A 72,089-nucleotide genomic window follows, 5' to 3' on the forward strand; every position below is an offset into this window, starting at 1 on the left:
TTCTGTTTATGTGGTACTGAGGAATTGAACTCAGGGTTTCATGCATGCTAGGCAATCAACATACCATGAAGCCACATTCCCAGAGCCCTTAATAACTTTCTTAAGATGGCATTACATTTTCATTCGGTGACTATGTATCATAACTTTGGATAGAAATTTTTGCTAGAAAAGTACATAGAACAAAATACTAAGTCCAGTAAGGCTAGATGGAAAATGAATGATCGTCACGGTCTAGCCAGGGCACAGAGGGGATTACTTCATGGACCTGGTACAACAGAATGAGTGAAACAGCTCCTGACCCACAACCCACCTCCAGAATGAGAGGTAAACCTTGGTTCCAGCCACTTGGGGACGCTGGCCCACCTCCTCCAGCACCCATTCAAATCAGTTCCTATGAGGGAGAGAGATTGAAAGAAGGAATATCAGAATTACACTTAAGCCAGGTGCTGGTGGGTCAGGCCTATAATCCTAACTACACAGGAGGCTGAGACATGAAGATCAGGGCTCATAGCCAGCCCGGGCAACATGAAGCACCTGCAATTTTCCAACAGATTACTCACCTGAGCACAGTCAGGCTGTACAAGGAGATAGATGATCTGTCTCTCTCTCTCTGTCTATCTCTGTCTCTGTCTCCGTCTCTGTCTCTGTCTCTGCCTCTGTCTGTCTGTCTGTCTGTATGTCTGTCTGTCTGTCTCTCTCTCTCTCACACACACACACACACAATCTCAGAGCAGTGCCTCTCCTGAGTTTGTTGGAGACCAGATGTACAGGGAGCACCAGCAGAAGCTGGCAGAGCTGGGAAATGTGATCGCCCACTAGACCTGTTGACAGCCGGGGAGGGGGGAACAGGCCAATTGTATGTGTGTGTGTTGGGGCGGGAGCGTTCCTCCCAGATATTCACATCAGTTCTAACCACCAGGACCCTCACCTCCCTACTGGGTTTTTCTGGGACCCTCTTCAAATGAAAGAGTGACCCAGCACAGAAGACAAGGGCTCACACAGCAAGGGGGGGGTCTATCTTCATAATCCAACACCCTCCACCCAAGTAAAAAGGAAAAGACCCCAGAAGGCAGGTGTGAACATGCTGCACTCAAACTCTGACTAAAGACACCAGGTTCCCACCAGGGAGAGAAAGGGTGCAGATACGCCTCTGTGTGGCTCCCATTAATCCAGGTCAGGGGCTCTGTTGTGCCCACTCCTCACCTAACCCTGCATCTCCTCGTTTCCTGGGACTCTGGCTGCTAGGGATGGGAGTGGGATCCTCAGGCCAACACTTACCCCCATCCCTTGGGTGCATTTGTGGCAGGGCCTTGGCCAGACTGTGGGGCATGGGACAGGCAGGGTTCACGGTGGTTGGGAGGAGAGGAGATATGGGGTCGTGGAATACGGGCTTATGTGGTGGCCACTCACATATGCTGCTGGGAGAAGCTATTGGAAACTGCTCTGGGAAGGGCAAGCAGCGATGGAAGAGGCATGGTAGACACTCAGGCCCAGAGCAGAGGACAGGGGTGCCATGATTAGGTCAGGGCCACAAGATGGCTGGCAGCACACCATTGCACCTTTGACTGAGGACTCCAAAGAGGCACTGCAGTTCTGAGCCAGCAGCACCAAGTTTGAAACGCTGTGCTGAGGGGAAGGTGGTAAGGGGGCCGGGACAGGGGTGGGCACGTGGTGGGGCTGACCAAGGCCTCTCCTCCTAGGCCTCGAGTCTCTTATCACTCAGCCACCTCTAGCTTCCTCAACTGCTGGTAGTGGTGTCAACCAACAGAGGGAATCCCAGTGCTATAGGGCAGCAGGGAATGTGGGCGTGGCCACCATTCTTTTATCCCATTGGTCAGAAAGAACCAAGAAATAATGTGGGTGAGGCTGGAATCCTGTGATGCAGGCAGAATTGGCAGAATCAAGATGACAGCAGCCCCTTTCCCAGGGAAAGCTGTCCAATCCAATTGGGGAAAAGAGGGTGACCTGCTTTAGCTGGATGCCTGCATGCCTGTATGTCTGTTGCCAGTCCTGGACCATGAACTCAGGATCTGGGCACAGTGCATGAGCTGCTTTTGCTCAAGGCTAGCCCTCTACAACTGGAGCCACACACTCCACTTCTGGCTTTGTTGGCACAAGTTGGACAGGGGTCTCAAGGACTTTCCTGCTTAGGGTGATTTTGACCATGATCCTCCTATAACAGCCTTGTAAGTATCAAGGAGGACTGGTGAGAGCCAGTTAATCATTGGTGCCTGGTTAATCATTGGTCTTGCTGATGTTTTTGGACAGACTGGTGAGTTCCCTATCCTGAGGTTTAAGTGGTGGGAGCTGGAGCCCACATTTGGAATCCTGGTCCTGCCACTTCCAAATGGCAGGAGACCAATTAACGAATAGTTCAAGGTGAACACACCAGCCTGTGAGCAACTAAGGAATTAGGCCATTCCCAAGATCTGACATTGATCCCCAGGGTGGGCCACGATAGTCATAAATTCATTATTTAAACATAGGATCTATATTTACATACATGTGTGGACAGCATCTTGCATTTGGTGTACTTCTTCTCCTTATTTACTGTCTTATCCATGGAGTATTGTGTATTTTACTGAGAATGGTGACAGATATAACAGTGCTAACATGGATGGCAACCTATTTCCTTGGCTATAAGGTTTCCCATGCATTCTCCATCCTAGCTGAGACTCAGATCTTTCATAGGACAGGAAAACAGGTGCATCGATGGGCTTCTCACATAAGGATTCATCTTTTGGCAGTGTTGGAATGTGAACTCTGAGCCTAGCAGGCCAAGTTGGGGAAAGGTTCAAGGTGAGGACACCAGCCTGTAAGCAACAAAGGAGATAGGCCGTTCCCAGGACCTGACATTGAGTTTCAGGGAGGGCCAGATAGTCACAAATTCAGAATTTTGACATAGAATCTATATTTACATACATGTGTGGACAGCATCTTGCATTCGGTGCTCTTCTCCTTACTTTGTGTCTAGTTCATGGAGTTATTGTGTATTTTACTGAGTATGGTGACAGGTATAACTGTGCTGACATGTATGACAACCTGTTCCCATGGTTATAAGTTTGTCTATGCATTCTCCATCCTAGTTAAGACACGGGACATTCACAGCAGAGGGAAACATGTGCAATGCCTGACTTCTGACAACAGAATGAATCTTTTGTCAATGCTGGGATTTGAACTGAGGTCTGGGTAGCTCTGTTGCACTTTGGGGAAAGGGGAAGCTCACCATCCTTGAAGACTAGAATGTCAGGTCTGGTCCAGAGCCTAATTTGAAGCCCCAACACTGGACAAAATACAAGCCCACCTTTTGTAATCATAGGATCAATCTTTACCTATAGATGTGATATGCATCTTGTATTAAGTGTAATTATTCTTCTTATTTTGTGTCTTATTCAGGGATGTATTGTGTATTTTTTTGAGTATGGTGATAGATATAACTGTGCTGACATGGATGACAACCTATTCCCATGGCTATAGAGTTGCCTATATAGAATTCTCCATCCCCACTGAGACCCAGGACTTTCACAGGACAGGAAAACAGGTGGATCGATTGGCTTCTACATCAAGGTGAATCTTTTTGGGCTGAGATTTGAACTTAAGGCCTACCTGGCCCAACTCGTGAATCAGTCATGGTCAGTACACCAGCCTGTGAGGCACTAAGGAGCTAGGCTGTTCTCAGGACCTGAGATGGAGCCCTGGTGGGGGCCAATATAGTCATAAATTCATCATTTAAACATAGGATTTGTATTTCCATACATAGGAGGGCAGCATCTTGCATTCGATGTAGTCATTCTCTTTATTTTGTGTCTTATTCATTGATGTATTGTGTATTTTCTTGAGAATAGGATGATAGATGTGGGGCACATGAGCAGCAAAGATGACGCTGAGAGGAAGGTGAGTGGGCAGAGCCCGAGTTGTTTATGTTAAAATCTGATTGCCTACCATTATTAAGCAAAGTGATGTCAGTGCCTGAACAGCTCGTGAATGGCAGGGAAAGTTCAGAAGCACTAGGGACAATTAAACCCTGGGCCCCAGGTGAAAAGCATATGATATGGTGACCTTTACAGTGATTGATTGGTTTGTTTTACTCCCCCTCCGTGCTCTGAAGTCTTTTGCTTTAAAAAGGCTTGCTATGTAATAATAAACAAGTTCTTGCTTGCCTTGACTCCCCACTGCATCTGATTGTCTCCGGGACTAAAGAAGGTTGGGGAATGGATGAGCAGCACACTTCTCTTTCCTTGGACCCCATCTGTCTTTCGCAGGGTGGATGAAGGACCAACAGAGAGATATAACTGTGTTGACCTGGATGACAACCTATTCCCATGGCTATAGAGTTGCCTATAGAGAATTCTCCCTCCTCGCTGAGACCCAGGACTTGCACAGCACAGGAAAACAGGTGCAATGACTGGCTGCTCACATCAGGGTGAATTTTTGGCAGTGCTGGGATTCGAACTTTGGACCTAGGTGGCCCAACTGCCCAATGGGTCTACATGAGCACACCAGCCTGTGAGCCACTAAGGAACTGGGCCATTCTGAGGAACACATTAGGAGGCAGAATGTACACACTCAACAATGAAGTGAGCTGCAAAACCAGTTCATTCATTCCAGGCGCAGGAAGCAATGAAACCTGAAACATTTGTTAGAGTTACACCAGGGTCAGGCTTTTCACAGCCCCTTCAAACAATGACTAATTAATCTTCCTCCTTCTCGTGAACTAATACAGAGCCAGTTTAGTGGGGGAGAAGGGAGGAACAGAGAAGAAAACCCTGCTCTCTGGTCTTAGGGAGTGGGTTTTTGACTCTCCATCTGTCAGGATTGAAGACCCTTCTTCTACCTCTGCCAGTCTATTCTCCTTGCTTCATTCTCCACATCATTAATGCAAATCCCCAGTCCAAGGAGTGGCAGGGCTGTTTCTCCTCTGTCTCCAGGCACCTGAGTTAGAAACTGGCTCTGCCCTCTTGACTTTGGAGCCCTTGGCTGCCTGAGAAATGGGACAGAGACAGTCTTCCTGCTCTGTGGTTATGTGAAGGTGATGCTGGTTTCCTGGCACACTGCAGAAGGCCTCATGATTGGGAAGTGTTCCCTTCTTTCCTCAAGATATCTAAGACCAGATTCATCTATCAACTTTCTATCTATCTTTCTACCTATCTATCTTTTTACCTATCTTTCTACTTATCTTTCTTTCTTTCTTTCTTTCTTTCTTTCTTTCTTTCTTTCTTTCTTTCTTTCTTTCTTTCTTTCTTTCTTTCTTTCTTTCTTTCTTTCTTTCTTTCTTCCTTCCTTCCTTTCTTTCTTTCTTTCTTTCTTTCTTTCTTTCTTTCTTTCTTTCTTTCTTTCTTTCTTTCTTTCTTTCTTTCTTTCTTTCTTTCTTTCTTTCTTTCTTCCTACCTAACTAGTTATCTCTTTGCCAGTTCTTGGGTTGAACTTAAGGTCTGAGCACTGTCTACAGCACTCTGCTACTTTGAGCCACAGTAACAATTATGGCCTTGTCTGTGTATGTGCATCTGAGGAATCGAACCCAAGCCTTCTTGCATGCTAGGCAAGCACTCTCTCACTAATCCATACTCCCAGCCTCCTCATTGTTTCTTAATGGTAGTTTATACATAAGTATGCAATCATTTCATGTTCCCAAGTTTAATTTTCTGAATACCGGTTACTTCTACAAATCCTGATCTTCCGTTCTTCTACCTGATTTGTGACTGTTGCTGCCTTGGCCTCATAATAAAATGTAAATAAAGGCTGCTGAGAGCATAAGTGTGCATCATATAAGGACACAGGCCTGGAAACCTGGAAGAGAAAAGAAATGGCCTGAAATGAAGAGAATGATGCAGTGTGAGCAACTACCATATCTGAAAACTAAACCAGTAAATAAAAGCAGAAGAATTGCATAGGTCTGTTTGCACTCGGGGAGGTAATATGTATACACACATAAGTAGGTACTGATACATTAACTTGGCCTGCTCTTTTTGATTTTTGTAGCCACCCCAAGGCTTAAACTCAGGCCCTGATGTGTTCCTGAGATGTTTTGCTCATGGCTGAGGCTCTACCACCACCACAGCTCCACTTTAAGCCATCTGGTCGTTAATTGGACATAAGCAACTCTCAGGCTTTCCTGCCTGGTCTGGCTTGTATCTCCTGCTCGGTTTTCTCTCTCAAAGCTGGAGCTCTACCCCCTGGGCCACTGCTCCACTTCTGGTTCTCTGGTGTTTTATTGGAGACAAGAGTCTCACAGACTTTCCTGTTCAGATGGCTTTGAATGACTATCTCCTGAGGAGGTTTCAAGTAGATTTTCTCAGGGATTTGCTGAGGAGCTGCTCCACAGAAACTCTTAGTCTAAATCTCAAGATGTACTAGAGAAAAATGAAACATGAAGATGCTACTAGTGGGTTCTAGACAATTCAGGTTGGAGACACAAAACACTCATAATTATTAGATCATTTTATAGGTAAAATGAGAAATGCAGACAGTATGAGGATCACTCCAACTTTCGTTCCTGTCATCCTGAGACAGTAAATTTACCTCAGCTCAATGCTAAGTGGCAGAACTGGCATGTCCTGTGGATATTTGGTCCCAAATACTGTGACACTCATTTCTCACTTTTGACCTCAGACCAGAGGGTGAGATGAAGAGAGAAAATCATTCTCAGTGAAAACAGCTCTAATAAACATTGGATAGTTTACTTATAAATTCAAACCATTGGAATAACCCTGTTAAGAAGTCAGATTGTCCAGATTATAAAATTAAAGAAGTAAATTTCTATTAAAAAAATTGTCTGTCGTGGGGCTTGAACACTGGGCCTGGTCATTTTCGCTCAGTATTTCAGTCAAGGTGAGTGTTCTACCAGTTAAGCCACAATGTCACATCCCCATTTGTTAGGAAATGGAAAGACTTGGAAAAAATTATATTAAGTGAAGTAAGCCAGGACCAAAGAAATATAAGTCCCATGGTTTCCCTTATTTGCAATAACTAGTATATGTCTGAGACAAACAGAAACTCTCAGACAAGTTGATATTAGGCGAAATGAACCCCAAGATAAGGATTCAAATATTTTGTTTTTTCTTGCAATTTTTTTCCAACATATTTCTTTGTTGCTTTGTATGTACCTCCCCCAGGGTATAAGCCCTGCTTTCACTGTATTTGATATTGATATAATTTTTGGAGGGGAAGGGAAAAAACAAACTGTTTAAATAGGTTTACAGGTGGACCCATTACAACAATGAGATATACAAGACATTATCGAAAAATGAACTTTACAACTTTGGTGGGGTGCGGGGTGGGGGTGGGGATGGTGGTGGTAGGGGGCTGGGGGTAGAGGGTGGAGAGGGGAAGAGATAGTATTGGAAACTATCTTGCCCTTGTAATTGTAATCTCTCTGTACAATATTTTCACAATAGTAAAAAATTATAAAATTAAAAAAGTGAAGAAGAAAAGAAAGAAGGTGATAGTGGCTGCTGACTGTAATCCCAGGTCCTCTGGAGGCTGAGAAGTAGAGAATCATAGTTTGAATCCAGTCCATGAAACTATTATTTCTAAGAGATCACATAAAAACACAAAAATGAGGCTGTGACTCAAGCTTAATGCATTACCCTTGAGCAAAAGGAGCTTGAGGACAACGCCTAGGTTCATAGTTCAACCTCAGGACCTCCTCCCTCAAAAAAAGCCTGTACTTCCATGTCTTTGTCTATGTATGGATGTATTTCTATAGGTGAAACTCCTGAGTAGCACTGATGAATGGCACCAAGCTAGGAAATTTGTATTCAATACAATGAGCTCAAAACACAGAGACTTCTTTCAAGACACTGCATGTTCTGGGGCTCCCCTCATCGTTCCCAGTTTAACCTCAGGATTTCTCTGAATCTCAGACCTGCTGGGATATATATATATATATGTATATATATATATATGTATGTATGTATGTATATATATGTACATACATCCATATATATAATTACATATTTTATACATGAGACAGATATCTATATATAATTAAATTATGTATGAATCATGTGTTACTACCAATTAGGTATTTAATTATGTCTCCATGCAATTTTTATTCTGTTAATGCTTAATAAAATATTGATTAAACTTAATGCACCTCTATACTTATTGCACCTAATTTTATCCTAGAAGGATTCACTCAATTCTCTTATCATTTATTATAGTGACAATTCTTCCATCTATGACACTTTTTACATTTATTACAACCTATTACATAGCATATGGATTTGCATCTGAATTATACATCCTACCTGACACCGAGCACATTCACAGAAAAGAAAAATATGTGTCATGCTCCACTTCTCACTCCAAGGTCAAATTTTTGGCAGTGGTTTGATGTAAACTCAGGGCCTACAAGGGTCAGTTCATGAATGGGTGACTACCAGCATAGCAGCCTCTAGCCAATTCAGCTGACAGGTGGTGTCCAGGCCCTGAGATCAAGCCCCGTATGTTGACTCCAAATTACGCTTAGTGCGGTTATTCATTTTATTTTTCATCTCATTCATTTATTTACTATTTATTTTATTGACTGCTATTACACATAGAATATTTACTACATTTATTACATAGGATATAGATTATTTGCCTATGTATGAAACTTCACACCTGACACCCAGGACTTTCACAGAAAAGGAAAACATGTGTCACCATGGGCTTCTTACTCTACAATTCAATTTTTGTGAATGTTGGCATCTGAACTCAAAGCCTACAAGGCCCAATTCATGAATGGGTGAGTATCAGCACGCCTGCCTGGGGCATATGGAGCTGATAAGCTGTTCCCAGCAACTGAGATAGAGTCCCAGGGGTTGACAAAATAAGAACAGATTGACATGCAGATGGCAGTACACAAATAAATATAGATGATAATAGAGTGCTAGAGATGTGTATACATTATTCAGTTATATAGGCTAGATTCCTACCAATTCTTGGGTATTTATTATGCTTCCATGTAATTAATATTACTGTTTTCATCCTTAATGAATTGTTAATTAAATCAATCACAGTTCCGAAATGATTGTGTCCATGTAATTAATAGTATTCTTTTAATGTGTCACAAATATTCATTAAAATCCATCGGCCTTCTAAAATCTCTTTCTAATTTTATAGTAGTATCATTCAGGAACAACTAATTCAAACTTCACATTCATAACCTTCCATCAGTATTCCTATGAATAGGAAGGAGACTCTTAGGATCTCCCTCCATTGGTAGGGTTCAGGACCTGGCTTTGAACACAAGGCCTATGTTGCCGTGTTGGCCTATGGCTTCCTTAGAAGCCTGCCAGCCTTCAGCAATGCCAGGTTCTGAACATTTTTCATCTGTGTCATTCAGACCCAGGATGGTCACCTTGAAAAGAAAACAAATGTAAAACTGGCAGCCATCTGCAAGTTTCTGTATTTTTATTCTGTGTCGTTTTAATTTTTTTTTTCCTTTCAGCCATTGAGGCCCAGGAACCCAGGTTCAGCTGTGGATCCAGAGGCTGCAACCCAATCTAGGGTGATCAATGCTGAGGCAGAGTTGCCACGCCCTGAGTTCAACCTTGTACTTGACAAAATGAAAATACATATATACATTAAAAATATTTTAAAAATTATGAGAGCTCCTTGGCTTGGAATTCACACCATTTTTTCTGCCAGGACTGTTATTTGAACTCAGGGTCTGGGTAAATCTGCAGCACTGTGGGGGAAGGGGAAGCTCACCGTGCTAGAAGACAAGAAAGTCAGGCCTGTGCCCAGGGGCTGAATTCAAGCCCTAGCACTCGAAAAAATAATATTCATATACATTTTAAATACATGATTTATACTTACATATACATGTTTACTGCATATTGCAGTTAGTGTAGATATTCATTTTCTTTTTTTATGTATTTATTATATATTTTAGAGAGTATGATTACATGTATACATTTTTTTACATCCTATTACATAGGGAATAGATTTGCCTATGTATTATCCATCATTCCTGAGACACAGAACTTTCACTGATAAGGAAAGCAAGTGGGACAATTGGCTTCTTTTACTAGGATTAAGTTTTTGAGAGTTCTGTGAATTGAACTCTGGGTCTAGATGGCCCACTTCATGAATGGGTCAATGTTAGCACACCAGTCTGATGCGAGTGAAGTTGTCGGGCAAATTTGAGGACCTGAAATCAAGCCCTAGGAGTGGCCAATATATAAGCAGATGTGTATACTGCAGAGTGTGTATATGTATATGCATCTATAAATAAATTTATGTAGAGAGACATACATTTATGTAGATTCTAGTGTATTACTTTATATAAAGAATGATGGCTATATCTTATTTTTATATATTCTATTATTACCAATTATTTGGTATCAAATTATACCTCCATTAATTTATCATGGTAGGAGACTTAATAAAATATTAATTAAATTAATCAATGGCCTATATTTATTGTGTACAATCTTATACTAGAAAGACTAGCTAATTAGTAATTTAATTAGTTCATTTCAAACATTCTACTAGTGTTCCTATAGATAGGAACGAGTTCTTTAGGATCTTCAGCTGTGTGTAGTTGGCATTCCTATGATCGAACCCAGGGCCAAGCTGTCTGGGTTGGGCTGAGGCTTCACTGAGAGCCCACCAGCCTTCGGCCATGCAAGGTCAGGTACAATTTCAACCGAGTCATTGAGATCCAAGATGGTCACAGTGCAAAGGAATCAAAGGTAAAACTTTTGAGTAAAACTTCCTGGTATTTCTTCCTCCATCTTGTTTTTTTTTGCAAGGCTGGGAGTTGAACTTGGGTCCTAGGATCCCTGGATCATCTGTGTGTGTAAAAGCTGCACCCCAGCCTAGGGTAATCAAGGCTGAGGCAGAGTTGTGAGTTCAAGCCCCGTGCCTGCCCCAAAACAAGATAAGGTCCTGGCTAGGAATTTAGGCCATTTTATCTGCCATACCTGGATTTGAACTCAGGAACTGGGTAACTCTATTGTGCTCTGGGTGAAGTGGAAGCTAACCCCCTGGAAGAAAAAAAATCCAGGAGCATTTCCAGGGTGTGAATTCCCAGCCCAGAGCTGGCAAAAATAATATTTATATATATATTTGTATAATACATATCATATATGTATTTGCATAAATGTTACATATTGTACCTAGGACACAATATTTCCACAGAAAGGAAAACAGGTCAACATTGGATTCTTACTCCACCTATTGCCTTTGCCACTGCTGGAATTTGAACTCAGGGCCTGGAATGCCCAAATCATCATGGGGTCAGTGTAAGCACCACAGCCTCTAAAAAATTCACTGCCAGGCAGTTCCCGGGACATAAGTTCTAGCCCCAGGAGTGGCCAATATATAAATGGATAGGTGTGTAAATTATTGCAAATACCTATATATACATATATATATACAGAAAGATGTAGATGTATTTTGCACTGTATATTTAAATATATAAATATAATTATTGAATGTGATGTCTATATATTATTAAATTACATATATTACTAATAGTTATTAGGTATTAAATTATGCTTCCATTTAATTATGTATCATGGATTAAGGCACAATAAAGCAGGAAATAGGTTGGATAGGATGAAAGTAGAGAGAGAGAGAAATAAGAAGAAAGAGAAAGGGGAAAAAGAAGACCCCAAAATTTAGAAAAGTAAAAATTAAAAATTAACATAGCAATGCTTAAAAATTATACAGATTTGAATATGAAATATTCTGAGAAGAACGTGGATATAATGAGAAAAGGGGAGGAATATAAAGGAGATGTGAAAAACAAAAATAAATATACTTAAAATATTATATAGGTAGAAAGAGGTAGTACTGCTATTAAGGAATTTAAGTCTAAGAAGTTTTGAATTGAGTAATAAATTTCTGGATTAAGTGTGTACACAATGTGGGATAAGGTCTATTAATCGACTATGGGTGTATCAGAGGATGTGAAGAACAGCAATTAAGTAACATAAAGAAGAACGAAAGAGGAGAAAAGGTGAAAAGAATGAGAAAGAAAGAGAAAAGATCAGAAGTTCAGTAGAGCTAAACAAAAAAACAAAAATAAAAGAAAATAAAATAAACTTTTAAAAGAAAAAGAAAGAAAGAAAATGCACACACATATACCCCTAAAATAAAAATAAAAGTTATAAGAGGAAGAAAAAAAGTTACTAGAAAACAATTTTTTCCAAAAAAGGTAAAAATTAAAAATTTAAAAAAGTTTTAGAAAAAATTTTTTTATAAAATGTACAAAAAATAACAAAAGAAAAAAATTCTTTGTTTTTTTTTGAGGGGAGAGGTGGGAAGATGCTGCATCTCCCTTGTGTCTATTACCAGCCTCTTGTTCGAGTCTCTGGTCTGCTTGTGGTGTTTGATTTTCCTGTGGCTTGGTTGGTTTAAGTCAGTTTGTTTGAGCAGGCAGAAAAACGCTCTGCTTTACCCAAGATTTTGTGATCCTCCTCCCAGGTTAGTTCAATGGGAGGGAGATCTGCTTTGAGTATCACAAAAGAGGGAGATGGCTATTTCCTCAAGTTTTGGAGATGCTGTGATGAGACTAGGTTCTGGGTAGAGTTGAGGCCTTTCAACAAACAGCAGTTAGTTTGTGAGAAACTCACAGAGCCTAGCCTGGAGCCACACTCAGGGTTTCTGTTTACTGAATTTCAATTGATTGTTGACACTGATAAAGGGAGGAGCAGCCTCTGGCTCTGATTACCGAGTGAAGAAAGACACTCATGGGGCTTGCCCCTGAGCTGGGTGACTTTTCCCTGGTGCAGCTGAGTCTGGCAGGTCAGTTAGGTTCTTGTGACCTGCTAAATGACTCTAGTTTTTTTCCAAGGCCTGAGTTGGAGCTAGCTCATCCGAGCTTTGTCAGTATCAAAGATGGAGATCTCTGGTAGTGGGGGGGAAGGGGTGGCCTCCCCTCTTCTGCTCCCTGAGAAGGAGTGAGGACGTTAGGCTTCTACTCATGCCGAGTCTTGGTTCCTGGGTCTTCTCTAGTCTGCAGCGAACTGCAGGATGAAGATGTCTTTTCCTTGTCGGTTCTTGCTGGTGTTGAGTAGAATCTGCTCTACCACCGCATCGGGCTTCTTCATCCCAGACTCTCTGTGTTGCAGGTATGATGGGTAGGGCCAACGCCTCGCAGCGGTGGCTGCTGGCAATTGCTCAGATCTGTCTCCTTGCCTGGATTTACCCTCTCTGGCCTAATTCCCTGTCCTGTGATGGCACACTTGTGATTCTTTGGCTTAGGACTGTTCACTGGAACACTAAAACTGCTTTCTATGCGAGAGCTTGTTTAGCCTCCAGCTTCTCCTCTGCCATCTTCCCGGAACTCTAAAGATATTTGTAAAGTATATAATGAAGGAAGAATTTTCATCCTTTACAAAATCTATGCAAGATCTATGCTAAACTATTTATATTTTACTGTACCTTTCCTGCAACCAATTTCATATAGATTAACACTTGTCATACCAAGTTTCTATATATTCTACTGGAGATTTAAATTTTCATGTATGTATGTATATGTATATTTATATGTATGTGTTTATGTACTATCTATATATGTTCCAATGTGAATAATGAGACTTGAAACTTTGCTTAGTTTTGCTGTTCAGCAGTTAATCTGATCTGCTCAATCTGTGACAATATCAGTGCTTATTCTGATCATTCCTTTATTTACCACACCATCAACCTTGTAAAATCAGCTTCATTTCCTGGAGAAGATTACCAATCAGTCCAACCAATGTGCACCCAGAGGGTTTTAATAAAGCAAGCTTTAGAGAAGGAAGATAACCTGACGTGACAGCTACAGTATTTCTACAGAGACCTTACATCTTTCACATTTCTGCCTTCCTCCTCACACTAAAGAAACCATTGACTAACACTATGAGTATACTGCATTTATAACTTTATTAACAGTGTGTTTTTTCCAACCTGAAGCCTTCTTTTCCATGATTATTGACATAAACTTTTGGAAGAATTTTTTGATTGAGATGGGATTCCATCCAAAACAAAGCCACTTATATCAAGAATGCCAATGTTTTCAACTCAGAGTACTAAAAAAAGCGGGTGAAAATTAAGGTTAGCCATATATTTTAAGCACAAATATATGCAATATCAAGATATTATGAAATTGTATGCTTTTATTGGTTAAAGTGGCTCAAACCTAAAATATTATCTACTTGGAAAACAGAGATTAGAGAATTCCAGTTCCAGGCAATCCCAGACACAAAAAGATGTTTCAGAAATTCTAACCATTTGCTGGGTGCAATGTTTTATGCTTGTGTTAAGAAGACCACAGTCCAAGCAGGCCCAGGCATAGTGATACTAACTCAAAGTAAGCAATCCAATTATAATCTGCAGGTATGATAGTAGTAGAGATGCTATTTCACAAGTATAGGGTTTCAGGTTAAATCCTCTGGTACCACTAGGAATTTAAGGGTGTGCCAGTGTAAGAATTTGGCATGTCTAACGTCAAGACTTCATACTCTTTTTACAAGCTTTAATAAAACCTTTACCTCTTTTACTACTTTGTACAGTATAACCATAACTTCCATGCCCCAAACAAATTATTTTCTATTAGAGATTTTCTTCTATCAATTAAGTAATATGTAATGTGTTGGGTACTGTCCCACTGAAATCATACTAAAGATCAAAAACCCATTGTCTTAGAAGTGACTGCAGATGGAAACAGAATCTCAAAGGTAGTATTTAAGTTGAAGTCTCCTCCAAGAGTAGCAGAATGCTTTGAATATGCCAAGTAAAGAGGAATCAGAAGCCAACTCTGATCTTGCAGTTCTAGTTCCACCAACTCAGAGGCGATGTATTTACAGTGTTAATCCTACCCAATCTGTGGTAGTTTATTATTACAATTACTAGCAAACATGTGCAATCTATAAGATATGAAAAATCATTGACTCTTGGGGTCCATGACTCAAATTTATAATACTAGTGATTAAGAAGGATGAGACTCGAGGGATAATGGTTTTCAGGCTGGGAGGAAAGTTCATGAGGTTATCTCTACAATTAACTACAAAAATTTCTGGACTGGATACATGGTTCAAATGGTATACTGTTAGCAAACAAACTGAGAGCATGAGGTATGTTCAACTCCAAACTGGGAAAAAGAAAAAGTCCTTAGAATAATACTATGAGAAACAGAATTATGAATAGGAAAGCAGAAACAAAAGAAATAAACTTTTTGATTTAGACAAAGTTGCCCAATGTGAAATATGGCACAAATTCTAATAATTACGGTTTTCCTTCCTATACAGAAGCAATAAATAGTACTTTTACTTGACGAAACTAAAATGTAAAACTGTATACAATAATTACATTACTTTTATGTTTCCATAATTTAACTGGTTTTCCTACAAATTTCTAGAATACTGTAGCTTTGGAAATTCAATGAAAGTTGCATTTCATATAAGATTACAGAACCTTGCAAGGGTTGTCTAAAAATGATCTATACTGAAATGTTTGCCATTAATATCTTTCTCAAGATTCCAAATGCTTATACTTTCAGCAGACCTTTCAAGAACTCATAGCCAAAACATAAATTTAATTTGTTCATGCAATCATAGGAACATATAAATATGTCTCAAAATGTTAATGTACTGTCATTAATGTATTTTAACTAATAGAATTAAGTATATACCCTGAGGGAAATAAGGTACTGCCGTCTAAATATAAACTTGCAGACACACGCACACACCCATATATATTTAACACTCTGACTTAGGTTAGTTTCTTAACATTGGGTATCAGACAATGATCTAATAATCAAACTTTCCTGTCCAGACATACATTCATAATTTTGCACATAGAAAAACACCAGATCATTCAAACTAATGAGAATATTTAACAGAACCAACCAGCTCCTGAGCCATCTACTTCCTGATTTCATTCATTCATGATGATGCATTTTTCATATCATAATTAAAAATCTCTTTGAGTCTTTCTGATTAGCAGACAAAAATATGTCATCATATAATAGAAAATGTAGGTAAAATTACTTGTCCCTAGGTAATGTTTAATATATCTTAACAAAGACTTCTGTTTCTGTCTTGCAGAGTCTGTTTCTGGCATTTTGCCCTAATGTCTAATATTAAATAACAGAGGACATGCCCTATTCCTTAATTCATTTTCCCTAAAGGGTATGCTATGGAGTTGAATATGATTTGTTTGCTTAATCTAAATTAAATTTTCTCAACAATTGAATTACTGTTTATGTCACTCCTAAACCATTTGAAATATCAAATAGAACTAGAAATTGCCCTCGGCAATGATTTGTGAAAGGCATTAATGGTTGTGCAGGGATGAAGGACTTCAATTATCTAGAGTGCCTTAAAAATGGCACTCTTATTCAAAGGGCTGATCGTTTAGTAAGCTGTTAAAGTGTGGTCTTCTAACTTCATCTAAGAAGATAAAAGTTTGTTTTTCATCACATTCTTGCCTCCAAATCAGTAGAATTGGTGCCTTTGTACAGTTGATGTCCAGCTGTGACTGTAGTGAAACCTACAAACAACTGCACAGCTGTGTTAACTGCTCTAGATTTTGAAATTTTCGTCTACTAGCCCTTGTGATTTGAGCCAAGATTCATGGGATAGTCACATAATCCACACTTGCAAAGCACCACAATATACAAAAACCACGTACAAAATGGGGTTCAATTTTTTCTTTGTTGTTTCCTTTTTTTATTGATTCTCTTTTAAGGAGCTAGGAGATATTTATTTCTCATTAATGTTGATGTGACTTAAATAAATTTTCCAGATTTTTCAAATAAAATAGATATAAAATGGACATATTACTCACAAAATACAGCCAAACATTTGCATGATTTTTTTATTCTAATCCAGTTCTCAGTTCAAATAATATTGAGATGAGACAAGCATATGTGTAAATTCAAATGTATCAAGCACACAGAACTCTGGAATCTTTGGGCTTTGATTTCTATATCAACTACACCTAGAAAAGAAAATTATCACTTACTTCAAGTCTTAAGTAATCTACTTAAAACAAGTTTTATTAATTTGATCAATAGATCTCATGATCTATGGAATTGATGCATTGAATAAGTTTTTTATTCTTTATTTCCACTGAATTAATATTGCATTTAGTTTCTTCTTTGCACATGAACTAATGACATTCTTGAGGATAAAACATGTGTTTTTCATTTTCGTTGCCAAAATGGAAATATTAGCCATTTTGAAACTTTAACTTTAAATCTGAACCTTCAAATTTCACTAGAACTTGAATTGGGTTATTTTCAACTTTAATATTAAAATAAAAAGCATTATTAAATAGAAAGGAAAATTATGTTATCACACCTTAATCCTTGAATTGACTTTATGATAAAAAGCAATTATATTTAAATAACAAGATAGACATAATTAAACAGGCCGTGAGACGTTAAAACAGAAAATTCCTTTTTGGATTTGTGTTTGTTGTTGTTTATAGTTTGTGATGATTTGGTCTTCTTTAACTTATGCCTGGTCTATTCATTGTACGTCTTCAGAAAATTGGGGAGGTGGGCACAGAGCATTAGGGAAAAGAGTGAAAAATTGCAGCAATGGAATTCATTGAACATTGATGAAAGTTATCTATTTAACACATGGGTGGGGACAGCAGGGTGGGACTGGGAACAAGGGAGGGGAATGAAGACATTTCACAAAAGGAAATGTACTCATTACCTGACTCATGTAATTGTAATCCATCTATAAATCACCTTAATAAGAACAACAGAGTAAATTTATTTTAAAAAGGTAAACAAAATGTTTTTTCTTAGAATCCTAGAAGTTTGTTTTGTTCACTCATTTGGGCTGGGTGAGTCTATCTCTGAAAAAAGCTATGTTGACATTAATCTGTCAAATTTTTGAGCTACTAGTAGATAAAATTCAATCATGACTGTGTTTTTTTTTAGACTCTGATTCATTTATTTCTTTAATCTAATTTGTATTATTTCTGTATACAGGTTTTGGTTTGGCTTGTTCCTGCTTTTCAAGGACCTAGTGGTGCATCATTAGTGCTGGTTCAAGATTGTTCTTATTTGTTGATGATATACTCAAAGAAATTTTTCTCTGAGTATTGCCTGTGCTATTGTGTCCCAGGGGTAGTAGTATTTTGTGTGTTCAATTCCACTGAATTCCATAAATGTTGGAAATTCCCTCCATATCATTTCAGTGAGTCACTGATGATTTAGCAATGTGTTATTCAGTCTGTGAATTTCAGAATTTTCTGTGATTTCTTTTGATGTCGAGATTAAACTTGGTCCCATCGTGGACTGACAAGATACAAAGAGTAATTTTATTTTTTATTTTTTAATTATGACATATTTTTCTTGTGATCTAAGTATGATCTATTTTGGAGAATGTTCCATGGGCTGCTGAGAGGAATATATATTGTGACACTGCTAGGTGAAATATTCTGTAGATATCTGTTAGGTATAGCTTGTCAATATATTTATTTAGCTCTGAAGTTTTTTTGCTAAATTTTTATCTGGATGGCCTGTCCAGAGGTAAGAATAATGTATTCAAGCAACCAGCAATGAATTTGGACGTATGCATGTTTTCAGGGTAAGTAGTATTTGTCTGATGAATTTGGGAGCTCTAGAATACAAGGTATTGATATTTAGAATTGTTATATCCCTGTGATGGAAAGTTTTCTTTATCAATATTTAATGTCCTTCTTTGTTTCTTTTTACATTCATACCACTTTTAATTTAAAGCATATTTTATCTAATATTATTGAGGTACTCTGGCTACAATAAAGATGATGTACTGAAGGGTTGCAATTACTTAAGTCACATAGTGAGCACATTTCTTTTTGAAAAGTGTCCCCTCTTTCTTCTTGGTCTCCCAGTTTTTCCCTTTCAACCTCCCTTCCCAAAATGTTGTATAGTTCTTCTATAATGTAGTGTCCATTGAGTAGCACTGATGCATTTGTTCAGCCTTTGTCCCCCCATTTCTGTGTTCCCCCTTGCACTTTCCAAACTTACATGTAAGACCAAAGGTGCAGAAATTAAAAAAAAATAACACTATCACAACACAGAAGGAAAAAGCAAAATATTAAAAAAAAAAACCTCTCATCATTTCTTGGAGATCATTTTAATGAACATTATTTTATATGATAAAATTCATATAGCTATTGAGCCTTCATGATCCTATTCAAAGGGCATCCTCTCTTGATCTCACTGTATAAATGTTTAGAATCCCATAAAATTTATCATGTCTAAGTGTAATGTTTTCTCTTTTACCATCCAACTGTGTTTACTTGTAGAATTAGAGGCACATTCTACTACAAGAAATGAGGTAAATTAGGAAATCTATATTTCTCTGAGTCTGTCTTTCTTCTCTTAGTATAAGTTTGTTCCAAGTCTTTCCATTTCTTATTAATGGTGTATTTTCATTCTTTCTGGATCAATAGAATTGCATCATACCGAAGATTTTCTTCATGGCAAAGGAAATAGTTAGCAGGATATATAAAAAGAGAACAGAATGGAAGAAGATTTTTACTAGGTAAGCATCAGACAAGGGTTCACATAACTAACCCATATTTAGAGATCAAAAAGTTAAGCCCAACAAAAATAAAGCCTCAAATAAACAAGAATCCAATTAATATATGGGGTAAAGACTTAAAGAGAACTTCTTAGAAGAAGTAAGAATGACAAATAAGGGGCTAGGAAGGTGGCTCAGTGTAGAGTGCTTGCCTTGCATGCATGAGGCCGTGGGTTCAATTCTTTAGCACCGTATAAGCAGAAAAAGTTGGAAGTGGTGCTGTGGCTCAAGTGGTAAAGTGCTAGCCCTGAGCTAAAGAGCTGAGGGACAGTGCCCAGGCCCCGAGTTTAGGCCCCACAACCAACTAAAAAAAGAATGACAAATAGACACATCTCTCTCCATAAAAGAAATGCAAATGCAAACAACACAGATTCATCTCACCCCTGTTACAATGTAATTATGAAAAAAAATGAACAATCAAAGATACTGATAGGGTTGTGGCCCAAAGAAAACTCTATTACACTGTTGGTGGGAATGTAATCTTGTTCAACTACTTTAGAAAACACTATGGAAATTTTGTGTAATAAAGGTTTAATTTTACTTAAGTCAATTACCTAATGTGATTTTTTTAGCGCTTCCTTGATAAACACAAAAAAGTAGAGATGTATACAGCTGTTAACTATGCCATGGAAGCATTTCCCATCTCCTGAGGAAAAGTGACTTTCTCATCAGAATATCTGGCTGGCCCTGTAATTTAAATTAAAATTTTGGAGAAACAAACAAACAAACAAAAAAAAGAAAAGACAAAAAAGACTAAGTCAAAGCCCAACAAAATAAATACCAGTAAATATGTACTACAAGACAGGACAACTGGGGGGGGGGGCAATATGGGAGGGGTAGGAAATTGAAGGTGAAAAGGATAGAATACGGGCAAGAATCCATTGTATAATTCCCAGAATTGAAATATACAAAGCAAAGGGTAGTGTGAAATGGGGGTGAAGATGTTGAAGTGGTAACACAATTGCAGGTGCATTGTACACATAAACTGCTTGGTTAAATGGCAAGTAATTCCATAACATAATCTTGAGGTACATAAGGACTGTGTTGATTGGAAGGGGTGGATGAGAATGTTGAAAGAGGTGAGATTGATCAAGATGCACTGTATCCATAAACTGTTTCAGTGAATGGCAATTCCATTGTACAACTACTTAAAGATAAAAAAATATTGAAAATATTAATTATGATAGTTGAATAGAGTTGAACCTCAAATCAATTCCCATTTTAAAATATTTTATGTTGGAGACTTGGAGATTAAAATTCAAATAATAAAACATTATGAATTTCTTTTTATCAGAATTTGTGAAATTAACTCAAAACTACTTTGTCTTTTGTCAGCCTTTGAGCTGTTATAAGAGAATACTTCAAAGTAAGTGTTTTAAAACCATCAGGAGTATATTACCCATATGCTCGAAATCTAGACATTGATTATAAAAATGGTTGTTCAAAGCAATTCCTTGTCTTATGGGGGGTCCAATTTCTGGTTCATCATTTGCTGGACATTCACATGTCAAAGTAGTTATATAAGGCTTCTTTTATCAGGATCATTATTGTAGTGTTATCTCTGAAATGTTGATTCTAATGTCACCAGACAGGGGAATAGAATTTCAACATGTATATATGGAAGGAGTTACATCGTCCAATACACTTTGCAACTTTTGCTTTAACTCAGTGTAGTGTATCATTTGGACATAATTTCGTAGAAAATAATAACTTAAGGACAAGCTTATATCATATGGCTTATGTGAATGATTCTTCTTACAATGGGAATAATTACAGTGATGGTAAAGGAAAATATGATTGTTTAGTGGCTCTTGAATCACATCAGAAGTAATCATGTAAACGTGGTACAACTTTCTAAGGCCCTTCTGGTATATTTGAACAATACCCGATGAGTCAATTGCTTTCGGAAATATTCGTTTGAGCCAACAATTACAGATCTCCTTTGATTTTAATTAAGGCCTGCTAGTAGGACTCAGACACCAAAATCAGAGGATGCTAATTTCTCTGATAAAATACGTAATAACATTTTTATAATTAATATAACATGTAGACTGTAATATTAATAGCACTACAAATACTTGTATTCACATTATATAATATATTGACATACTTGGATTTCATCAGTTTTTAGAATATTTATACCTAAGTGTAGATTGTATGCAAATAGTTATTTGATTATGTATAGAAAATGAGAAAAAATTTGCATACATATTACTACAGATGCAAACAGATTCAAGTGGTTATTTATGATCCTTCATTTCTTGGTTTCATTCATGCATGGAGAAAATGCAAAGAAGTGAAAATTGCAAAGTTGAATTTACTAAAGGATCAATTAGATGAAGTTTGTGTTGGGCTAAATAGATTTTATAAATTAAATTGTTTTGTTCCTTCCTTTCTTCCTTCCTTCTTTCCTTCCCTCCATCCCTACTTCTCTCTCTTTCTCTCCTTCCTTCCTTCCTTTCTTCCTTCCTTTCTTTCTTTCTTCCTTTCTTTCTTTTGAACTTTCTATCTTTCTTGTTTCTTCCAACTTCCTCTCTTTCTTTTACTCAGAATATTTCTTTTGGCTATAGAAAAAAATACCAACAGTTGTACTCAAAAGTGTTATGAGTAATTATAAATGTTATCTAGATTAATATTAATTTTAATAACCTATGTTATATCTTAGGACAATTGTACTAAAAACTTCAGAACGGGGGCTGGGAAGGTGGCTCAGTGGTAGAGCTATTGCCTTGCATGCATGAGGCCCTGGGTTCGATTCCTCAGCACCACATAAGCAAAAAGAAAAAAGCCAGAAGAGGCGCTGTGGCTCAAGTGGTAGAGCACTAGCCTTGAGCTGAAGAGCTGAGGGACAGGGCTCAGGCCCAGAGTTCAGGCCCCACGACTGGACCCCCCAAAAAAATGAAAGAAAAAAAATGTACTCATTACATTGGTCATGTAATTGTAAACCCCTTGTAAGTTATTGTCACAATTAAGAAAAAAAAATGAGGCCAAAATATCACCTCTACGGTTTCCTATGAAAAGACAGCAGAATACAATCTGTTCCTCAAAGAAATTGACTCGTAATGGACAATATATTGCCAATTTCATAAATGATGTAAGTATACTGACAAATTACAACTCATAATGCATCATATAAAATTTACTTTGTCCCCTGTAAACAACCTTTCAATCCTATCTATGTCTTATTCCTAAAATGATTCATATTTTATTCTAATCATATTTTTAACTTAACTTTAAGTTTTTGTATGGGAATTGCTGTTTGAAAAAGCAGTTTATGAATAGTGTTTAGTGAGTTATTTTTCTCTCCTGAGGTTTGAACTCTAGTTCTGAGCGCTGTCCCTGAACTCCTTTCAATGAACGATAGAGCTCTACCACTTGAGGCACAGCAGCACTTTTAGATTTTTCTGAGTTTTAATTGGAGATAAGAATCTCACAGACTTTCCTGACAGGGATGGTTTCAAACCTCAATCCTCAGCCTCCTGAGTATCTAGTAAAACAGGCATGAGCCGCTAGTGCCCGGCTTAATACAATGCATCCTTTTTATTGTTGACTAGTCCTGGGCCTTGGCAATGTCTTTGAGCTTCTTTACCTCATGCTAACACTCTATGACTTGTGTCATAGTGCCAATTCAAGCTTTTTTGTTTATGTAGTACGGAGGAATCAAACACAGGGCTTCACACATGCAAGGCAAACAGTCTACAATTAATCCACATTTCATGGCTAATACAATGCACCTTGAGGTTCATTATCGCTCATCCATCTCAATTCTATCTTATCCCTCAATTTACTTAATTTTGTAGAATATTCACTGACTCACAATGTCATATATAATCACTCAGAGGATATGTCACAGATTATATTTTATTTATAGTCTTATTCATCAACATGCTAAACTTACACATTACAGAATTCTGTGATTTTAAATTCTAAATTATCACTCAGATTCACTCACTACTATTCAAAATTTTTTACTAAGGTTAATGCAAATGCAATCTGTAATTCTTTGATAAAGTACAATGATTTTTAGAATGTCAAAGAGATGTACTATGAACATCACCTTCAGTTCTAGAATATTTTATCATCACTGCCCTCTCAAAATACTCCAATTTTTATTAGCTCACACTTCCTGTCATCATTTCAACCTACCCTCCACTTGACCAATCATTACTTCATAGTCTACCACTACAGAGGTGCCAATTTTAAAAAGCTCATATAATTAGAAAATGTAGTCTGTTTTATCCATTTCTCCTATGCAATATTAGTGTTTCCCAAGTAAGTAAGTCCATGTAATTTTTTTTCATGGATAGAGCATATTGTTTTGTATTCATGTATATACTTGTGTAACGTACTCAAGGGCAATTTCAATATTTTATTATATGGTATTGTAAAAACTTTTGCTATGTATATTCTTGTACATGTGTCTCATTGGACATATGTTGAAATATATCTTGTATATAAAATTATGATTGTAAATGCTGGATCATAGATGCAACTCTATGTTTAATATTTTAATGATTGCCAGTATGTTTAACAAAGTGACTATATTACTTTAAGTGCCAAGCCACAGTGTACAAGGATTCCAATTTCTACATAGTTGTTGTGCAGGGATATCTTATTGTTGTTTCTATTTCCACTAATTTCTATATGTATGCAATGTCTAAGTATGATATAATCTTTCCATATGTTCTTTGGTGGTTGGTATATTATTACAGAGATATACATTTGTATTTTTTGATAACTTATTCAGGAAGGTTAAAGTTTTTGATTGGCATTAATATTTATGTTTCTGATAATTTCTAAATCACCTGACCAGCATTCTTTGACTCACTGACAAATGAACATAAACTGGAATATATTTCTCTGACCAATATTAAGCTGTTAGTGTAAAATTGTTACATTTGTAGAGGAAAGATTACACAGTTCAATGGGTCTGTAAGGCACCAGATTAAATCCACAAAATTATTATCAAGGAATATTAATAAGGAGTAAAACCAAAAGTTTGTGGAATTACATTCTCTTTAATAAGTAGTGATAAATTAGACAGTATTGGGGAGAGTTAAAAAATGAACATTGACTTAAACATAACAATTTATTCAAATATTAACTACAAGCAAGATTAAAACATGGCATATAAATGAAATAGAGTGATATAAATGTAAAGCAAAGAAAGATTTCTTGACAATTTTGGAGATGAAGCATTTTTAACTCAGGCAATAAACTTATAGGAAAGAAAAACTTGATGCAATAAGGGAGCTAAAAAACTAGAATGGAAGAAAGACAGCCTCTTCAGTAAATGGTGCTGGCAAAATTGGTTAACTACTTGCAGAAAGCTAAAGCTAGATCCCTATATATCACCCTGCACTAGAATCAACTTCAAATGGATCAAGGACCTCAAAGTCAAAGCACACACCCTGAAAAAAATACAGGATGGAATAAGAGAAATCCTAGGACTCCTTGGCCCAGGCAGATATTTTCTTAATAGAGACCCAGAAACACAACAAATCAAAGAAGGTTGGACAAATGGGATTGCATGAAATTGCAGAGCTTCTGCATGGCAAAGGACATAGTTAGCAAGATCAATAGAAAGCCCACGGATTGGGAGAAGATCTTCACTTGCCTTATAACAAACAAGGGTCTCATATCTAAAATATACCTGGAACTCAAAAAATTAAACCCTGCAACAATAAATCTTCAAAGAAACAACTGCCCAATAAATAAGTGGGCTAAAGACTTAAAGAGAAATTTCTCTGAAGAGGAAAGAAGGATGACCAATAGACACATGAAGAAATGCTCAACCTCCCTACCCATAAAAGAAATGCAAATCAAAACAACATTGAGATACCACTTTACCCCAGTTAGAATGGCCATACTCAAGAACTCTAATAACAACAGATGCTGGAGGGGATATGGACAGAAGGTAACCTTACTGCATTGTCGGTGGGAGTGTAAACTTGTTCAACCACTTTGGAAAGCGGTATAGAAGTTCCTCAAAAGACTCCACATAGAGCTCCCCCATGACCCAGCAATCCCACTTTTGGGCATTTACCCAAATGATCACAAACAGGACCATAAGAAAGCTACCAGTGCGACTATGTTTATTACAACATTATTTACCATAGCTTAGATAGGGAACCAACCCAGATGCCCCACAGTAGATGAATGGATCAAGAAAACATGGTATATATACACAATGGAATTCTATGCCTACATCAGAAAGAATGACATTGCCCCATTTGTTAGGAAATGGAAAGACATGGAAAATAATATAGAAAGTGAAGTAAGCCAGGCCCAAAGAAACTTAAGTCCTATGTTTTCCCTTATTTGCAATAACTAGTACATGTTTGGGTCAAGCAGAAAAGGTCAGATAAGTTGATGTTAGAGAAATGAACCCTATGATATGTATTTAATTGTTTTTTTCCCTTTCAGGTGATTGTTTCAAACACATTTATAAGATTATCATTTTGTTGCTTTGCATGTCCCACCCCCATGGTATAACCCCTGCTTTCACTGTATTTGAGGTTGGTAAATTTGTGGAGGGGAAGGGAAAAAACAAATTGTTTAAAAATAGGGATACAGGTGGATCCAATGCAACAATGAGATGTACAAGACGTTATGTGGAAAAACGAACTTTACAACTTTGTGGGGGGGGGAGCATTAGGTGGGGGGAGCGGAGTATGGGGGAGAGTATGGGAAGGGATGGGAAGGGGGCTACAATGCTTGATAAGAAATGTACTCATTACCTTGTCCCTGTAATTGTAACCCATTTCTATAGTAATTTCACAATAAAAAGAAAAAGAAAAAAAGAAAAACTTGATATAGTAGAACTCAAAACATTGTAAAATAATTTGGTGTGTGGAAGCTCATATAAACGTAGTGAATAGAATTTGGGAGCACAGGGCTCATGTATCTCATCCCAGCTACTTGGGAGGGTGTGATATGAGTATTGTTGTTTGAATCCATCACACAAAATACAGTCCCTGAAAATCTTATCTGTGACTAATCAGCAAAAATGCAGAAGTGAGGCATCATTCAAAGGGTAAATTTTTAACAAAATGCAACAAATCTCAGGGACCCTGAGTTCAATTTTCAGGAGCATACATACATGTACAAAAGTAATAATAGTAATAATAATAGTGATGATGATGATGATGATGACGACGACGACAACAATGATAATGAAGGGTAACCATAGTCAAGGATAAAATATTTGCAAATCCTGTACCTGAAGAATGCCGCAAATAGAGACTCTATGTAGAATTCTGAAAACCTAATGTTAAAAAAATCAATTAGATGGAGGCATACAGCAAGTTTACACTCCCACCAACAATGCAGTAAGATTCCCTTCTGTCCGCATCCCCTGCAGCATCTGTTGTTTTTAGAGTTCTTGATTTTACCCATTCTACCTGGAGTGAGGTGGTATCTCAATGTTGTTATGATTTGCATTTCTTCTATAGCTAGGGAGTTTGAGCATTTCTTCATGTGTCTATTGACCGTCCTTTCCTCTTCAGAGAAGTTTTTCTTTAAGTCTTTAGTCCACTTATTTATTGGCCAGTTGTTTCTTTGAGGATTTGTTGTTGGGGGATTTAATTTTTTGAATTCCAGGTATATTTTAGATATGATACCTTGTCCGTTGTATGGCTAGTGAAGATCTTGTCCCAATCCGTAGGCTTTCTATTGGTCTTGCTAGCTATGTCCTTTGCCATGCAGAAGCTCTGCAAGTTCATGCAATCCCATTTGTCCAACCTTCTTTGATTTGTTGCATTCCTGAGTCTCTATTAAGAAAATATCTGCCTGGGCCAAGGAGTCCTAGGGTTTCTCTTATTCCATCCTGTATTGTTTTCAGGGTGTCTGCTTTGACTTTGAGGTCTTTGATCAATTTGGAGTTGATTCTAATGCAGGATGATATATAGGGATCTAGCTTTAGCTTTCTGCAAGTAGTTAACCAATTTTGCCAGCACCATTTACTGAAGAGGCTGTCTTTCTTCCATTCTATTTTTTTAGCTCCCTCATCAAATATTAGATGGCTATAGGTCTGTAGGTTCATTTCTGGGTTTTCAATTCTATTCCATTGGTCCTGAGGTCTGTTCTTGTGCCAGTACCAAGCTCTTTTGATTACTATGGCTTTATAGTAGAGTTTGAAATTTGGTTAATGATATTCCTCCAGCACTGTTCTTTCTATTGAGGATTGTTTTTGCTATTCGGGGTCTTTTATTGTTCCATATGAATTTTTGGATTGCCTCTTCTATTTCCTTGAAGAATGAGGTTGGAATTTTGATAGGTATCGCATTAAATTTGTAGATAGCCTTGGGAAGTATTGCCATTTTCACGATGTTGATCTTTCCAATCCAGGAGCATGGGAGTTTTTTTCTACTTTCTAAATTTTGTTTTGATTTCCTTTTTCAAGTTTTAAAAGTTTTCATCATAGAGGTCCTTCACTTCTTTGGTTAATTCCTAGTTATTTTCTTTTTTTGTGGGGCTATTATGAATGGAGTTGCTTTCCTAATTTCTGCCACACTTTTTTCATTGTTGGCGTACAGAACAGCCATTGATTTTTGAGGGTTAATTTTATACCCTACTACTTTGCCAAAGTTTTGAATCAGCTTCAGTAATTTGGGAGTGGAGTCTATGGGATCTTTAAATACAAGATCATGTCATCTGCAAAGAGGGAGAGTTTTACTTCTTTCCCTATTTGGATCCCCTTTATGTTTACATCTGGTTTTATTGTTGTAGCTAGGCATTCTAATGCTAGATTGAAGAGAAGTGGATAGAGTGGACATCCTTGTCTTGCTCCTGAGTTAAGAGGAAATGGCTTTAGTTTTTCACCATTAAGTGTAATGCTGGCTGTATGTTTGTCATATACAGCCTTTATTGTATTGAGGAATGTTCCATGGATTCCTGATTTTTCCAAGACCTTCATCTTAAAGGGGTGTTGGATTTTGTCAAATGCTTTTTCTCCATCTATTGAGATAAGCATGTGGTTCTTATCCTTGCTCCTGTTGATTTGATGAATTATTTTAATTGATTTGCGTATATTGAACCAGCTTTGCATCCTTGAATGAATCCTGTTTGATCATGTTGTATGATTTTTTGGATGGATTGTTCATGTACTCATTATCTTGCCCATGTAATTTTAACCCCTCTATACAGTATTTTCACATTTTAAAAAAACTACAAAAAGTAAAATAAATAAAAAAAATCAATCAGAGACCAGTAAAATACATCTTGTGCAAAATAAGCACAAGAAAAACATCATCAGTCATCAAATATATGCACATTAAAACAAAAATGACATCATAATAAATAATTAGGCTTAGAATATATATTAGAATATAAAAAGTATCGATGCAATGTCTTCGGTATAAACTTGTGATACTATCTAAATGTACTTGTTTTTCTGAATTCACATGGTAAAAGAAATTGTTGTTTTCCTTTAATCTGTAAGGAATTTTACTCTGCTTCTCTGTTTATTATTTTAACTCGCTAGTCCCAAAATGTTTTTCTCCATATTTCTGAAGCATTCCTTCATATCATACCCAAAATTTGCTGATATGATGTCTAAAAGCTATTATACTTCTGCAGAACCCACGGGTGCTATGATCCAGGTCCCAGGTATCTACAGCATCAGATAACAAGGGCAAGACTTCTCACCTAGGCCCATGCAACATGCCAACAGAAAGTAATTGAAGACCCATCTTAATTTTTCATTTCCTATAATATTTCTGGGCCCCGATTCTTTATGACAGAGGAATTAGCAGTAAGCAATTGTGATATGCAAGGTAACTTAAAATGAAAGATGAAATCACAAAATCTAAGAGAAAGTACAGTAATTCAAACTTTCAATTTACAGATGACCAGCCCATATGAGTGAACAAGATCACAATTGTCATAAAATAATTTTTAATACCCGTCTCCTAATGATTAATGAAAGATTTCAGTCCAGCATAAGTAGGACAAAAAAGTTCCTGGAATGATAGATCCATAATTGGTCTACCAAGGCTAGGAAAACTTGACTTAGAGGTCAAATATAATTCAGAAAAACGTTAATTGAGAAGATCCTTATTGCTTTAAAATACTGGTTCTTCAGTAAAACTTGGTCCTGTAGTATTAAAATGTTGTCATTCTCAAACCAATGATAACCTACTTTTAATCTCGTGAAAATATATTCCTTTTCAAATAAACTTTTTAAAATCACATTCACCAAAATAACATTTGACAAGTAAATGATGCTTAGTGACTTTACAAGCTTTTCAAGAGTAGGGTGCAAGTTACAATAGAGTTGATTTATTTACCCAGCACTAATGGGAAACAAGTTCAACTATTCATTACAGTGTAGAAATAGTACCCCCACCATTTGTGATTTTCAGTATGTGCCTTCCAGAAATGTGTTAAATACATAAGCCTCCCAAATTTCAAACACAAACATTGACTAATGAAGTAAATTTCATCACATAATAAGGTATATTATTAAAAAGTCACTAATAGTTGCCATATCATATGTTGTTTCATCTTTTCCCTATCTGTCTAACATAGTAAGAAATATGACTTTAAGTTTAGAATATGGGTTCTCATCAGAGATATGACAAACATGAAATCTGTCTTCTATTTCTATCGTATTCCTATATAGTAGTAAATTTTAATATTATCCCATATAAAATAAAATAATCACAACCCATTGTACAAAGCCATTTATGAAAGCTGGTAGTTAGGAATACATTCTAAGCCATTTTTTAACTTTCTTGTTGACTAAAGATTAATCTTCGAAATGGATAAGAATAAAATCATGTCTAGGTGCTTAACGTCTCCACTCTTGCAAATTGTTATGGCAGATGAATAAATTATGGAAATATAAGCAGACATCGGTTAAAGTATATGCAGAATTGAAACTCCATGGAATGCATATAAACCTTTCAAATTATTACCAGACAGTTTAACAGAATGACTATCAGGAAACTGAAACCAGAAAATGAATAATAGTACAATAATGGAATAATGAATAATGGAACAAGAGGCAAGTACAACTAGAATACTCAATGTACACATATGATAAGGTAAGTGGTAAATCTGAAATAAATCTTGGAGAAGGGGTTGGTTGAGAATAATAGAAGGAGTGACTCTGATCTAGGAGCATTGGACAATTAGATGGACATATTTAATTGTAACACATTTGCACAACCTTTTGAAATTCAGTGAAAAAACACAACGAAAAACAAAAACACATAAAAATCACAAGGAAACAGAAATCTCTAGAGTGTATAAATATGACCTCTAAATTTTAAATAGTGAAGGGCAGTCTTGGGAAAAGCAAACAAAGCTGTTCAAAGTGGGCAGTTTGGGTTAGGGGAGAATTTTGAACAGATTTAAATAAATTGCCTAAGGTTATAAATCACCTACATCTGATACAAATATTTTCTTCTGCGAGTTGTCTTCATCTGAACTGGATACTCCATTCCTGAAACATACTTTATAGCTTGTGAGGATAGAATGGAAGAAACAAGATCAAGAACCCATTACTCCACTGAAGAGAAAACAGTCCTCTATGTTTTCTCTCATCTCTCTTCACTACTCTTTTTTCATACTTTTAAGTCAAGTGATTTGGAATTATATCTTTCCTTCTTTGTTCTGGCAAAGTAAATGGTCAAACTAATTCCCTAAATATTATTGGTCATTTTAAGTCTATCATGCTGTTTACTTGTCCAAGTGAGTCCATTGAACTTCCCCCTTGTATTTGGATGCCACAAAAACCCAACATCTATGTTAATGAGGACAAAATCTAATGTAAAATTTTGTCTCCAAAAAACCAATCCAAGATGCTGGGATCACAAATATTTAGCTATACTTTTTTTCTTTTACCTTGAAAGTCTTCTTGTGTCTAAAGTGCCCAGAAAAATAAGTACTCTACCACTATTTGCTTCAATCACTTCTAAACTCAAAGATATATTTTGCTAACACGATGCTTAGATGCAATATCAGGAACAGTGAAGGTATTCTTTGCAAAATTATTTCAATGGATTATTTTTTTCTTGGTCTTGCATTTGCTCAACAAGATGTATGGAGAAGAATAGAGTTAAATCACCCATACCTTGGATGACAGGGTCTGTTAAAACGGACAATACTTCTATGTCCTACCTCTATGTCCTCCTCTTAGCTTTTGCTTGTTTTCCAATTAATCACACCTTCTTGGCTTCAAGTCTTGTGAAGCTGAAAGACTGTAAGGCCTCCCCCACTGCTACATCTTCATGGTTTCTCTTTTAAAACCCTTTTATTTGGATGTCGAATTTATTTTCATGTCTTCATTCAATCTGTCCTTCATTGTAGTGAGCCAAATAGGCTCTGTAAAATCCACTTTAGGTAGCAAAAATATTAAGGCAATCCATGTCAAAAAGTTTTGGCTTTCCTCCACTTCTGAAGCCAATACGCTTAGCTAGGTCTTCTAATAACACCGTTTTCTTACCTTTTCAATTTGCTAATTTTTTTTCTGATCCCAAAACTTTTTGGCTTATGTAATAAGGGAAGTCTTCACTATCTGATGTTAATAAGGATATTATATATTTGAGCTACTTAGAAATGTGTAATTATTGGTTTGAAGTATTCAATCAGATTTTTTTCTGTGTTTCAGTGCTTCACGTGCAAAGACATTGAGCAAAATTTTACAATTAGAAAAGTGTAAACGCAATATCTTCTTTCATTGTGGAGGGCACTTTCTACCTAAATATTTTGACCCAAATTATCTTTTTCAGGAAATTACTGTTTGGTAATTAAAGGTCAATTCACAAATTTTGATGTCTTTTTTAAAGAACTTTGAATTTAAATTCCACTACAACCTTGTCTCACATATAGGAGTATATTTCCTTGGTAAGGACAATTCTCAAGGGAAGCTACAGGATTTATAGCAAGGTTTCTGAGGTTTGTTTGTTTAGTGTGAAAATGAGCCATCTTCACCCACATTGCTCTCTATCCACTAAGTCTCCATGGATTTCTTTGCATGAAAGCCTATTTTCCCGGACAATTTTAAATTTTCTTCATAGGCTAAGTTGTTAAAAATGTTTGAACAATTAAAATTTACCTTTCATAATTATAAAACTTTTTGAAATTCCTTTATCAGAATCATGAATTCACCAACCCTAATTCCACTTTTATCATCAAAAACAGTTCACATGTTATTTTCATGATATAGTGTCCATGAAACTATTATTTTCCAGTGGCTCTGTTATGCATATATATGACTATATAAGCCGATGTTGAGCAAAATGAACTCCAAGATATGGAAACAGAAATTTTTATTTGCGGTTGTTGTTTTTAATGTACTGTGTGATTTCTATTTTCTGTGTGTTTTTCCCTTATGGTTTATCTCCTGCTGTATTTGATTTTGGTACCCTGTGTATTGTGTATATATTTACCTTAATTAGGGAAGGTAAGAGAACAACAAAATGGCGAGACAAAGGACAAAGGGCAAACCAATGCAACAGTAATACTCAGAAGACAATATGTTGGAAATGTACATTACAACATGTCACAGGTGAAGCGGTGAAGCAAAACTGTGAGAAAAATGAAAGCAGAGGTCACAAGTTTGAAAAGTTATGTGTTCACTACCTTACAATTACTGTAACACCACTGTACATCACATTGACAATTAAATTAAATTTAAAAAGTAAGCTGCATGAAATAAAATTTCACTGCATTGGTATAATAAATATTATTCTTAATGTAGTAACTTTTTAAAAATAAATTCTAGTTGACATCTAATTAGAATTAATTACCCCTTTTTAACAGAGGACCATCAACTTGAATGTTATCTAACTAGACAATATTTTCACAATATAATTACCAATATTTTGAAAAAAAATATTTAATACATACTCATACTAAAACTGAAAACAGTTTAATTCTATGGAAACCCATACTTTTAAAAGTAAATAAGTTGTTAAGAGGACAGAATATATATTTGTTCTTCAAAATTCCTATGACTTATAACTACTCATTTTCAAATTTTGAACATTCCATACCTGAGAGATTCAAAACAGTACCTGTTTGCATGTTATGTAATTCTACTATAGATGCAGTTTCTGCTAGAAAATAAAACTATGAAGCATCTGTAATAATTAATTCTTGAAGAGTAAGCAACTGTTTATCAGAGTAAGCTATTTTATCTAATATCATCAATCAAGATTTATGCCATTAAGTCATCCTAGCCCAACAGTTTTAAGGGAAATTCATTCCCTTAAAATTCCTTTAATTCACATCAAGAATAGCTTATCTTTATTGTGAAAAAATGCTACACCTATGCTAATGTGATGCCCTTCCTGTTCTGGAAAGAACACCACAATAATCTGGGTTGCATCATTTTTCACCCACGTATTCTTGAGATCTGAATACTTGCAAATATTATTTATATTTATTCTTTTTTAACTATCATAGATATTCTGGATGCTAAGATCGGAAGATTACAGTTCAAAGCCTACCAAGGCAGGAAGGTTCCCCAAATTCTTATCTCCAATAAACTTCACAGCAAAAGCCAGACAAAAGTGGCACTGAGGTTGAAGTGTTAGGGCACGAGCCTTGAGCATAAACAAGCTTAGAGACAGTGTCCAGGCCCAGAGTTCAAGCCCTAGTACAAACCAATAAAAAAAAAAAAACGAACCCCAAACCTAGCTTTTTTCTCATTGTATAAGGAGGCACGTAATTAAGGAAACTGATTCCTTTGTTACATACAGGTAGAAGAAATTAGATGTCACACAATTATTCTCTTTGTTGGCAACTCTGTCTACATTATTCACATTATCATTTTATACATGAATTGTTGGTATTATCTATTAACTAAGTTCTAATTATAACTCACTTGAAAGAATATTCTAGGCTTATAAAATGCAAGAATCATTTGTGAATTTGTCAATTAAACCCTCTACTTAAAAAGAATTTTGTAGTATCCTATAGAATATGAAATTACTTACATAACCAAATATTTTAAATCTAGATTATAATTTAGCTTTTGCAATCCATCATTTCTTTGGAATCCAACAGAATGATGATTACTTACTTTTTCAAATTTTGGATGGGAATCATGAGCCATTTTGCATCTAGGAATGTTCTGTAATGAAGAGAGCATTTAAAACACAACTGAGGATTATATATGATTTGCATTTCAATAAGAAAGTTGACTTCTCAAAACATAGTGACAAAAAAAGCCCAGACTTCCAACTGTGTATTTCTTTCTTGTTTGGTTTGTTTTAATAAGACTAAATTATACTACCTGGTCCAGGGAAAGTATCACTATGTAATTCCACTCTCTAATCTCTTGTCTCAGTCTGAATGCTGGAATTTTAGGCTTGTATCACATTGCCCAGCCATAGTTTCTTGGTTTATTTAATCTAGATACAGACTAGCAATTCTGAACTTCTCCCGTGATATTATCCACTAGATTGCTCAGAGTGTTCATGAACTATTTTCAAAGATGTTCTAACATTTGACATAGGATATGAACATTTTCAGATGCACCTGCAGGGGTCTCTGATTCATTCCTCCATGGATCCAATCCCTTTAATTTTGATTACATGACTCTCTTACTATCTCTGATCCTTACCTAGGTAATAGTCTCAAACTTTTTTGAAGAAAGTTCACTTGAGGACTTTCTAATATTAAAACTTATCCCTTGATTCTAGTCTTTCTCAGGACATATTTTCTATTGTTTTCTAACTTTTCTACATATTCTGAGAGTTGTTTCATTTGTGTATTTGTGTGTGCACATAATAGTGCCTCTGTATGTATGTGTATGTTTGTATGTACGTATGCAAAAGCCTTAGCTCTTATTCATCAATCTTGCTCATGACTGGTATTTAATCACCTGAGGCATTTTTCCAGTCCAGCTTTTGGCTGGTTAATTATAGATAGTGTCTCAAAGACTGCTCTGCCCAGGCTGGATGCAAACTGAACTTCCCAGACTCCTTTACATTCTTAGGTTTTATTTCTCCAGTAGTATCAACTTTTGAACTACAAACATGTTTGTGAGTGTAAAGTCTAAGCTGTAGCCCAGTTTTTAATGCACGAATTCATATAAAGATAGATGAACATACATATTACATATGCTGAGTGTACAGTGTTAGAAATGTAATCTTAAGATGGGTGGCGGTAAGATTTCAGGATTGGGGTTCAAAGCCAGCCCAGGTAGGAAAGTCCCAGAGACTCTTTTCTCCAATTAACTATAACAAAACTGGAAGTGACACTGTGGCTCAAGAGGTAAAGCATAAGCCTTGAGCTACATAGCAGAGGGACAGTGCCCAGGCCCAGATTTCAAGTGCCAAGACTACCACCAACAAAAAAATATATATAAGTAAAGGAAAGAAAAAGAAATGTAATTTTAGCCACCAGTTCAATGCTAGTATAATCCCTGCTCTCTCAAGATGGACATTTTTTCCAGTTAAGTCCATGCTCTTATATCTGACTTGCATTAGAGCCAGAATTATTCTTCCAGTCTACTTTCTATAAATTTGCTTGATTTGCAAGCATGATTTAGAAAGGGAGTGGCCTCATACTTCGTGGTCCCATGCAGGAGTAATGCTTTCTCTATATCACTCCCACAAATCTACATACTGGACTTGGCTTTATTGTATCAATGTTGTCTTATTTGTAGCGTCTTTTATTGTTGGGAGCCAACAGTAAATTTCAAAGGTCATCTTGACCCTTGTGCTCGCTTGAAGGCACGTACAAGGAACTGGCTTACTTGAAAGACACCAGGTGCCCGGGATTGCTTTGCTATGTCTGCAGAGTTTGTTTTACTTTCAACCAGTTGAACTTGTCTTGTTTTTACTGCACTCTGCTTTTACTGAAATTTTCCTTGTTTTTCTGGACTATAGTAACCTTATACTACTTCTTGAACTCTAACAGTATATATTAGGGAAAGTTAAAAGTAAAAGGTGCTGCAGTCTTGAGCTGCAGACCTCCTGACCCCAACCTTTGCCTTATGTCTTTTTTTTTCTTATCCTTGCCCCATAAATCAGTATTCCCTTTTGTTGCTGGAAGGCTCTGGCATTCATTCTATAGTGAATTGAATCATTATACTTAAACACAGGACTTCTCTTTCTCCTATTATTGCTATTGTTTCCCTTACTGTTAACTCATGTACACGGGAAAAAATGCGCAGCACATAAACTCACAAAAAGAATGATCTGAGAACCTTCTTCCCATTTAAAATCCACCTTAATTTACAGAGAACTTACAAAGTTTGAAGTCAATGTACTCATGGATAATGTATTTATAAGCAAAAAAATTTCATATTTTCCCTTTACTAAGTTGTCTTGGAAACACGTGTTACCTCAGGTACAAAGGTGTCCTTGTGTTATTTCAGTAAACCCAGAAAACATTCATTATGCCTCAGGCAACACCAGAAAACACTCATTATACCTCAGGCAACACCATCGATTGTTACTGGAAGTAACAGTTACTGGATGTGAAAACTGATCCCAAGAGAAGAATTGAATATAGAGGAATGACAAAGTTCAAGTTAATTTGTGCTTTCCTTTTTACCCTATAAGAAAAGAATTCAAGGCTTGAAAGAAATTCTGTCCCCGATTTTTCAAGTGTGTTCTATATTCATATAAAACTTTTCTGTAAACTTCTATTTGAGAGTATTACAAAAAGAAATAATGTGCCATTTGAAGGCCAGCATAGAACACAAATATAATGTTGTTTTAAAGGTGTTCTACAGCAAAGAAACAAAGACATGAAGGTTTTATTATGGATGGATATTTCACCGCTGAGATGATTCTCTTGTTGCAGGAGACAGTTATCAATTCCTTTAGTCTGGTTCTAAGTTCTCCAGAGCAATAATGATTCCAAAAAAGCAGAATCCAGTGAGTATGATCAGCAAAAGGAGGCTCTTCTCAGACTAGCACTCCTTTAAGGAGGGTCCCAAAGAAATATTTGGGATTTTTAGTTTGATTGTTTTTTTAGTTTGTGCTGGTTCTGGGGCTTGACCATGAGGCTAGACCCTGTCCCTGAACAGTTGACATTCCTGCCCACCTGCCCCAAAGCTAGTACTCTACTGCTTGAGCCAAAACTCCACTTCTGGTTTTTTTTTTTTTTTTTTTTTTTGGTGTTTAATTAGAGATAAGTGTTTGACAGACTCTCCTGCCTGGGTCGGTTTTGAACTAAGATAGTAAGAAAGCTAAGTGACATCAACTGTATAGTCTTCTCTTTTGAAACCAGAAATACTAGATGAAGTTGACTGTAAAGCTAATATTTGGCAATTTTTAAAAGAAGAGACTATGTCCAGAAAGGAAAGCTGTAACTTAAATAACTCAGCAAAAGCAGGTGTACTGAAATATTTTGGAATTATTTTTTCTGCTAGGGAAGATTATTGATCTTGTTGTTCCTTTCAGGGAAAATTAAATTCATATTTGCACTTGGTCATGGGGCTTGAACTCTGATCCTGGGCACTGTCCCTCAGCTCTTGAGCTCAAGTTGAGCACTCTACCACTTAAGCTATTACCACTTCTGGGTTTCTGATGGTTAATTGAAAATATGAGTCTCATGGGCTTTCCTGGCGAGGCTGACTTTGAACCACAATCCTCTGGTCTCAACCTCCTGAGTAGCTAGGACTACAGGCGTGAGCCACCAGCACCTGGTTCATATTTGCATTTATGTGCACTGAATGACACTATGTAGCCAAAGAATGGAAATTTGAACCAAATGATGACATTGCAGCTTTTCAGAAAATTTGAGGTAGCAATAAATATGTCCTCCTTTTCCATGTTGTTACATTAATGATTCATGAGCTATGGGACCCTTATATTAATATCTTCTGCCATCTGTATAGGTGTTTTTATTATCAGGAAATGTTCATAGAGAAATATAAAAAGATTGAGATTTTTAGAAAGCAAAGGAGATCAAGTATGAAAGAACAGCATAGAAGGAGATACATTTATCACACAGAGATTAAGAACTAGCCTAAGAGATGTAGAATGCTAAGGGCAATGAAGATTGATAACTAGTTCTTCAATAACTAAAAATGGTTCTCTAGAGCAGTTTCTAGTATACCTTAGTTACTATCATTTTTTCCTTCCGTCTGGAGTAATTCCTTCTCTTCTGTCACAACTGTTAATTAGCCTCTGCCTTTTTGGTGTCATGACTGACCAAAAAGATTTCTAAATCACTTAGACTACCCTTCTCTTTGTGATTAGCAGTGACCACACACAATCCTGGAATCTTTGAATTTCCTGAATTAATCCTCACCTGACATCTAAGCATATTCATGGCAATAATTGCTGTAACCTAATAAACAATACTCTTTTTTCAACACAGTATCCTAATATAAGTAAAGTAAATGAATTAGGGATTATTGTCAGGTGTCAGTATGGAAGGGGCAATTATATATTCCAAGTAAGGTTTTTATATTTTGCATTTACTAGCCAAATGCTTTTTTATTTGCCAGTCCAAGGGCTTAAACTCAGGGATAGGGAATTAATCCTGAGCTTTTTTTTTTTTTTTTCTCAAGGTTAGCACTCTACCACTTGAGGCACAGAACCACTTCCAGGTTTTTTTCTGAGGAGCTGAACCCAGGGTTTCATGCATGCTAGGCAATCACTGTATCATGAAGCCACATTCACAGAGCCCTAAATGACTTTGTTAAGATGGCATTACATTGTCATCCCGTAATTATGTATCATAATTTTGGCCAGGTGCTAGAAAATGATGTAGAAAACAATAAAATACGATAAGTCGAGTAAGGTTGGATGGACAATGAATAACCATCACGGTCTAGCCAGGGCACAGAGGGGCTTACCTCGTGGAGCTATTTCAACAGGCTGAGTGAGACAGCTCCTGACCCACAGCCAACCTCCAGAATGAGAGGGACACTTTGGGTACCAACAACATGGGGACTCTGGGTCACCTCCTCCAGCACCCATTCACCCATTCACTCTCTCACCTGTGAGAGTGAGAGAGAGAAAGAAAGTCAGAATTATAGTTAAGTCGGGTGCCAGTGGCTCAGAACTCTAATCCTAAATACACAGGAGGCTGAGATATGAGGATCATGGTTCATAGCCAGCCGGGCAGAAACATCTGTGAGACTTTTATCTCCAAAGAACTACAGAAAACTGGAAGTGGCACTGTGTGCTCAAGTGGTAGAGCACTAGCCTTGAGTTGAGGAGCTGGGGAACCATGTCCAGGCCTAGAGTTCAAGCCCCACAACTGACAAAAAGTATACTTCCCACCAAAAGAAGTAAACTGAATAGCACCCATTGTCCTAGGGAGCATGGTAGAGAAGTCAGGCTGAGCTTCCTGTGAATTTGACATCATAAATAGGTCATCTATCTTCTCAGAGCCTCGGTTTCCCCAGCTGGAAAACTCCACAGAATGAAGGATCCCCTTCCTTATGGGGATAGGGTAATGATGGAAGAGAGACATGTTTTGTTTCATAATCCCACAAATTGCACGATTAATAACAGGCCCCACCTGAGCCATTTCTGGGTATCTTCCTATCATATGCTCACAGAATTGCTGAGAACCTTATCTGAAGGCTGCTCCCTCTTTGCCTAGCCATGCTCCAGAGATCCCTCTGTATAAATCCCTTGGTTCCTCACAACTGTCCTGTGAGGAGACTGATGTCCGATGGTTGAGACCCTACCCAGAGCTTCACCTGTGGTGGACTTAGAGTTTAGGATAATCCATCTAAACTGATGACTGAGCATGGCGCTACATGTCAACCCTCCCAACAGAGGACCAGGCCTGGTGGATCATACCTTTTCACAGATAGGAAGACCACGATCCGCCCCAGCCTGAGCATAGAGTCTCTATCTCAGAAATGCCCAAGACAGAAAGGTTGCTCTTCAGAGCCAGGGAGGGAAAACAAGCAGGGGATCATGGTGGCCACAGAGGGGTGTCTGACCCGGGCTGGGGTGGTGTTAGGGCAGCCACTCACCTGAATTTCTGGGAGAAGCTGTTGGCTGCTGCTCCAGGTGGGGCAAGCAGCCAAGGTGGCAGCATTATGGACTCATGGGCCTAGAACAGAGAACCAATGGCAGGGACCAGGTTGGGCCTTAGGCCGGCTGACAGCAGGCCATTGCCTGAGGTTTAAAACCCTGCACCTCCGGAAGGTGGGGAGGGGTTGGGAGATAAGGGTGGGCTAGTGCATCAATATACTACTATACTCCAAAGTCACATCGAATCTCTTGCTCACCACTCAGCCACCTCTACTTTCCTCAAGTACTGGTAGTGGTGTAAACTAATAGAGGGAATCCTGGTGCTACTGGGCATCATGGAATATGGGGCATGGCCACCATTCTTTTATCCCATTGGTCAGAAAGAAACATGAAAGAATGGGGATGTGGCCAGAATCCTGTTATGCAAGCAGCATGGGCAGAGTAATGATGACAGCAGGTCCCCCAGCTCTTTTCCCATGGAACTCTGTCCAATTCAGTTGGGGACAAGAGGGCGACCTGCTTTAGTTGGATGGCTGCAAAGATAGCGGTGTATGTCCATTTGTTGCCAGTCCTGGACTTTGAACTCAGGATCTGGCCACAGTCTGTGAGCTGTTTTTGCTCAAGACTGGCCCTCCACACTGGAGCCACAGGGCTTCTGGCTTTGTTGGCACTATAGTTGGACAGGGGTCTCAAGGACTTTCCTGCCTAGGGTGACTTAGACCATGATCCTCCTATCAGAGCTTATAAGTATAAAGGAGGACTGCTGAGAGCCACTGATGCCTGCCTAACTATTGGTCTTGCTGATGTCCTTGGACAGACCGATGAGTTCCCTATCCTTGGGTTGAAGTGGTGGGACCTGGAGCCCACAGTTGGAATCCTGGTCCTGCCACCTCCAAATGGCAGGAGATCCTAAGAAACTTCTTCCTATCCATATGATTACCAACGGAATGTGATGTATGTTATGATTGAATGAGCAGTTCGTGAATGATTATAGGATAAATTTATGCACAAATATATTATAGGACACTGATCGATTTTAGCTAATACTTTATGAGGCATTTAAAGAATCACATTAATAAAATGGAGGCATAATATTCATTATGGACCTCACATAGTATAGAGGTGCCATTTTTTCTGCCAGGCCTGGGATTTGAACTCATGGTCTGGGTAACTCTGTTGCACTGTGTAGGAAGGGGAAGTTTGCCTCTTTGAAGTCAAGAAATTCAAGTCTGCTCCTTAGGCCTGAAATCAATCACTAGAAAACATCCTATTTATGTACATTTTAAATATATGATTTACATATATATATATATATATGTATATATATATATATATATATGTATATGTTGACACCATATTGCCTTCAGTGTAGTTTTTTGTTTTATTTATTTATTGACCATTTATTTTATTGACTATTATGGTGCACAGAACATTTATTACCTTGATTATATAGGTTATAGGTCTGCATATGTATTTCACTTCATACCTGACACACAGGATATTCACAGAAAAGGAAAACCTGAATTGCCATCAGGTTCTTACTCAACGATTCATTGTTTGGGAGTGCTGACAACTGAACTCGTGGCCTACAAGGCCAAATTAATGAGTGGGTGAGTGTCAACACAAAATCCTGAGGCAAATTGCGCGGACAGGCAGTTCCCAGGATCTAAGATCATGCCCCAGGGGTTAACAAATTAAAAATAGATTTACATGCAGATGGCAGTATGCTAATAAATATACATCCTTATAGAGTGCCAGAGATGTCTATACATTATTCAGTTATATAGACTACATTCATACCAATTCTTGGATAATTATTATACCTCCATGAAATTAATGTTATTGTTTTCATCATTCAACTATTAATGAAATCAACCAGTGTCCTGAAATTATTGCTTTCCTGTAAGTAATAATATTCTTTAATGCTTCATAAATAATAAATAAAATAAATCATCCTCCTGAAATGATGCTGTCTAATTTTATAGGAGCATCATTAATGATCAACTCATTCACCCGTGGCACTGATAACATGCCACTGTTATTCCTATGGATGGAAACCAGTTTCTTAATATTTCCTGCCATTGGTTTCAGCACGGAGATTCAAAATCCTGGCCTATGTTGCCAGGTGGGCCTATGGCTTCCCTGATAGTCTGCCAGCATACAGCAATGCAAGGTGAAGTACCCTTTGCAACAGTGTCATTCAGACCGAGGAGGGTCACCGTGCAAAGGAAGAAAACATAAAAAGGCCACATTTTTTTCTGTGCATTGTTTTCCCTACAAGGCCTGGGGGTCTAGCATCCCAGAAGCAGCTTTAGGTCCAATGCCTGCACCCCCACATAGGTTGATCAGTGCTCAGGCAGAGTTGCCATGACCTGAGTTCAAGCCCCGTGCTGAGAAAAATTAAAAAATAAAAATTAGCTCCCTGGCTTGCAATTTGTGCTGTTTATTCTTCTAGGTTTTGTATTAGAACTCAAGATGTGGGTAAATCTGCAGCAATGTGGATGAAGGGGAAGATCACCTTACTTGAGGATTAGAAAGTTAGGCCTGTTGACTAGTCATGAATTCAAGCTCCAGACCTGGAAAACGTACTATGTATATACATTGTAAAGATAGGGTTTATACTTACCTATAGATTTTCAATCCATACATATATGGTGTGGTTGTTCCATATAATTTTTGTTTCATTTACTGTTGATTTTACTATGATGAAACCCATTCCGTTCATTACATTGATGACATCCTATCACAGAGCATCTAGATTTGTAGAAATGTTCTCCATCATGCCTGACATCCAGGATTCTCAGAGAAAAAGAAAACAAGTTTCACACTTGGCGTCTTTCTCCATGAACCATTTGTTGGTAGTACTGGGATCTGAACTCCGGGCAAGGTGAACACACCAATTTGTGAGCAACTAAGGAGCTAGGCCATTCCCAGGATCTGCCATTGATCCCCAGGTACACCATAGTCATAAATTCATAATTTAAAAGTAGGATCTATATTGACATACATGTGTGGACAGGAATTTGAGTTCAGTGCACTTCTCCTTATTTTGTGTCTTATTCGTGGAGGTATTGTGTGTTTTACTAAGTATGGTGACAAGTATAACTGTGTTGACATGGATGACAATCTGTTCCCATGGTTATAGGGTTGCCTATGCATTCTCCATCCTAGTTGAGAGCCAGGACTTTCACAGGAGAGGAAAACGTGTGTAATAACTGTCATCTGACATCAGGATGAATTTTTTGTCAGTGCTGGGTTTTGAACTCAGATATGAGTAGCTCTGTTGCACTTTCGGGGTAGGAGAATCTCAACATCCTTGAAGACTAGACTGTCAGGCCTTGTCCAGAGCATGATTTGAAGCCCCAGCACTGGAGAAAATAGCAAGCCCACCTTTCTTAAATATAAGCTCTCTCTTCGCCTACAGGTGTGGTATGCATCTTGCATTCCGTGTAATTATTCTTTTTATTTTGTGTCTTATTCATGGATGTATTTTGTATTTTATTGAGTATGGTGACAGATATCACTGTGCTAACATGGATGACAACCTATTCCCATAGCTATAGAGTTGCCTATATAGAATTGTCCATCCTCGATGAGACCCAGAACTTTCACAGGACAGGAAAACATATGCAACTATAGGCTTCTCACATCAGAATGAATCCTTTTGTTGTGCTGGAATTTGAACTCAGGGCCTAACAGGTCCAATTGTTGAATGGTCATGGTGAGCACACGAGCTGGTGAGCCCCTAAGGAGCTAGGCCATTCCTGGGACCTTTGATGGAGCCCTGGTGGGGGCCAATATAGTCATAAATTCATAATTAAACAAAGGATCTATATTTCCAAAGAGGTGGGCAGCATCTTGCGTTCAGTGTAGTCATTCTCTTTATTTTGTGGCATATTCATTGATGTACTGGGTATTTTCTTGAGTATAGGATGACAGAAATAAATCTGGTGAACTGGATGACAACCTATTCCCATGAGTAGAGAGTTGTCTATACATTCTCCATCATCGCTGAGACCCAGGACTTGCACAGGTGCAAGGAAAATAGGTGTAACAATTGGCTTCTGACATGAAGATGAATCTTTTGGCAGGGCTGGGATCTAAACTCGGGGCCTAGCAGGCCCAATTGGCGAATGGGTCCACATGAGCACACCAGCCGGGGAGCCACGAAGGAGCTAGGATGTTCCCAGGACCTGAGATTGAGCTCCCACTGGGGGAAAGTGGGGAGCATAATATTCATCTATTCATAAGCTGAAGGTAGTATGCAAATAAGTACATATTTGTATAAAGTAGTAGAGATAGTGACCTGTGATGGAATTCCATCTGTGTGACTACTGATTCTTGGATCTTTCCTGATGTCTCCATTTCATAATGCTGATGATTATTGTCATGCTTCATCAACTCTTCTTTGGAAATAATCAATACTCCATGAGTCTTGCCCATCATTTCCTACTTGCATCATGCACGAACTACTCATTCAAGGATGAGATCGATGACATTCCATGACTCGTCATAAGTCCAGAAACGAGTATCTCAGAGTCTCCCGCCATTCCCTCTTCATAGAGGGGCTGAACTCAAGCCTCATTCCTGGAAAAGATACTTCTTATATACATTTTAAAGATACGATTCATAGGGGATTGGAAGGTGGCTCAGTGGTAGAGTGCTTGCCTTGTATGCCTGAGGCCCTGGGTTCGATTCCTCAGCACCACATTACCAAAAAGGAAAAAAGCCGGAAGTGGCACCGAGGCTCAAGTGGTAGAGCGCTAGCCTTGAGCTGAAGAGCTGAGGGACAGTGCCCAGGCCCAGATTTCAGGCTCCATGACTGGACCCCCCCCCAAAAAAAAATAACCAAGAAAAGATAGGATTTATACTTTGGTACAGATGTTCAGTCCATATTGTGTTTTGTGTGGTTATTCATTGTATTTCTTGTTTTAGCCATTTATTTACCATTTTATTGACTCTGATGACACCTATACCACTTAGTACATTGTTTACATCCTATCACATAACATCTAGATTTGTAGATATGTTCTCCATCATGCCTGACACCCAGGACTCTCCCAGAAAAGGAAAACATGTGTCACACTCGGCTTCTTACATCAAGATTAAATTTTGGCAGTGCTAGGATCTGAACTCAGGGCCTAGCAAGCCCAATTCATGAATGGATGAGTTTGAGCATGGCAGCCTCTAGCCAATGAAGCTGTCAGGTGGTCCACAGGTGCTCAGATCGACCCCCAGTTTTAGCCAAAACAGTGATACATGAATAGGCAGACAGTGGTATACAAATAAATAGATATAGGTAAAGAGTGCTAGAGCCGTCTATTTATGATTGAATAACACCTACTATGTTTCTACCAACTCTTAGGTATTTATTATACCGCCATTGAAGGAATATTATTCTTTTCATGCTTAATAAACTATTACTTAAGATCAATCAGCATTCTAGGATTATTGCATCCAATCTTAGACTAGACTGATGCATGAACTACTCTTTCAATCTGTATTCCTAAGCATAGGAAAGAGTCTCTTGTGATCTCCTGTCATTGGTGTCAGGACTGGGATTTGAACCCAGGGCTTATGTTGACAAGTTGGCCTATGGCTTCACTGATAGCCCACCTGCCATCAGCAGGTCAGGTCCACTTTGCAGCCGTATCATTCAGACCCAGGATGGTCACTGTGCAAAGAAAAAAATTGTAAAAACCCAGTCCTCTGCAGCTCTCCATTTTCTTTTGTGCTTTCCATCTTTTTTTTTCTTCCTGAAAGCCCTCTGGGCCTAGGATCTCAGGATCGGATATGGGTCCACAGACTGCACCCCAGCCTAGGGAGATCCAAGCTGAGATAGAGTTTCCACGAGCTGATTTCAAGCCCCATGGTTGGCCAAAAAAAACAAGAATAAATAAAAAATTAATTATTTAACTAAATTAAAAAAATAATGCCCCCAGTTTTTCAATTACTGCCAGTTTTCATTCCCAGCCTGGGATTTGAACTCAGGGTCTTGGTAAATCTGTAGAACTGTGAGGGAAGTGTTGCCACTACTTGAGTGTCAACCAAAAATGAAAAACTAAGTCACTGACATTGGTAGGGGAGGTAATTGTGGAGATGGGAGGGAAGGGATGATAAGGGGAAAAAAAAGGAGGAGTCAAAAATGCTCAATAGGAAATGTACTCATTACCTTGCTCCTGTAACTGTAACCACTCCCTACAACATTTTTACAATAATAAAACGTACAAAAAAAGATTGTAGTTCTCAGAGAAGCACTTTGAGGTAAGGGAAGGATGTCTGAATAGCTCTACAAAATTCTACAGTTTTTTTTTTAATGTTCAGTATGGAACTGAATAAACATAACTGCTTCCATTTAAAAAAATTAAGTCACTGTCTTGGAACTGGGGCTAGTATTTCTGCCATTGCTAGGATTGGAGCCCACCGTCCAGGTAACTTTTTTGCACCATGGGTGAAGGTGAAACTCACGGTCTTTGAGGAAAAGAAATTCAGGCTAGAGTTCCCAGGGCCTGAATGAAGGCCCTGCAAAGAAAAAAAATATTTCTATACATGTGGAATATAAGATATATACTTACATACATATGTTAATTTCATATTATGATTTTTATTATTAATTTGGTATTTTATTTTACTTTGATTCATTAATTTATTATTGTATTTATTATTATTATACACATAATATTCATTAAATTTTGCACTTCTATTATAAAATTATACACAATAATTTAGGACATTAATTAATTTTTCATTAGTATTTTATTAAGTGTTGAAACATAATACATAATTAAATGGAGCATTTGTCACAGTCCTCACATGTTTAGAATCTCTCCCAAGTATGAGCTTTATCTTATCTTTGGACTTCTTCCTATTGGGATTTCTTTAGCTGGTTTGTAGTCAGAAGCCTTTTCTTGAGGATAGGGAAGTGAAGAGGAAAATTGTCAGGGTGGGGCTCAAAATATTGCTTAGTAGAAAAGAGTTCACTCAGCATGCGTGAATGCCAGGGTTTGAATCCTCAGTGCCACATACTCAGAAAAAGCCAGAAGCTGTGGAGTGGCTCAAGTGGTAGAGCGCTAACCTTGAGAAAAAGAAGCTCAGAGACAGTACACAGGCCCTAAGGTCAAGCCCCAGGACCGTCAAAAACAATAGGCCAGATGCCAGTGGCTCACACCTGGAACCCTAGTATCTCAGGAGGCTGAGAGCTGAAGAACACAGTTCAAAGCAGCCTAGGCAGGCAAAGCCTGTTAGACTCTTCTCTTCAGTGTACCACCAAAAGACCCCATGTGGTGCTGTGGCTCAAGTGGTGGAGTATTCGCTTTGAGCTGAAGGGCTCATGGACAGTGCCCAATCTTGAGTTTGAAACACAATTGGAAAAAATTGAGGGTTAATCAAAGTACTTTTCCTACTTGTTAATTATGAGAACATTCTTTGGAAAATGAACACTGATGTACACCAGAATTGGAGTAAGAGCTCCCGGTTTGAGTGCAGCACATCCATATGCTCAGCCTCTCAGACTCTAGCATTGTAACCTTGTGTCCTACAGGGTACTGAAAGGTCCAATTTTGAAAAGCTTAATATGCTCCCCAAGCTCTTTGTGATTATCAGTTGACTTGTATTGTCAATTTCATTACAGTTCTAAACCTAGCAGAGAACCAGTAGCTCAGGCCCATCCCCCTAGCTCAGGAAACTGAGGTCTCAGGATTCACAGGGTGAAGCCAGCCAGGTCAGGAAAGTCTGTGACACTCTGACTTCCACTTCTGAAAATTGTTCAAGATGTTCAAAAGCTTCCTATGTTTCCCTTGGTGTTGAGAAGTACTTGCACTCTAAATGTTCTTAGAGTTCTTGAGCTATAGAAGCAAGAAAGAAACATTATTGACCCATCCTGGGTTCAGATGAAGCTCTCCGGATACAAGCCCTATCCCTGTTAGCAGGAAGAACTCCAGTGTAACACTGTATTTGAAGGACAGAAAACAGTTTCAAAAGCCAGGCTAGGTACAGAGACCAGGCCTATCAGATTAAGAGCAGAATGTACACACTCAACAGGGAAGTGAGCTGCAAAACCAGTTCATTCATTCCAGGCACAGGCAGCAATGGGGGGAAACCTGAAACATTTTTTTAGAATTACACCAGTGTCAGGCTTTGCTCAGCCTCTTCAAACAATGACTAACCTTCCTTCCTCAGGTGAAGGGAGCCTCAGTCTATCGTTAGCTTGCCAATAGAGAGCCAGTTATGTGGGGGAGTGGGGAGGAACATAGTAGAATAACCCTACTCTCTGGTCTTAGGGCGTGGTTTTTTGACTCATCTGTCAGATATACAGGCCCTTCTTTTAGTTCTGCCAGTCTATTCTTCTTCCTGCATTCTCCATATAATTATTGCAAATCCTCAGACCAACTAGAGGTAAGGCTGTATCTCTTCTCTCTCCAAGCACCTGAGTTAGAATCTAGTTCTGCCGTCTTGTCTCTGTGGCTACCTGAGAAGTGGAAAAGGGACAGTCTTCCTGCTCTGTGGTTGTGTGAAGGTGATGCTGGTGGCCTAGCACACTGCAGAAGTTCTTATTACTGGGAATTGTTTCCATCTTTACTTCTGACATTCAAGACCAGATTCCTCAATCATCTATCTATCATCTATCTATCTATCTATCTATCTATCTATCTATCTATCTATCTATCTATCTATCTATCTATCTATCTATCTATCTATCTATCTATCTATTTTTCTATCTATCCACCTATCTATCTATCCACCTATCTATCTATCCACCTATCTATCTATCTATCTATCTATCTATCTATCTATCTATCTATCTATCATCTATCTATCTATCTATCTATCTATCTATCTATCTATCTATCTATCTATCTATCTATCTATCGATCTATCTATCTATCTATCTATCTATCCACCTATCTACCTACCTATCTACCTACCTATCTACCTACCTATCTACCTACCTATCTATCTATCTATCTATCTATCATCTATCTATCTATCATCTATCTATCATCTATCTATCTATCTATCTATCTATCTATCTATCTATCTATCTATCTATCTATCTATCTATCTATCTATCTATCTATCTATCTATCTATTATCTATCATCTACCTATCTATCATCTATCTATCATCTATCTATCTATCTATCTATCTATCTATCTATCTATCTATCTATCTATCTATCTCTGTCTGTCTATCTATTTATCTATCTAACTTTCTATCTACCTACCTACCTACCTACGTACCTAACTAGGTATCTGTTTGCCAATATATCCTATGTGTTAGGATGTAATAAATGAAATGTTATATTGTAATAATACTAAACAAATAAGGGTACTAAACGTCATACTCACTCAAACCATGTATGTAAATAGATATCATATATGAAGATTATTTTTTCCAGTGCTAGAGCTTCAATTCAGGCCCTGGGAACTGGTCTGAATTTCTTGTCTTCAAGGATGGTGAGCCTTTCCCCTTTACCCACATTGCCACAGTATTATTCAGACCCTGAGTTCAAATCCCAGTCGTGCCAGAAAAATGGAGCAAATTCCAAGCCAGGGCCTTTTTGTTGGCCAACAATGGGGCTTGAACTCAGATCTTCGCATCTCTGACACAGCTCACCCTGGGATCCTAGGACCCAATTTCAAATCTTGGGCTTGGCAAAAAAAAAAATAGTGAGAAGGATAAAATGGAGAAGTTCAAGAAGGTGGTTTTACATTTTTTTTCCTTTGCATTGCGACCATCTTGGGTCTAAATGACAAGGCCCAGAAAGTGTATATGACCTTGCATGCTGACATTTGTCTTTCTATTAGGGAAGCCATACCCCAAACCTCAACTTAGGCCTGGAGGTCAAATTCCGGGACTGCCACTAATGATTGGTGGGAGATACTAAGAAACGCATTACAATATACATCCATACAAATGGAATGTTAAAAAAGTAACAATTAAATTAGTAGTTAATGAGTTTACTATAAAATTATACACAACAATTATACTACATTGACTAATTTTCAATTAATACTTATTATGTATTCAATCATGATACTTAAAAATGGAAGGAATAATTTAATTGTAAATAATTGGTAGTAATATAGGATATGTAATTTCATAATATACAGACATCTTTCTCTTGTTTTATACATATACATATATACATGTTTATGTATATATATGCCAATCTACACATTTATCTGTTTATATACTTGTCACTCCTGGGTCTCAGTGGTATAGTGAAGGCTAGTACATACAAAGTCCTGGATTCGATTCCTCACTACCACATGCACATAAAATTCCAGAAGCTGTGCTGTCGCTCAAGCAGTCTAGCACTAGCTAGAGCATAAAAGGTTAAGGGCTGTGTCTAAACACTTACTCAAACCCAGGACTGGCACCACAAAAAGATTGAATGTGGTGACTGCAACTCTATAAGGATAGGACTTCAAGTACCTCATCACAGAGCAAACCAGGAGTCTGGTGCTGACAGCTGCCATCTAACCTGATTTAGCCACAGGTATACCACTGGAACCCAGCCACGTAATCAGATGTCTGCTGGTTCGCTCACCCCTGTCATCCAAGATACTCGGGGGCCTTTCCATTTCCTAACAAATGGGGCAATGTCATTCTTTCTGATGGAGGCATAGAATTCCATTGTGTATATATACCACATCTTCTTGATCCATTCATCTACTGAGGGGCATCTGGGTTGGTTCCATGTCTTAGCTATGGTAAATAATGCTGCAATAAACATAGTTGTGCTGGTAGCTTTAGTGTGGCCTTGTTTGTGATCATTTGGGTAAATGCCCAAAAGTGGGATTGCTGGGTCGTTGGGGAGCTCTATGTGGAGTCTTTTGAGGAACCTCCATACTGCTTTCCAAAGTGGTTGAACAAGTTTACATTCCCACCAACAATGAAGTAAGGTTCCTTTCTGTCCACATCCCCTCCAGCATCTGTTGTTGTTAGAGTTCTTGATTTTTGCTGTTCTAACTGGAGTGAGGTGATATCTCAATGTTGTTTTGATTTGCATTTCTTTTATGGCTAGGGATGTTGAACATTTCTTCATGTGTCTATTGGCCATCCTTCTTTCTTCTTCAGAGAAGCTTCTCTTTAAGTCTTTTGCCCACTTACTTATTGGGCAGTTGTTTCTTTGAGGATTTGTTGTTGGGTGGTTTAATTTTTTGAGTTCCAAGAAACATAGGTCCCATGGTTTCCCTTATTTGCAATATCTAGTATAGGTATGAGTCAAGCAGAAAAAGTCAGATAATGTGATGTTAGGAAAACAAAACCTCAAATATGTATTTTAATGTTTTTGTTTCTTTCATGCATGTGTTTCTAATGCATTTATAAGATTATTTCTTTGTTGCTTTGTGTGTCCCTCCCCCACAGTGTAACCCCTGCTTTCACTATATTTGATGTCAGTATAACATGTGGAGGAGACGGGGACAAACAAGTCGTTTAAGGATTCAGGTGGACCTGTTGCAACAATGAGAAGTACAAAATGTCATGTCAAAACCAGCTTTACAATGTCGGTGGGGGGGGGAGGGGGGGTATGATTGGGTGGGAGGGAGGGGGGAGGCTGGGAAGGGAGGTGAAGGGTAAACAAAGGAGGAGGATGCAATGCTTGGTAAGAAATGTATGCATTATCCTGCCCATGTAATTGTAACCCCTCTGTACAGTATGTTCTCAAATAAAATAAAATAAAATTAAAAAAAAAAAAAAAAAAAAAAAAAAAAAAAAAAAAAAGATACTCGGGGGCTGAGATCTGACATTGGTGGGTTTAAAACCCAGCCCTGGCAGGATGTCTGTGAAACTCTGATCTGTGGCTCAAAGTGGTAGAGCTCCAGCCTTAAACAAAATCTCTTAGGGCAGTACAATCTCTGTGGCTGACCCCCCCCCCCCACAAAAAACCCACTCCTCTGAATCATTAGATGTGAACTTTGTGCAGATTGTGATGTGTTTATGAAAGAATGGCAATACTGATGAAAGCACCCTAATACTAATGACAGCTTGTGGGATACAGCTATGTGATGAGTCCTTCCTGGGGTGCTGGGTCCTTCATGGGGTGCTGTGTGTTGACTCTTGCACAAGATGTTACGTGCTGAGTCCTTCACAGTGTGTAGTGTGCTGAGTCCTTCATTGGGTGCTGGGTGCTGAGTCTTTCACAGGATGCTGTGTGCTGAGTCCTGTAAAGAATGTTATGTGTTTTGTCCTCCTTCAAAGGGTGAATTCTTTCTTCCTGTCCTTGTAAGAGCTCCACAACTAAGATGATTATGCAGACAAGAATATTGAGGCTCAGATATGTCCCCATGGCAGGGACAAAATTATGTATTACTGAAAACTAATGAGTTGTCTACTGTAGACAATTGTTTGTTTTGTTTTTTTTCTCAGTCATGAACCTTGAAATCAGGGCCTAAGCACTGACTGTTACTTCTTGGGCTCATGGCTAGCAATCCACCACGTGGAACCAACGACCCCGTTGGAGCACAGTGCCACAGCTTAGGGTCCTATAGTCGAGGTCTGTCATCCTGCCGTCTCAGGAAGTTGAGATCTGAGGATCTGGGCTCCAAATTATCACAGACATAAAATATACCATGAGACTATTATCTCCCACTCACCACTAAGACACCTGAAGTGGAAGGTGGGTGTTTGTGGGTCATGCCGGTCATCCTAGCTACACGCGAGGATGAGATCTGAGGATCATGGTTCAAAGCTAGTTTGGGCAGGAAAGTCCTTGAGACACTTAGCTCCAATGAACCACTAGAAAACCTGAAGTGACCCTATGGCTCAAGTGGTAGAGCACAAGATTTGAGCTGAATTGCTCAGGGACAGCACCCAGGCCCAGACTTCAACTCCTACAACTGAGAAAAACAAAAAAAGACAGAAATAAACTAACAAAAACGTAAGTAGAGGGCTAGGAATGTGCCTTGTGGGTAGAGTGCCTTGCATATATGAAACCTTGGGCTTGATTTCTCAGGGCCACATCACTAGGAAAAGACCTGAAGTAGCCCTGATTCATTTAAGAGAGGGCAATCCTTGCATGAGAGAAACTAAGTACAGTACTCAGGTCCTCAGTTCAAGCTCCAGGACTAGTGTATGCACATACATACACAGAGAGAGAGAGAGAGAGAGAGAGAGAGAGAGAGAGAGAGAGAGAGAGAGAAGCAGAAGTGAAGCTGTGACACAAAATGGTAAAGGACTACACTTCTGCTCAGAGCTCATGGTCAGCACCCAGGCCCTGTGTTTAACCCCAAAACCCAGCCACCCAGGGCACAACTAGGAGAGGCCAAAGGTTTCAAAACCTGATGAGCTTCACCAGCCTTAGCTGACAGGAAGCTTTGTGATATCAGACATGTGCTTGGATTTCCCAAGCTTCTTTAAACCTAGGAGAGGCATCATAGGCCCATCATCGCCAGCAATGAAACATTTCATTAGGTTCAGTGCCCTAATTGTCTGCCAGAAGAACTCCTGAATTTTATTGAGCATGTATCTGAACACCGGAATATAGTCTCACAAAGGGAGGATAAGTGCACAGAACTTGGCCTGGCATGGGAGGTAGCACAAATGAAGGCTTCGTTTTAAGAGAGAGCACTGGGGATAGACATAGCTTGGAGTACAAAAAGGCCTTTTTCTCCTGACCTTCAGAGCCCGCCCACACTCTTCCTCACTATCTGACCCAGATGGATATGTTTGTTACCCAGCGGTACAGGACTGAGGCTTATTGTCTGCCTGTCCAGACAATGAGAGCGGCTTCTTCCAGCAATCCTGGGATACGGACAAACCCACAAGAAACAGTGAAGGAAGCCCCGGAACACGCACTGTCTGGAAAGAAGTCTCTGTGTTATGAACTCATTGTATTGAAAACAAATTTCCTAGCTTGGTGCCATTCATCATAGCTACTCAGGAGCTTCACCAATAGGAATACATCCATACATACACAAAGACATAGAAGTACAGGCTCTTTTTGAGGGGGCAGGTCCCGGGGTTGAACTATGAGCCTAGGTGTTGTCCCTGAGCTCCTTTTGCTCAAGGGTACTGCATTAAGCTTAAGTCACAGCCTCATTTCTGGGTTTTTCTGTGATCTCTTAGAAATAATAGTGTCATGGACTTTCCTAAGCTGTTTGGATTCAAATTCAGATTCTCTACATCTCAGCCTCCTGAGGAGCGGGGATTACAGTCAGCAGCCACTGGCACATTCTTTCTTTTCTTCTTCATTTTATTAATTTTTAATTTTTTATTATTGTGAAAATACCATACAGAGGAGTTACAATTACATGGGCAAGATAATGAGGACATTTCTTATCAAGTATTGTTGCCTGCTCCTTTGTTTCCCCATACCATCCCTTCACCTCTCCACCTCCCCATCCCACACCCCTCTATTACCCGTATCCCCACTCCCCAAACCCTCCACACCACCAAAGTTGTAAAATTCGTTTTTCGACATAATGTCTTCTACATCTAATTGTGTAATTGGTTCACCTCTAACCCTATTTAAGCAGTGTGTTTTTTTTTTCCCTTCGCCTCCACAAATTATATCAACATCAAATACAGTGAAAGCCGGGCTTATACCATGGTGGAGATACATACAAAGCAACAAAGAAATCTTCTTATAAATATGTTGGTAACAATCGCAAGTAAGAAAAAACATTTGAATCCTTATTGTGGGATTCATTTCAACTAACATCAAGTTATCTGACAGTTTCTGTTTGTCTCAGACATATATTAGTTATGACAAATAAGGGGAACCATGGGACCTATATTTCTTTGGGCCTAGCTTATTTCACTTAATATAAATTTTTCCAAGTCTTTTCATTTCCTAACAAATGGGGATGTGACACCGTGGCTTAATTGGTAGCACACTCACCTTGAGCTGAAGAGCAAAAGGACAATGACCAGTCCCAGTGTTCAAGCCCCATGGCAGACAAAAATTAAAAAAAATACAAATTTACTTCTTCATTTTTTCACCGTGACAATTTGACTTCTTAACATGGTCATTCCAATGGTTTGAATTTATAAGTAAACTACTCCAATGTTCTTTATAGCTGATTTCACTGAGAAGGATTTTCTCTCCTCATCTTACCATCTAGTCTCAAATTTGAGGCCAAAAGTGAGAAATGAGTGTCAGAGGATTTGGGAGCAAATATCCACAGGACATGCCAGTTCTGTCAGTGAGCATTGAGCTGCAGTGAATTTACTGTCTCAGGATGTGAGGACTGAAAGCTGGAGCGATCCTCATACTGTCTGCATTGCTCCTTTTGCCTATAAAATGAACTAATAATTATGAGTGTTTTGTGTCTCCAACATTAAGTATCTAAAACACACTAGTAGCATTTTCATGTTTCCATTTTTCTGTAGTACCTCTCAAGATTTAGACTAAAGGTTTGTGTGGAGTGGCTCTCTGGCGAATCCCTGAGTAAAGCCACTTGAAGCCTCGTGAGAGATTGCCATTCAAAGCCAGCTGAGCAGGAAAGTCTGTGAGACTCTTGTCTCCAATAAACCACCACAGAAACAGAAGTGTAGCAGAGGCCCAGAGGGTAGAGCTCCAGCTTTGAGAATGAAAACCGAGCCAGAGATACAAGGCAGACCAGGCAGGAAAGCCTGGGAATTGCTTATGTCCAATTAATGGCCAGATGGCTGGAAGTGGAGCTGTGTGGTGATAGAGCCTCAGCCTTGAGCAAAACAGCTCAGGAACACATAAGGCCCTGAGTTTAAGTCCTAGGATTGTCACAAAACATTCAAAAAGAGAAGGCCAAGTTTATGTATCAGTACCCTACCTACTTATGTGTGTATATATATTACCTCCCCGAGTGCAAACATACCTATGCAATGATTCTGCTTTTATTCACTGGTTTACTTTTCAGATATTGTAATTGTGCACACTGCATCATTCTCTTCATTTCAGGCCCATCGCTTTTCTCTTCCAGGTTTCCAGGCCTGTGTCCTTATATGATGCACACTTAAGCTCTCAGCAGCCTTTATTTACATTTTATTATGAGACCAATACAGGAACAGTCAAAAATCAGGCAGAGGAAGAGAAGATCAGGTTTCATAGAAGTAAATGGTATTCAGAAAATTAAACTTGCGAACTTAAAATGGTAGCATACTTACGTAAAACTACCATTAAGAAAAAGATGAGGGGGCTGGGAATGTGGATTAGTGAGAGAGTGTTTACCTAGCATGCAAGAAGCCCTGGGTTCGATTCCTCAGCAGCACATACACAGAAAAAACCAGAATTGGTGCTGTGGCTCAAGTACCAGTGTGCTGTACACAGTGCCTAGGCCTTGAGTTCAACCCAAGGACTGGAAAAGGGATAGCTAGATAGGTATGTAGGTAGGTTGGTAGGTAGGTAGGTAGGTAGAAAGAAAAAGAAAGAAAGAAAGAAAGAGAGAGAGAGAGAAAAGAAAGAAAGGATGAAAGAAAGAAAGAAAGAAAGAAAGAAAGAAAGAAAGAAAGAGAGAAAGAAAGAGAGAAAGAAAGAAAGAGAGAAAGAAAGAAAGAGAGAAAGAAAGAAAGAAGAGAGAAAGAAAGAAAGAGACAAAGAAAGAGACAAAGAAAGAAAGAAAGAGAGAAAGATGATAGAAAAAGAAAAGTTAATAGATGAATCTGGTTTTGGGCGGCAGGAAAAGAAGGGAACACTTCCCAATCATGAGGTCTTCTGTAGTGTGCCAGGAAACCAGCATCACCTTCACACAACCACAGAGCAGGGAGATGGTCTCTGGTCCACTACTCAGGTAGCCAAGAGCCCCAGAGTCACGAGGGCAGAATCAGGTGCTTGGAGACAGAAGAAGAACGACCCTGCTTCTCCTTGGACTGGGGATTTGCATTAATGATGTGGAGAAGGAAGGAAGGAGAATGGATTTGCAGAGATGAAGAAGGGCCTTCAAATCTGATAGATGGAGAGTCAAAAACCCACTCCCTAAGACCAGAGAACAGGGTTTTCCTACTCTGTTCCTTCCCTCTCCTCCACTAATCTGGCTCTCTCTTGCTAACTAATGATAGACTGAGTCTCCCTTCACCTGAGGGATGAAGGTTAATTAGTCCTTGTTTGAAGAACCTGAGAAAAGCATGACCCTGGTGTAACTGTAACAAATGTTACAGGTTGTCCCCCGTTGCTGCCTGTGCCTGGAGTGAATAAGTGTTTTTGCAGCTCAGTTCCCTGTTGTTGAGTGTGTACATTCTGCCTCCTAATCCTGCAGGTCGAGGGCTCTGCACCTAGCCTGGCCTTTGCAACTCGTTTCTGTCCTTCAAATACAGTGTTACACTGGACTTCTTCTGCTAACAGAGCTACGTATTGCATCCTGAGAACTTCATTTGAACCCAGGATGGGTCAATGATATTTCTTTCCTACTTCTATAGCTCAAGAAATCTAAGAACATTGAGAGTGCAAGTAACTTCTTATCACCAAGGGAAACAGAGGAAACACACCTTTCAGAAGCAGAAGTCAGAGTGTCATAGACTTTCCTGCCCTGGCTGGCTTCACCCTGAGATCCTGAGACCTCAGTCTACTGAGCTAGGGTGATGGACATGAGCTATTAGTTCTCTGCTAGGTTCAGAACTGTAGTTACACTGACAATACAAGTCAACTGCTTATCAAATAGAGATGGGGAGTATATTAAGCCCTTCAACAATAGACAGTTCAGAACCCTGTAGGAACCAAGGTTATAATGCTAGAGTCTGAGATGCTGGGAATATGGATATACTATACTTGAACCTTGAGCTCAGACTCCAATTCTGTTGTACATCAGCGTTCATTTTCCAGAAAATATTCTCATAATTAGCAAATAGGAAAAGGACTTTGATTATCCCTCACTATTTTTCCAGTTGTGTCTCTCAAATCGAAGCCTGGGCACTGTCCCTGAGCCCTTCAGCTCAAGGTGAACACTCTGCCACTAGACACACAGGGCCACATGGGGTCTTTTGGGGTTCATTGTAGGTAAGAGTCTAACAGGCTTTCCATCCCGAGGCTGTCTTCAAACTGTGGTCTTCATATCTCAGCCTCCTGAGATGGAACGATTCCATGTATGAGCCATTGGCGTCTGGCCTAATGTTTTTGCCAGACCTGGGGCTTGAACTTGGACCTGGGTACTGTCTTTGAGCTCCTTTATCTCAAGCTTAGCACTCTACCACTTGAGCCATTCCACAGCTTCTGGCTTTTTCTAACTATGTGGCACTGAGGATCCAAACCCTGGCATTCATGTATGCTGAGCAAGCTCTCTACCACTAAGCCACATTCCCAGCCCCAAGCTTACAGTTTTATCCCTCAATTTGCCTATCCTCAAGAAAAGGCTTCTGAGTATAAATCATCTGAAAAAATCCCTATAGGAAGTTGTCCAAAGATAAGACAAATCTCATACTGGTGGCAGACTCTAAACACATGTTGAATGTGACAAATGGTTCAATTTAATTATGTATCATGATTCAACACTTAATAAAGTATTAATGAAAAATGAGTCAATGTCGTAAATTATTGTGTATAATTTTATAATAGATGTACAAAACAGAATAAAGATTATGTTTATAATAATACTAGATACCATAAAAAATAAAATGTATAAAATAAAAATAAATACAAAATCAATAATAATAATCATAATATGAAACAAACATACATATGTACATATATATCAAATATTACACATGTATATAAATACCATTTCCATTGCAGGGCCTTAATTCAGGCCCTGGCAACTCTAGCTTGAATTTTTTTTTCCTCAAGGACAGTGAGCTTCCCCTTCACAAATGGTGTAAAAGAGTTACCTGGACGGTGATCTCAAAATCCATCAGTAGCAGAAATATTGGCCCCAGTTCCAAGACAGTGACTTAATGTTTGTAATGGAAGCAGTTATGTTTATTCAGTTCCATACTGAACATTAAAAAAAGCAGTGTAGAATTTTGTACAGTGTTCAGATACCCTTCCATTATCCCCAAAGTGCTTCTTGAGCACTTCGGTAGTTTTTGTACATTTTTTTAATTGTAAAAATGTTGTACAGAGGGGTTACAGTTACATGAGCTAAGTAATGAGAACATTTCGTAGTGAGCATTGTTGCCTCTTTATTTTCCCACTATCCCTTCCCTCCCATCTCCACAACTACCTTTCAATGCCGAGCTCAGTGACTTATTTATTTTTGGCTTGGCATGGGGTGTGAACTCAAGGACTGGCAACTCTGCACCTTCCCTCACATTGCTACGGATTTACCAGACGCTAAATTGAAATCTCAGGCTCAGAAAGAAAACTGGCAGAAATTTCAAACCAGGGAGCTTTATTTTTTTTAATTTAGTTAGTAAGTTAGTTAGTTAGTTAGCTAGTTAATTTTGCCAAACACGTGGCTTGAACTCAGGTCTTGGCAACTCTGCCTCAACTTTGATCTTCCTATGCTGCGGTGCAGCCTCCGGATCCATAGCTGATCCTGGGACTCTAGGCCCAGTGGGCTTGCAGGAAGTAAAAAAAAAAAAAAAAGAAAAGCAGAACAGCATAAAAAGTGGTGAGCTGGGGTTTTTTACAATTTTTTCTTTGCACAGTCACCATCCTGGTTCTGAATGACACAGTTGCAAAGTGGATCTGACCTAACATTGCTGATGGCTGGCAGGCAATCAGGAAAGCCATAATCCAAAATGACAACATCGGCCCTGGGTTCTAATCCTGATTCTTACACCTACCAATGGCAGGAGATCACAAAAGACTTGTTCGTATGCAAAAGAATACCGATTGAAAGAGTAGTTCCTGCATTTGTCTAGTCTAAAATAGAGGCAATAATCCTACGATGCTAATTGATCTTAATAGTTTATTAAACATGAAAAGAATAATATTATTTCAATGGCAATATAATAAATACCTAAGAGTTGGTAGAGATGTAGTAAATGTCATTCAATCATAGATAGACGGTTCTGACACTCTTTACTAATAAATATTTATTTATTTTTAGGGGGTGGGGGTCCAGTCGTGGGGCCTGAACTCTGGGCTTGGGCTCTGTCCCTCTTCTCTTCAGCTGAAGGCTAGCAATCTACCACTTGAGCCACAGCGCCACTTCCGGCACTTTTTTCTTTTTCTTATGTGGTGCTGGGGAATCGAACCCAGGGCCTCATGCATACAAGGCAAGCGCTCTACCTCTGAGCCACGTTCTCAACCCTATATATTTATTTGTATCCCACTGTCTGCCTATCTATGTATTGCTCTTTTGGCCAAACTTGAGGCTCGATCTCAGTGCCTGGGAACTACCTGACAGCGTCATTGGCTAGAGGCTTCCGTGCTCATACTCACACATTCATGAATTGGGCCTGCTAGGCCCTGAGTTCAGATCCCAGTATTGCCAAAAATTTAATTTTTGATTGAAAATCTGAGTGTGTCACATATTTTCCTTTTTTGGGAGAGTCCTGGGTGTCAGGCATGATGGAGAACACATCTACAAATCTAGATGCTATGTGATAGAATGTAAACAATGTAATAAATGGCATACGTGTCATCAGAGTCAATAAAATGAATGGTAAATAAATGAATAAAACAAGAAATAGAATGAATAACCACACCAAACACAATATGGACTGAACATCTGTATGGAAGTATAAATCTGACCACACCACACATGATATGTATTGAGCATCTGAATAGAAGTATAAATTCTATCTTTAAAATGTATGTAAGGAGTATGTTTTCCACACTTGAGGCTTGAATTCAGACGTCCTATGAGAAGGCAATGGCAGGAAATCCTGATATACTAGTTTCTGGACCAGGAAAATCATGGAATACAATGGATCTCATCCTTGAATGAGTAGTTTGTGCATGATGTCAGTAGGAAATGTTAGGCAAGACTCATGAGGCATCGCTTATTTGTGAAGAAGTGTTGATTAAGCGTGACAATAATGACAGTCATGAAATGGAGGCATCTGGAAATATCCAAGAATCAGTAGACACATTGTAGATTGGATTCCAACACAGGTCACTGTCTCTCCTACTCCATACAAATATGTACTTATTTTCATACTACCATCCACTTATGAATGGATGACTGTTGTGTGCCCTCCCGATGTCCCCCCACACACACACCTGGGGGCTCAATCTCAGGTCCTGGGAATGGCTTTGCTCCTTAGTGGCTCATAGGCTGGTGTGCTCACATGGACCCATTCGTCAATTGGGCCTGCTAGGCACAAAGTTCAGATCCCAGCAGTGCCAAAAATTCATCCTGATGTCAGAAGCCAATTGTTGTACCTGTTTTCCTTTCCTGTGCAAGTCCTGGGTCTCAGCTAGGATGGAGAATGCATGGGCTACGTTGTGGCCAGGGAAATAGGTTGTTATCCATGTCAGTTCCGTTATACTTGTCATCATATACTCAAGAAAATACACAACACATCCATGAATAGCATACAAAACAGAATAACTACTCTAAATGCACAATGCAGTCCACACATGGATGTGAATATACATCCCATGTTTAAATGATGCATTCAGGATTATTGTGGCCTCCCTGGGGCTCAATCTCTGTTCTTGGCAAAGACCCAGCTCCTTAGTGGCTCACAAACTGGTGTGCTCATATGGACCCATTGGGCAGTTGGTCCTCCTAGGCCCAAAGTTCGAATCACAGCACTGCCAAAAATTCACCCTGATGTGAGAAGCCAGTCGTTAGACCTGATTTCCTGTGCTGTGCAAGTCCTGGGTATCAGCTAGGATGGAGAATGCATAAGCAACTCTATACTCATGGGAATAGGTTGTCACCTAGGTCATCACAGTTATATCTATCATCCTGTACTCAGGAAAATACACAATACATCAATGAATGAGACACAAAATAAAGAGAATGACTACACCGAATGCAAGATGCTGCCCACCCATGTATTGAAATATAGATCCTCTGTTTAAATGATGAATTTATGACTATATTGGCCCCCACCAGGGCTCCATCTCAGGTCCTTGGGATGGCCTAGCTCCTTAGTGGCTCACAGGCTGGTGGGTTCACCATGATCCATTCAGCAATTTGGCCTGATAGGCCTTGACTTCAAATCTCATCACTGCCAAAAGATTCACCTTGATGGGAGAAGCCAATCATTCCACCTGTTTTCCTGTCCTGTGAAAGTCTTGGGTCTCAACGAGGATGGAGAATTCTATATAGGCAACTCTATAGCCACGGGAATAGTTTATCATCCATGTTAGCACAGTTAAATCTATCACAATTCTTAATAAAATACAGAATACATCCATGAATAAAACACAAAATAAAAAGAATAACTACACTGAATGCAAGATCCATACCACACCTGTAGGTAAAGAGGGATCCTATGTTTAAACAAGGTGGGCCTGTTATTTTGTCCAGTTCTGGGGCTTCAAATCAGGCCCTGAACCAGGCCTAACATTCTAGTCTTCAAGGATGGTGAGCTTCTCCTACATCCAAAGTGAAACAGAGCTACCCAGACCTCAGTTTAAATCCTAGCACTGAGCAAAGATTCATTGTCCTGTCAGAAGCCAGGTGTTGCACATGATTTCCTCTCCTGTGAAAATCCCAGGTCTCAACTAGGATGGAGAATGCATAGGCAACCCTATAACCATGAGAACAGTTTGTCATCCATGTCAGCACACTTATACCTGTCACCATACTCAGTAAAATACACAAAAGCTCCATGAATTGGACAAAAAAATAAGGAAAAGTGCGCTGAATGCAAGATGCTGTCCACATATGTATGTAAATATAGATCCTATGTTTAAAATATGAATTTTTGACTATCTGGCCCTCCCTGGGACTCAATGTCAGGTACTGAGAATGGTGTATCTCCTCCATTGCTCACAGGCTGGTGGCCTCACCTTGACCCTTTCCCCATTTGGGCCTGCTAGCCCCTGAGTTCAAATCCCAACACTGCCAAAAGATTAATCCTGATGTGAGAAGCCCATAGATTCACCTGTTTTCTTTTCCTGTGAAAGTCCTGGGTCTCAGCTAGGATGGAGAATGAACAGAAAATCCTGTAGCCATGGCAATAGGCTGTCATACATGTAAGCGCTTGTCAACATACTCAGTAAAATACACAATACTTCCATGAATAAGGCAGAAAATAAGGAGAAGTACACCAAATGCAAGATGCTGTCCACACGTATGTAAATATAGATCCTATGTTTAAATAATGAATTTATGAGTATCGTGGCCCACCCTAGGGATCAATAGCAAATCCTGGGAATGGCCTAACTCCGTAGTTGCTCACAGACTGGTGTGTTCACCTTGAAGTATTCACCAATTGTTCCTGCTAAGCCCTGAGTTCAGATCCCAGCACTACCAACAATTGGATCATGCAGTAAGCAGAGTGTGAAACATTTTTTCTTTTTCTCTGAGAGTCCTGGGTGTCAGGCATGATGGAGAACATGTCTACAAATCTGGATGCCATGTTATAGGATGCTCTCAATGTAATAAACGGGATGGGTATCATCATAGTAAAATCAACAGTAAATAAATGAATAAATGAAAAAGTACATGGAACAACCACACCAAACGCGTATGGACTGAACACCCATAGGTAAGTACAAATCTTGGCTTTACAATGTATATAAAAAGTCTGTTTTCCATGCCTGGGTCTGAATTCAGGCCTAGAGTACAGGCCTGACTTTCTTATCTTCAAGTATGGTGAGCTTCCCCTTCTTCCATAGTACTGCAGATTTACCCAGACCCTGAGTTCAAATCCAAAGCCTGGCCGAATAAATGGGGTGAATTGCAAGCCTGGGAGCTAATTTCTTTTATTTATTTTTTTGTTTTTTGCTCAACAAATGGCTTGAATTAAAGTCATGGAAACTCTGCCTCAGCCTATGATCACCCTATGCTGGGGTGCAGCCACTGGACCCACAACTGATCCTGGGATCCTAGACCCCCAGGCCTTGTATGGAAAAAAAATGCACAGAAAAAAATGCGAAGATGGACTTTTTATGATTTCTTCCTTTGCACGGTTACCGTCCTGGTTCTGAATGACACTGTTGCAAAGGGTACTTCACCTTTAATTGCTGAAGGTTGTTGGGCTATTCGGGAAGTCAAAGGTCCACGTGGCAACGTAGGCTCTGATTTCGAATCCCCATCCTGACACCAATCAATGGCAGGAGATAATAAGAGACTCCTTCCCATCCATAGGAATAACATTCAAATGTTATCAATGCCACTGTTGAATGAGTTGATAGTGGATGATGCTCCTATAAAATAAGACAGCATGATTTCAGGAGACTGATTTTATTTAATATTTATAAAGTATTAAAAGAATATTATTACTTACAGGAATGCAATAATTTCAGGACACTGATGGATTTACTTAGTTTGTTAAGGATGAAAACAATAACATTAATTACATGGAGGCATAATAAATACCCAAAAATTGGTAGGAATGTAGTCTATATAATTGAATAATGTATAGACATCTCTGGCACTCTATAAAGAAATATATTTATTAGTGTACTACCATCTGCTTGTCAATCTGTTCTTATTTTGTCAACCCCTAGGGCTCAATCTTAGGTCCTGGGAACTGCCTGTCAGCTAAATTTGCCCCAGAATGGCATGCTGACACTCACCCATTCATTAATTGGGCATTGTAGGCTGTGAGTTCAGATGCCAGCATTCCCAAAAAATGAATTGTGGAGTAAGAAGCTGATGGTAACACATGTTTTCCTTTTTTGTAAAAGTCCTGAGTGTCAGGTATGAAGTGGATTAAATATGCAGACTATATCCTATGTAATCAATGTAATCACTGTTCTATGTGTCATAATAGTCAATCAATTGAAGTCAATACATGAATAAAACAAAAAATAAAATAAATTAAGACACTGAACAAAATATGGAGTCAACATATGTATATAAATATAAATCATATATTTAAAATGTACACAAATAGGAAGTTTTCTAGTGGTGGGGATCGATTTCAGGCATATGGAACAGACTTGAATTTTTTGACTTCAAGGAGGCAAGCTTCCCCTTCCCTCACAGTGCAACAGTGTTACCCAGACCATGAGATAAAATTTCAGTCCTGGCAGAAAAAATAACACCTTTATACTATCTGAGGCCCAATTCTTAGGTATTTCATTATGCCTCCGTTTAATGAATGGGATTGTTTAAATGCTTCATAAAGTATCAACCAGTGTCCTATAATATAATTGTGAATAATTTTATCCTAGAATCATTCAAGAACTGCCCATTCAATCATGACATACATCACATTTCATTGATAATCATATGAATAAGAATGAGTTTCTTAGCATCTCCTGCCATTTGGAGGTGGCAGGACCAGGATTCAAACTGTGGGCTCCAACTCCTACCACTGAAACCCAAGGATAGGGAACTCTCCGGTCTATCCAAGAAAATCAGCAAGACCAATGAGTAGACAGGCACCAGTGGCTCTCACCAGCTCTCCTTGATACTTACAAGACTGTGATACGAGGATCATGGTCAAAGTCGCCCTAGTCAGGAAAGTCCTTGAGACCCCTTTCCAACTTGAGTGCCAGCAATGCCAGAAGTAGAGCTTTGTGTCTCCAGTGGTAGTGGGCTAGCCTTGAGCAAAAGCAGCTCATGGATTGTGCCCAGATCCCAAGTTCAAGGTCCAGGAATGGCAACAAACAGACATACACAACAATCTGTGCAGCCATCTGGGTAAAGAAAGTCACCCTCTTGTCCCCAACTGGTTGGACAGAGTTCCCTGGGAAAGGGGTTGCTGTCACCTTGACTCTGCTAATTCTGCCTGCATCACAGGATTCTGGCCACACCCCCTTTATTTCTTGGTTCTTTCTGCCCAATGGGATACAAGAATGGCAGCTACGCCCACATTCCATGATTCCCTGTAGCACTGGTTTTCCCTCTGTTGAATGACATCACTACCAGCAGTTGAGGAAGGTAGAGTTGGCTAAATAGTGAGTAAGAGACTTGAGGCCTAAAGGAGAGGCTTTGCTCAACTCGACACATGCCAGCCCGCACCCTGGCCCCCTCCCTCATTCCCCACAGCACAGCATTTCAAAGGTGGTGCTGCTGGCTCAGATCCGCAGTGTTCTTGGAGTCCTCAGGCAATGGTGCATTGGTGTGCTGCTGGCTGGCATCCCTGACATGGTCCTTGCCCCCGTGTCCTCTGCTCTGGGCCTGAGTGTCCGTCATGCCTCTGCCATCACTGCTCGCCCCACCCAGAGCAGCTGCCAGCAGCTTCTCCCAGTGCCATATGTGAGTGGCTGCCACACATGCCCACACCCCGTGACCCCATATCCTCCCCCCTTTCCCCAAAACTGTGCCTCTCCCATGTCCCACAGTCTGGCCCAGGTCCTGCCAAAAATGTGCCCCAGGGGTGGGTGTGGGTGTAGACCTGAGGACCCCAAACTATCCCTAGCAGCCAGTGTCCTAGGAAATGGGGAAATACAGGGTTGGGTGAGGAATGGGAGCCACAGAGCCTCTGGCCTGGAACAGTGGGAGACTCATAGCGGTGTGTCTGCACCCTTCCTTTCCCTGGTCGGAACTTGGTGGCTTTAGTCAGAGATAGGGACCACCATGTCCACATCTGCCTTTTGGGGTCTTTTCCTTTTCTCTGGGGGTGGGGGGTGTTGGATACAGAAGATAAACAACCCCTTGTTGTGTGAGCCCTTGTCTTCTGTGCTTAGTCACACTTTCATGTGAAGAGGGTTCCAGAAAAGCCCAGTAGGGAGGTGAGGGTGCAGGGGTCAAAACAGAAGGATAATATCTGGGGGGAACACCCCTCCACACACACACACAAACACATACACGTGGACTTTCAACCCCTCCCAGCTGTCAACAGTTCTCCCAGGTGATCACATTTCCCAGTTCTGCCAGCTTATGCTGGTCCTCCCGGTCCATCTGGTCTCCAACAAACTCAAGAGAGGCACTGTTCTCAGTTGGTGTGTGTGTGTGTGTGTGTGTGTGTGAGAGAGAGAGAGAGAGAGAGAGAGAGAGTGAGAGAGAGAGAGACATACAGAGAGACAGACAGAGACAGAGACAGAGAGACAGAGAGACATAGAGAGAGACAGAGAGACACAGAGAGAGAGATGATCTTTCTCCTTGTACAGACTGACTGTGCTCAAGTGACTGATCAGTTGGCAAATTGCAGGTACTGCATGGACGATCCTTCTCTCACCAGTCTGAATGAGTGTGTTTGTGTGTAGAAGTGGGTTGTAACATGGAAGCTGGATGCTTTGGTAACTTCTACCTGCTATCTTTGAGGGGTGCATGGGCTTCACAGCTGAGGTCTGGGGGCCTGAAAGGGTAAGACGCTTGAAGGGGACTCAGCAATGTTAAATTAGAAGAACAAGGGATCTGTGTGCCCTGGAGCTGTGTACTCCCTTGGACCTGGTTGGTAACAGTGGAAGCTTGGGAGGACCTGGGAGTGCGGTGCTTAGGGATTGGTTTCCCAGGAGACAGAGAACTTAGTAAGGATGTGAGCCCTGCTAATATGGAGTGCAACAGCATAGGTCAGACTTTGGGTCTTCTCATCATGACGTCTGATAGGCAGGCAAACCCAATTTTAAATCTTGAGCTGTGATTTTCAGATCTAGGATTATAGGCATGAGCCTCTGGCACTGGGCCTCTGGTTCTTTTTGGTATATTAGGGTTTGACATCAGGCCTTAGGCTTGCCACTCATGTATTTGACCTTGCGAGCCAAGCTTTTCTGTCGGGCATTTCCGAGACTAAGACTTCATATATGCTCAGGCTGGGCTGGATCGTGGTACTCCTATCTGTGATTGGCATGTGCCACCAGGCCCGGTCCTCTGTAGTTGGGATGATAGACATGTAGCACCATGCTCAGTCAATGGTTTAGATGGAATATCCCAAACTCAGTCCATGGCAGCTGATTCTTGACCACAGGTGAAGCTCGGGGTCGGGCCTCAACTACTGGACCTCAATATCATCATGGGACAGTTTTGAGGAAACAAGGGATTAATACACAGGGATCTCTAGAGCTGGGCCAGGTACAGAGGGCGGGGCTGTCAGATCCTGTTCTCAGCAATTCTGTGAGCATATGACAGGAAGATACCTGGAAAGGGCTTAGATGGTGTGTGTGTTATTAATGGGGCAACTGGTATGGGATTATGAAACAAAACATGGCTCTCTTTCATTATTACCCTACCCCTATGAGGAAGAGAATCCTTCACTTTGTTCAGTTTTGCAACTGGAGAAACTTAGGCACAGAGAAACCAGGTGACCAAATCATGACTCCCAGCTGACAAGAAGCTTGGTCTGACTTCTCTGCCATGCTCCCTAGGACAATGAGTGCTATTCAGTCCACTTCATGTGATGGGAAGGTCCACTTCTTGTCAGTCATGGGGCTTAAACTCTGGGCCTGGTTGTTGTTCCCAAGCTTTACAGCTCAAGGCTAGCACTCTACCACTTGAGTCACAGCACCACTTCTGGTTTTTTGGTGGTTCTTTTGGAGATAAGAGTCTCACAGATGTTCCTGCCTGGGCAGGCTATGAATCATGATCCTCACATCTCAGCTTCCTGTGTAGTTAGGATTAGAGGCCTGAGCCACCGGCACCTGCCTTAAGTGTAATTCTGACCTTCTTTCTTTCTTTCTTTCTCTCTCTCTCTAAGGAACTGATAGAATGGGTGCTGGAGGAGGAGGCCAGCATCCCCTTGTGGCTGGAATCAAGGAGACCCTCTAATTCTGGAGGTGGGCTGTGGGTCAGGAGCTGTCTCGTTCAGTCTGTTGTACCAGCTCCATGTGGTAAGGCCCTTTGTCCATGGCTAGACCATGACAGTTATTCATTGTACATATAGCCTTATTGGACTTAGTATTATGTTCAAAGTCCTTTTCTAACAAAAATTTCTGGCCAAAACTATGATATATAGTTATGGAATGAAAATGTAATGCCATTTTAAGGAAGTCATTTTGGGCTCTGTGAATGTGGTTTTATGGTACGGTGATTGCCTAGCATGCACAAAACCCTGGGTTTAATTCCTCAGTACCACAAAAACAGAAAAAGAAACACTGGAAGTGGTGCTGTGCCTCAAGTGGTAGAGTGTTAGCCTTGAACAACAACAACAAAAAAGCTGAGGAATAATTCCCTAGCCCTGAGTTTAAGCCCCAGGACTGGCAAAACAACAACAACAACAGAAGCACAATAAACATTTAGTTATTAAATGCAAAATAAAGAACCCATACTTGAAATATATAATTCCTCCTTCCATACTGATACCTGACAATAGTCCCTAATTCATGTACTTTACTTATATTACGATACTGTTTTGAAAAAAAATGTTTTTTTCATTAGGTCATGACAGTTAATGCCAGGAACGGGCTTAGATATCAGGTGAAGATTAATTCTGTAAATTCAAAAATTCCAGGCTTTTCAGTTGTCACTGCTAATCACAATGAGAAGGGTAAACTGAGATTTGGAAACTTTGTAGGCCAGTCATAGCACCAAAAAGCAGCGGCTAATTAACAGTTTTGACAGAAGAGAAGGAATAACTCCAGGTGGAAGGAATAAATGATAGTAACTAAGATATAGCAGAAAGCATTCTAGGGAACCACTTTTGGTTATTGAAGAATTAGTTATCAACCAAGGTTATTGCTCATTGCCTTTAGCATTCTAAATCTCTTAAGCTAGTTCTTAATCTCTGGTTTATAAATGTATCTCTTTCTATGCTGTTCTTTCATACCTGATCTCCTTTGTTTTCTAAAAATCTGTCTTTCTCTATATCTCTATGAACATTTCCTGATACTAAATACACCTACACATATGGAAGAGAATGCTAATGTAAGGGTTCCATAGCTCATGAGCCATTAATGTAACAAAATGGAAAAGGAGGACATATTTATTGCTATCTCAATTTTTCTGAAAAGCTACAATGTCACATCATTTGATTCAGATTTCCATTCTTTGTCCACTTAGTGTCATTAACTGGAATAAATGCAAATATGAGCGGGCTGCTGGTGGCCCATGCCTGTAATCCTAGCTACTCAATAGGTTGAGACCAGAGGATTGTGGTTCAAAGCCAGCCTGGTCAGGAAAGTCCATGAGACTCTTATCTTCAATTAACCACTGGAAATCAGAAGTGGTGCTGTATCTAAAGTCGTAGAGCACTTAGCTTGACCTGAAGAGCTGAGAGACAATGACCAGGATCAGAGTTCCGGCCTCACAACCAACAAAAAAGTGCAAATACAACTTTGCTTCCCCAAAAGGAATGATGAATTCAAGATTAATCTTCCCAAGCAGAGAAAATAATTCCTAAATGATTCAGTGCACCTACTTTTGCTAAGTTATTTAAGTTATGGCTTCTTTGCTGGACATATTCTCTTTTAAAAATTGTCAAATATTGGTTTTATAATAAACTTCAACTAATATTTCTTGGTTCAAAAGAGAAGTCTATACAATTGATGTCACTTAGCTTTCTTACTATCTCATCTCAATGCCAACCCATTTAGGAGAGTCTGTCCAAATCTTATCTGTAATTAAACACCAAAAAATCAGAAGTTGATTTTTGGCTCAAGCAGTAGAGTACTAGTTTTGGGGGCAGGTGGGCAGGAAAGACAACTGTACAGGGACAAGTTCCAGCTTCTGAGTTCAAGCCCCAGAACCAGCACAAACTATACAAACAACCAAACAAAGGAAATCGTAGGTATTTCTTTGGGTCCCTCTTTAAAGGAGTACTGGTCTGAGAAGAGGTTGTTTTTGCCGATCATACTCATTGGATCCTGCTTTTTTGGAATCCTTATTGCTATAGAAAATTCAGGATCAGACTAAAGGAATTGATAAGTGAATCCTGCCAAAAAAGAATCACCTCAGGAGTGAAACATTCATCCGTAAGACGTTTTTAACCTCCGTGGTTTTTTTCTTTGTAGTAGAACTCTTTTAAAAAAAGTTATTTCCTTTTGTTATATGCTGGCCTTGAAATAGCCATTGTTTCCTTTTGTAATACTCTCAACTAAAGTTTTATATGAGTAAAGAAGACACTCAAAAAAGTCAATGACAGAGGTTCCTTCAAGCCTTGGATTCTTTTCTCTTACAATAAAGAGGAAAGCAAAAGTTAACTTGAATTTTCTCATTCCTCTATGTTCAATTCCTCTCCTGGGATCAATTTTCACATCCAGTAAAAGTTACTTCCATTTACTTCCAGTAAGAATATATGGCGCTGCTCCAGATAAAATGAATGCTTTTTGGCTTCATTGAAATAGCACAAGGACAGCTTTGGACATTAGGTCACACATGTTTCAGAGACAACTTAGTAAAGAGAAAATATGAAATTTAAATTGCTTATAAATACATTATCCATGAGTAGATTGAGTTCAAACTTCTTAAGTTCTCTATAAATTAAGGTGAATTTTAAACGGGAAGAAAGATCTCAGATGATTTTCTTGTGAGTGTATGTGCTGTGCATTAATTTCCCAAGTGCACATGAGGTAAAAATAAGAGAACCAATAGCAATAATAGGAAAAATAGAAGTTTCGTGTTTAAGTATAAGTGTTCAATACAATATAAAAATCTCTACAAATAAGACAACATTAAAACATTGAAGCCAAGTGCAGTATGTAGATTTATGGGAGTGATATAGAGAAAGCAGTACTCCTAAGTGGAACATGAAGCGTTTTTTGAATCTTTGGTATAACATGGTATGAATAGAATAATTGCGTGACATCTTCTTTCTTCTACATATATGTAATAGGCAACAATTTCCTTAATTCTGTGCGTCTGTACACAATGATAAAAATGCTAGGTTTGGGGTTCAATTTTATTTTTGTTTCTGTTTTATT

This window comes from Dipodomys spectabilis, unplaced genomic scaffold, assembly GCF_019054845.1.
Source record: "Dipodomys spectabilis isolate Male_0828 unplaced genomic scaffold, ASM1905484v1 ptg000022l, whole genome shotgun sequence".
In the NCBI taxonomy this organism is placed as follows: domain Eukaryota; kingdom Metazoa; phylum Chordata; class Mammalia; order Rodentia; family Heteromyidae; genus Dipodomys; species Dipodomys spectabilis.